At 42.2% G+C, this 72,089-nt stretch overlaps 3 protein-coding genes and 2 pseudogenes across 3 annotated transcripts; 4 read left to right on the plus strand and 1 right to left on the minus strand.

The window, feature by feature from the left end:
• The first annotated feature begins 10,522 nt into the window (after positions 1–10,522).
• Positions 10,523–11,470, plus strand: LOC111153314 (olfactory receptor 4E1). The gene has a single exon (XM_022512258.1). It carries the CDS (start codon positions 10,523–10,525, stop codon positions 11,468–11,470), a length of 948 nt encoding a protein of 315 aa, XP_022367966.1.
• Positions 11,471–14,893: 3,423 nt separating this feature from the next.
• Positions 14,894–15,820, minus strand: LOC111153315 (olfactory receptor 4E2). The gene has a single exon (XM_022512260.1). It carries the CDS (start codon positions 15,818–15,820, stop codon positions 14,894–14,896), a length of 927 nt encoding a protein of 308 aa, XP_022367968.1.
• A 16,891-nt stretch (positions 15,821–32,711) lies between these two features.
• On the plus strand, positions 32,712–34,696 carry LOC111153133 (annotated as a pseudogene).
• A 249-nt stretch (positions 34,697–34,945) lies between these two features.
• Positions 34,946–44,354, plus strand: LOC111153134 (annotated as a pseudogene).
• A 13,735-nt stretch (positions 44,355–58,089) lies between these two features.
• LOC111153135 (olfactory receptor 10G2-like) lies at positions 58,090–59,046 on the plus strand. The gene has a single exon (XM_022511926.1). The coding sequence runs from the start codon at positions 58,090–58,092 to the stop codon at positions 59,044–59,046; it is 957 nt and encodes a 318-aa protein (XP_022367634.1).
• The last annotated feature ends 13,043 nt before the right edge of the window (positions 59,047–72,089 follow it).

Raw genomic sequence — 72,089 nt, forward strand, 5'->3', positions numbered from 1 at the left:
CAAATGCAAGGGAATTGTCAGAGGTCTCTTATTTCAGTCTGTCTTTTGATTCAATAGCCAAGAAAGAGGTGACCTGTGGGTCTAAAAGATTGTCTCAAAGCTATGGCATCAATATAAAACTCCAGTTAATTTAGTTCTGGGGTTTACACTGAACTTAATGGTTCATCACAGTGTAAATTCTAAAAGACAAAAATCACTCAACATTTCACAGCTAGTAGCCAAACTGCCTATGAATTATTATTATTTCCCTTACACATCATTATCCATTCATGCAACACCAACCCTAGACACCTTCCATCCTTCACCCAAAGGAGAAACCTATGATTGCTTATCACTATTAGGGAACAAACTAGCCATACCTTCACAAAACTAGTGACTCCCTTGGTTATCCTGATTCAAAATTATTTGTTACTATTTCATATTGTTTTTAAAAAATTGTTAAGGTTATACTATCTCGGTCTGGACTTCCTCATAAAATATCAACTTCTCCCAGAAATCAAATCATTTTTGATGACTAGACTTATTGCCCTTGCCTGGACCTGCCTGATAACAAGTGATAAAAGAATAAATATTTATATTGTGAGTAGGGATGATTTGGGGTTAGTGTATGATTTCAAAATAATTTTATTTTTGTTTAATTTTTTTTTAATTTGACAGACAGAGATCACAAGTAGGCAGAGAGTGAGGGGGAAGCAGGCCACCCACCAAGCAGAGAGCCTGATGCAGGGCTCGATCCCAAGACCCCAGGATCATGACCTGAGCCGAAGGCAGAGGTTTTAACCCACTGAGCCACCCAGGTGCTCCTCAAAATAATTTTAAAACAAAGAGCTTTCTTGACCTCTTTAGGAAACACTCTCAGATGAACAAAGAAGTAAAGAACTTTTAGGTATGTTGCTATTGTATAAGGAGACTGCCACAATAAAAGTGCATTTCACAAAAATGCTACACAATATTATCCAAAATATCAGATAAATTGGCAAAGATATTTAACATGATGGAATAACTTAAAAGGTATATCCAAGGATGTTTCCTATGCATGTTCTATATTCCAATGACATCATTCTCATAAAATTATCAAGGTAGTATAGGCACAGGGTATGAACTAAGGCCTCAAATTCCCTTTTGAACACCTCCAAATTGATTTCATATAAATGCCTACCAGTGGCCCATAACTATATTCTACTTATTGTTGTTTGTCTTCATGATAAGTTGATGCTTTTCTTGCCAAAGACCTGTGGCCCCAATTGTGGCCAAAATTTACTTGATTTTCTTTTCTCCTATCTGGAAAATTCCAACTCATTTTTCTAGTTAACAGGGTCACACATTTCACTTGCAGCATTATCAAAAAATTACAAAGCTTTAACTTTTGCTCAAAATTCCACTATCTTTATCACACACAAACTTCAGGAAAAGGAAAGAGAACCAAAGAAATTCTAAAACTAAAATTTATACAATTCTCAAAAAACAGTGGTACTTCCATTAGCCTTGACAGCAATGTGATCTACCTTCCCTGGGACCCACAGGTCACCTCCTAGTAACAGGCTACTCCATTCATTTGAAAAATCTTACTTCTACACCTAGATCTTACCCTATTTCAGATTTGTGTAACTAAATACCAGAAAATATTCATTCAACAGGTTCAAACTACATTTCCAAAACACGCACTCCATGATCTGAAATCTGGAGATACTGTCTTCGGCAAAAGATGTCAGAGAAAACTCTCCTGGAGCTTCAGTGAAAAAACCTTGCCAGAGAATGTTAACCGACACAACAGTAAAATCTTAAGCTGTTGATCCTTGGAGTCACATTTCCTATCTAAAAAAGACACATCCATTTTTTCATGGTCCTGGAAATCTATTCAACTGGGTGACCTCAGATTAAGGATTCTTATAGATTGACCAGAAGCTGATGACTGCAAAAGTGAATAGCTGCTTCCCAAAACTAGAGAACAAGCCAGAATTAAACAGTTTCCAACAGCATACAGCAAAATCAGATTAATTTCTGATTCTTCACCCTTTTTCTTTCCCTTATCTGAATCAGCAATTATAAGCAAAAAAAAAAAGGGGGGGGGGTATCAACTAAAACTTGAGGCCTGGCATAGAAGAAAATATGTGTACCACTAAAGAAGTCCAAAGGAGGGGTGGATGGGTGGCTTAGTCAGTTAGGTATCTTGATCTCAGCTCAGGTCTGTATCTCAGGGGTGAGTCTGAGCCCTGTGTCAGGCTCCACACTGGCTGTGGATCCTACTTAAAAAAAAAAAAAGTGTAGGAGACAGCCACTTAGAGCAGGAATGCAAAGGTAATATATAGAAAAGAGGCCCAGGATTCTACTTGCAAAATGCTAACTACAGGACATAATGAAGAGTTTGCAGGGTCAGAAAAGGATAAGAGCTTGACTCAAAAGTACCACATCTTAAAAAGATGAAGGGTCTGTAGGGTTGAACAAAAGGCTCCAAAAGGTTGTGGACTGACATGAACAGGCAGTGTTCAGGGTGATGAGATTAGACGGGCTGGTCTCTGTTGAGGGTTGTGGGTAGGTAATGAGAGCTTCCTCCTGGAGTCTGATTTCTGCAGTTTTGTGAGGGCAGAATGATGGTCTCACTAGAAGCATGCAAGTTCTATGGGTGTGAAGACTGGGACAGGAGGTCACTTTACATCATCAGATCTTTTTTTTTTTTTTTTTTTTTTTAATGATGTTAAGTTAGCCACCATACAGTACGTCATTAGTTCTTGATGTAGTGTTCAGTGATTCTTTAGTTGCGTGTAACAGCCAGTGTTCACCACAACACATGCCCTCCTTAATACCCATCACCTGTCCACCCCATCCCGCCTCCCCCTTCCCCTCTGAAAGCCTCAGTTTGTTTCCCAGAGTCCATAGTCTCTCATGGTTTGTCTCCCTCACTGATTTCCACCCCTTCAGTTTTCCCTCCCTTCCGCTATGGTCCTCCATGCTATTCCTTATGTTCCACATATGAGTGAAACCATATGATGTGTCCTTCTCGACTTGACTTGACTTCACTCAGCCTAATTCCCTCCAGTTCTATCCATGTCTACACAAAGGGTATTTATCCTTTCTAAATGCTGAGTAATATTCCACTGTATATATGAACCACATCTTAACCATTCATCTGTTGAAGGACATCTCAGCTTCTTCCATAGTTTGGCTATTGTGGGCACTGCTGCTTGAACATTGGGGTGCATGTGCCCACTGCTTTTCACTATCTGTATCTTTGGGGTAAATACCTAGTAGTGCAATTGTTGGATCATAGGGTAGCTCTATTTTTAACTTTTTGAGGAAACTAAATTTTGTTTTCCAAAGTGGCTGCACCAGCTTATATTCCCACCAACAATGTTAAGAGGTTTCCCCCTTTTCCACAGCCTCGCTAACATTTGTTGTTTCTTGTCTCATTAATTTTTACCATTCTAACTGGTATAAGGTGGTATATCTCAATGTGGTTTTGATTTGAATTTCCCTGATGGCTAATGATGTTGAACATTTTTTCATGTGTCTGTTAGCCATTTGTATGTCTTCTTTGAATAAATGTCTGTTCATGTCTTCTGTCCATTTTTTGACTTGATTGTTTTTTGGGGTGTAGAGTTAGAGGAGGTCTTTATAGATCTTGGATACCAGCCCTTTATCTATAATGTCATTTGCAAATATCTTCTCCCATTCTGTGTGTTGCCTATTAACTAGCCTTGTTGACTATTTCCTTTGTGGCACCACTTCAAAGATTTTCCAGTGGGTTTCTTCAAATTCTTAAAATAGAAGTCAACTTAATTCACTGTACTGTAAATTCTTTATCGGAACAAATCGTGATTCTCATGGATCTTTTTATCTCATACTACAGTTTGTATGATATTGAACACACCCTAGATTTAGACCATTTATTGATTGCTTTTAACAGAGAGTCTGTGACCTTTCATAAGGGCACTGGCACTTTGATCTTTTGGAATAGAGAGAATGAAATTGGAAGAAGGAAACAGTCAGGAGAATCAAAAGATACCAAAATGTGGGGCCCCTCGGTGGTTCAGTTGATTAAGCATCTGACTTTGGTTCAGGTCATGATCCCAGGGTTCTGGGATCCAGCCGCCTGGCAAGCCCTGAATCAGAGGCTCCCTGCTCAGTGAGGGGTCTGTTTGTGCCTCTCCATATCTCATTGCTCTTCTCCCCACTCATGCTCGCTCGCACACTCTCTCTCCCCCAAAAACTAAATAATTTTTTTAAAAAACACCAGAAGTTTACCTATCCCAACACCAGTGAAAAATTTCTATGTGATTCAACAGCAAGTCTTTTAAGTGTTGCTTCTCTCTGAAGCACAGCATCCAAGTGAAGTAACAGACTAAATATCAGAATCAGTAGCAAAAGATCTGGTTCAATTGCTCACCTAACATATAAACTCTGTGAAAATCACTCAATGCCAAGTCCAATTTTTCTATAATGCTCCCACCAATTGTTCTCATTTATTCTGCAGAGGAAAGGGGAATACACAATTTCAGTGCATGAGGGATTTCTGGGGAGGAAGAGGCTAAATTCGACATTTAAGTGGCAGTCTGTATACAGCCAGAGAGGGAAGTAGTGGCCCAGTGAGAGAGGGTTACCAAGAAGAAGGGGGATAATACAAAAACTGTAGGTTAGGTCAAAAATTAATTTAACCACCTTCATCTTATCAGTGACAGTGGCAATAGTAATTGCCCTATAATCTACTGAACATCATTTTCTATATTATCCTTGGTATATTATGCCCATGATAAAGGATCTCAATTCCAAAAATACCTGAGAATGACTACAGTCAGTATATCCCTCTTCTTGATGCATACCCTCATTGCCAATGTGACAATATAACACAAGCTCCACAATGACCAAGTAGCAATATCTGTAAGTTCTGGAAGCTCTGAGTTTTTCAATGCTATCAAGTCTCCCCTCTTATCCATGGTAATAAATGCAACAAGAAAACTGGGGAAAAGGAGCCCAAGCCACAAGTCCTTAGGAGTAAGAATTTTTGTAATTTCTGATACTTTCCCCTACTACCATCTTCTCTTCTGCACACTCTTTCATGAAGAGTCAGCTACAGGGCTTCCTTCTAACTCCACACCCCTGATTTCATATATCCCAATCATCCCACAAAACTATTCAATCTTGAAAGTTAAATTCAAAGTATAGGGGCACTTGACTGGCCCAGTTGGAGGAGTGTGTGATTCTTGATCTCAGGGAGGTGAGTTTGAGCCCCATGTTGGGTGTAGAGTTTACTTGAAGAAATAAAACTTTAAAGAAAAACTCAAAGTATGATCTGTATTCTTCTACTTTGGGTTCTTCTTTCACCAACTCAAACTACCAAGCTCTTATATCTAAACAGAGAAAGCCAAAGGGTAACTAGAGAAAGAGGTTCTAGATTTTCACTGTATACAAAACAATGAATATTGATCTCAAAGAGTTGGCTGTTACTGGGTGGGGGGTGGCTTTTTTGTTTGATTGTTTGAATTGCATATTGCATAACTATATTAACTTAAGCAACATATTCACCAAGTGCCACATGCTTGGCAAAGATTCCAAGAGTTGTAAGAAAAAAAATACCATTGTTATTTATGGCTTATGGATGAGAGGCTAGGGCCCAGAGAGGCTAAATAACTTGTCCAAATTTACACATCCAGGATGTTGGAATTTGCACTCAGACAATCTGACTCAAAAGTCCAAACACTTGACCCCTCTGGCAGAGAGCTGATTAAAATCTTAAGTCCATGGCCAATCCCTCATCTCTGTGTTTTTACATGGATTAAATAAGAAAACATGAAAACCCCTCACCTAATAACCTAATACTTAGCACAGAACAAGCAATCACTAAGTGATAGTTCATTTAATCATGTATAAATACATCCTAAAGATTTACATTTGGAAGACCTGCTTTCCCATTAAATTCCCTTAGTGACGATTTCAAAGTCTGTAACTTTAGTCCCTACAGAATTGACTTTTTCTAACTAATGACTAAGGCAAGCTGATGTCATTACTTATAAGTCCCAAGGACATAAAACCTATATAATCCAGGTTAAAAAAACACCAACACTACAGCTGCCAGGCCCAGCTGCTTTCTTTCTGTACAGATTTCCTTTCAGCACTTGGTAGAATAATCCTTGTGAAGCTAGCAATGTAAAACTTACAACTAGACAGTTGCTGCCAAGGAAAGAGAATGCCTCCGTCACACTGGTTCTGAACCATCAAGTCAAGTCTGTTTACAAGTCTCCTGGTAAAACTAGCATGGCCTGAAAAAGTGGTTGGTAGCAACTTTGAATCATTCTTTGCCAATACTATCCGAAAAAGTACAAAAAATATACCATTCTTACACCTCATATCCAGTTGACTGGAAACCAATTCTAGAAAACCTCAGGGCAGAGTTACATGCTCTACTTATTGAAAACTATGATAATAATATAGGTGCTAAGGTGTAATATTTTTGCAGAAATCCTGAAGTACTTCTGGTAAAACATCACCAAATATATTTACTGTGACTTATCACCAAAAACCGAACAAGCCCAAGGGAACTTTGAGTACTCTGGCCATCCTGATGGAAAAATCAAGGTAAATAGGGTTATCTGCTTTGTCCAACATTAAATTTGTCTGATTAGTTACTTCTACTGGAAAATAATTCACTATCAAACTTGACATTGAAATTATCAGACCGTGACAATTCAGTTCTCTTGGAGGGGCTGGGAGCATCGGAAACAACCCAGGGTGAGTTTTATAGACATTTTGTTTTATTCTGTTTTTGCTCTTAATTATTTTCCTCCATCTTTCTGAAATGTATGCCACAGACATTAGATTTTCTTTTTGTGCACAGTATTCTCAACATAAACTGACATCAAATTTCTACTGCAGTTGGGGACATCTCCATTTCTCAAAAGATTTTTTTCCTGCAGCTCCAAAGAAACAGAAAAAAAAAAAAAGTGATGATGATGGAACACAAGTCTTCATTTCAGACATAGTTCTCCATCTGCATAGCCTTTCCTGTGTGTGCAGGTGAAAATCTCCAGATTGATTTCCCCCCCTTTTTATTTTTTTTTAGTTTTATTTTGTTATTTTATTTTATTTTATTGTGTTACATTAGTCACCATAAAATGGGTATTAAGGATATTAAGGGTATTGCATGGAGCACTGGGTGTGGTACATAAACAATGAATCTTGGAACACGGCATTGATTTAAAATAAACCCCTGGATCCATTCTTGCTCAGTTCCTCAGTTTTCAATTTTGCAATCACCATTCTGGAACTTACTAAATTGAAAAGATAACAGATGTAAATCATTCAACATTCAAAATAGATTTCTGGAGGGATGCCTGGGTGGTTTAGTTGGTTAAGCCTCTGCCTTCAGCTCAGGTCATGATCTCAGGGTCCTGGGATGAAGTCTCACATCAAGCTCCCTGCTCAGTAGGGAACCTGCTTCTTCCTCTGCCTGCCACTCCTCCTGCTTGTGCTGTCTCACCTTCTCTCTCTCTTGCTTTCTCTCTGGCAAATAAATGAATAAAATCTTTTAAAAAATAGATTTCTGGGTAGCTCCATTGGTTGAGCATCCAACTCTTGGTTTCAGCTCAGGTCTTGATCTCAGGGTCGTGGGATCAAGTCCCATTTCAGGTTCTGTGCTAGGTGTGGAGACAGCTTAAGATTCGCTCTCCTTCTCCCTCTGTCTCTCCCCTCCCCACCCCACACACTCTCTCTCTAAAATTAAATAAATAAATCTTGAAAAACATAAAATTAGTTTTCTAGAGCAGAAGCTTTAAGTGAATAAGAAAAATTTCTAAATAATAAAGATAATCTATAACTATATTAAGATACTACAATAAATAGTAATCTAAGTTCTAGACACCATGAGTTTAATTCATATGGTCACTGAAAGACTTCTGCAACAGAAATACCTTCTTTTCACATGACTCTACATTGCTAGTTTCCTAATTTGACACTACCTTAGTCTTCCCTCTATTGATTCAGACTGTCAAAAGGGCCACTGTCAGGAGAAGACCAGCATGATGAGTAATAGGAAATACTGGAGAAGAATGAGGTAACTAGAAGCAGAAGGGAAAGAGTTCTCTGGTTCTTTTTCATAAGCAATGTGGAGTCGATTCTTTTGTCTGCAAGAAGCCTGACCTTGAAGAATGAGGGAAAGCTCTAGTAGTGATCAGTGATGGGAAGAAGGTAGCACAGGATGATAGGTCCCAAGGAACCAAGAGGGTGGCTTATATGGTTGGGCACCCCCGGAAGACTGTGCATCCAGGTAGTGGCATGAAGACAAGCGAGCAAGAGACACTCCCCACAGATACCAAATCAGGCTGGCAGAGGAAGAGACAGGTCACCAAGACACATTCCACTTAGCCCTAATTATGCCTATCATCACATAAATGATTCAGGTCAAAGTGGTGGCAGAGAGCATGGGCCAGGAATCACAAGGCCTGAGCTTCCAGATACAGCTATTACTGTAATTCTCTGGGAACTTGGGCCCGTTGCTTTACTTCTCTGTTCCTCATTTTCTCTACCTATAAAATGAAAAAAAAAAAAAAAAAGATGGGGAAAGCTCTCAAATCTTTCTAAGAGCTAAGATCTTGTGGGGCACCTGGGTGGTTCAGTCAGGTAAGCATCTGCCTTCAGCTCAGGATCCTGGAATCGAGTCCCAGGTTGGTCTTGAGTCTGCTTTTCCCTCTGCCCCTCCTCGCACTCACTCTCTCAATCTCTCTCTCTCTAATAAATAAATAAAATCTAAAAAAGTAATAATGATGATAATAATAAATACATTTCTTATAAAAAATAGTGAGAACCCTCTTGCATTGTTGCAACTGGTGCAGCCATTATGGAAAACAGTATGGAAGTTGCTCAGAAAATTAAAAAGAGGACTACCCTACAAGCCAGTAATTACATGACTGAGCATTTACCCAAAGAAGACAAAAACACAAATTCAAAGGGATATATGCACCCCTAGATTTGTTGTAGCATTATTTACAACAGCCAAGATACAAAAGCAGCCCAAGCGTCCCCTGACTGATGAACAGATAAAGAAGATATGGTGCATATATACACAATGGAATGGTACTCTGCCATGAAAAAGAATGAAATCTTGCCATATGCAACAACATGGATGGAGCTAGTAAGTCAGTCAGAGAAAGACAAACACCAAATGATTTTACTCATACATGGAATTTAAGAAACAAAACAAATGAACACAGTGGGAAAAGAGGAGGGTGGGGGAGACAAACCAAGAAACAGATTTAACTATAGAGAATATACTGATGGTCACCAGAGGAGAGGTGGGGAGGATGGGAGAAACAGGTGATGGGGATTAAGGAATGCACCTGTCATGATGAGCACCTGGTGAATAAAATTTAAAAAAAAAAAATTAAACAGTGGGGCCTGGGTCAAAGGGAAGCTAATTTAAAAGAAAAGGACCACTTGACTTGTGGGCCAGACAACAGAATCGGACTTTACGAAGAGCTGAGGATAACCCAGTCAGGACAGGGAGGTTCTTTGGCCTGGACCTTGATTTGCACCAGCAGGATGAGCTGGAGCAGAAGCCAGTCTCCCTTGCCAGAGTTTCCAAGGCTTCCAGAGTTTTCTCCAGCCTCGTCTAAAGAAATGTTCCAAACACACCCCAGTCACACTGCCTGTTCCCGGCAGCTTGAGGAAAGGCCTCTGCTTTTCACTGCAGGGGTGGAAGTGGTTTGCCAAGTGAAAAATGCAGTCAACGGGCAATAGAGAAAAGTGTGCTCAAGGCCAGGATTTGTACAACTTGGAAACTGTTACTGGCTTGGAGTAGAAAAATCTTCATTTTTTTCTCCCCTAAAGATTTATGACTAAATATAAGCACTCCCCTCTCCAAGGCTGCCTTAGATCTCTTAGTGAATCGTGGTTCTCTACACTATTATTCCAAAAATGTGTGTGTGGTGCCTACTGTGTGTCCAGCATGATTTAAGATGCTCAATGGGGTTTTTTTAAAGATTTTATTTATTTATTTGTCAGAGAGAGAGAGAGAGAGAGAGCACAAGCAGGCAAAGTGGCAGACAGAGGCAGAGAGAAAAGTAGGCTCCCTGCTGAGCAAAAAGCTCGATGCAGGACTCAATCCACAGATCCTGGAACCACAACCCGAGCCAAAGACAGCGGCTCAACCAACTGACCCACCCGGGTGTCCCCTGAATGGGGTATTTATTTATTTATTTATTTTAAAGATTTTATTTATTTATTTGACAGAGATCCCAGGTAGGCAGAGAGGCAGGCAGAGAGAGAGGAAGGGAAACAGGCTCCCCACTGAGCAGAGAGCCCGATGCGGGGCTCTATCCAGGACCCTGAGATCATGACCTGAGCCTAAGGCAGAGGCTTTAACCCACTGAGCCACCCAGGTGCCCCTGAATGGGGTTTTTAAAATAAGATACTGGATCATAAGTTCTAGATGGAAGGAAAAGCAAACACAGAAGAAATTAAGTGACCAAATGATTGATGCAGGTGCTAAGTGTTATTTTTTTCCTAACTCTTGACAGAGTGCCCAACAAAGAGAATGGAAGAGGCAGATCTACTCAATCAAACCACTTCTGTGACATACATTCGGCTTAGAGGTTTATCTGTAAATCAGAAGGTACAGATGACTGTGTTTGCCATGTTCCTCACTTTCTACATCCTGACACTGATTGGGAATGTCCTCATTGTCATAACTATTATCTATGACCGCCGGCTCCATACTCCTATGTATTTTTTCCTCAGTAACCTGTCTTTTATCGATGTCTGTCACTCCACGGTCACTGTCCCCAAGATGCTGATAGATACATGGTCAGAAGAGAAGCTCATCTCCTTTGAGGCCTGTGTCACCCAGATGTTTTTCCTGCACCTCTTTGCCTGCACCGAGATCTTTCTCCTCACTGTCATGGCCTATGATCGGTACGTGGCCATTTGCAAACCCCTGCAGTACATGACAGTGATGAACTGGAAAGTATGTGTGTTACTGGCTGTGGCCCTCTGGACAGGGGGCACCATCCACTCCATATCGCTAACCTCCCTCACCATCAAGCTGCCCTACTGTGGTCCTGATGAGATTGACAGCTTCTTCTGCGATGTGCCTCAGGTGATAAAACTGGCCTGCACAGATACCCACATTATTGAAATCCTCATTGTCTCTAACAGTGGGCTCATCTCTGTGGTCTGTTTCGTGGTCCTCGTGGTGTCCTATGCAGTCATCCTGGTAAGCCTGAGGCAGCAGATCTCCAAAGGCAGGCGAAAAGCCTTATCCACATGTGCAGCCCACCTCACCATCGTCACACTCTTCCTGGGACACTGCATCTTTATCTATTCCCGTCCATCCACCAGCCTCCCAGAGGACAAGGTGGTGTCTGTGTTTTTCACTGCAGTTACGCCCCTGCTAAATCCCATCATCTATACTCTTAGGAATGAAGACATGAAGAATGCGTTGAACAAGTTCATAGGGAGAATGGAGAGGAGAGGTAAAAAATGACAATGTCTAAGCTCTTAGAGTCCTGGTGCTCCACATCCAAGAAATGTCTTGCAAAGAACAAGTCACCTAACATTTATCAGGATATACAACTTATAAATTGTCTTCTGGTCCAATATCTGACAATCATATCAGTAGCTATGATTTTTAGGATCTTCCATATGCTAGAAACTGTTCTAGGCACTCTACATTTACTCCACTCTCACAGCCCCTTGTGAGCTAGGTATTATGCTTATCTGCAATGATGGAACCAAAGCTCGAAGAGAGCCAACAGCATGCCCAAGGTCACCCAGCTAGGAAATACTGGAAGCAGGCTATTAAGCCAAGTGTATCAACACAAACTCATGCTATTTTCTAACAGGTAATTTTTTAAAAAGATTTTATTTATTTATTTGACAGACAGAGATTCCAAGTAGGTAGAGAGGCAGGCGGGGGTGGCAGGGAGAAGCAGGCTCCCAGCTGAGCAGAGAGCCCGATGCGGGGATCGATCCCAGGACCTTGGGATCATGACCCGAGCTGAAGGCAGAGGCTTAACCCACTGAGCCACCCAGGTGCCCCCTCATGCTACTTTCATTACACCATGCCGCATCTCCCTGCTGTTTTCTTAGGGTGATAACTAACGTCTAAATGGATCTTCTGATTGCTGGGCAGCACTTGACTACATCATTCACTCAGATGCTTGCCTACACGGCTCAGCAAACACTGGTGACTTAGACCAAGTGAGTTTGCTTATGACTTCAGTGATGTAGAAAGAAGACTTTGAGTCATTGAAAATACTGATATCCTTGTCCAGGAAAATCTGCTACCAGAGCAATGAAATGGGGGTATCTCATTATTCATTTGACCAGTTTTTACCAAGCACCTATTATGCGCTAAGGACCAGGCTTACAATCAAAAAAAAAAAAAAAAAATGGTCCCCCCCTTCATGCAGTTGAGTCTAGTGAAAATAGGAAACAAAAGTATAAGCAAATACATTTTAATTACAGATCATAACAAAATCTATGAAAAAAACGCAATTGAATGCTAATAGAGTGTTTTGGAAAAGGCTGTCATCAGAGTGGGTAGGCAAGAAGGGTCTCTCTGACAAATGACACTGAAGCTAAGATCTGAAAGATGAAAAGGAGACACACATGAGAAAGGAAGGGTGATGAACATTCTAGGCAGAAGAAATGGCAGGTATTGGGAAAGACCTTGGCTTGGTCCAAGGAGAGAAAGTGTAGTGTGGTTACAGCTTAGACCCTAAGGCAGAGAATGATGAGAGGTGACAGTGAAGAGGTAAAAAGAATACTGTCACATTCTCTCAAGGGTCAACCGACTTTAAAAAGGTGTCAAGATAATGCAAAGGGGAGGAAAGTCTTTTTAAATGGTACTGAATCATCTAGGTAGATGGGAAAAATTAATCGCAACCTTCATCTCACACCATATATCAAATTAAATTTAAAATGGATCATGAACTTAAAATTTAAAGCTGAACTGTAAAATTTCTAAAACAGGAAAAAAATCTTTGAGACTTCAGGGTAGGTGAAGATTTCTTACAACACAAAGGAATCAATCTTAAAAGAATGATAAATAAGACTTAATCAAAATATAAACTTCTGTTCTTCAAAATATGTAATTCAGAAAATAAAACTGCAAGCCACCCCATGAAGAGAAATATTGCCAAGCCATCTGTCCAACAAAGGTCTTGTATCCAGAATATACAAAGAATACTTTGTTTACTCTTACGACACAGTGACAAGAAGACAAAAACCGATCATAATAAATGAGCAAAACACTTGGACACATCACAACACAAGCTCTATGAAAGGATAATAAACTAATTAAAAGATTCTCAGCATCATCAGTAATTAGGAAAATGAAGAGTAAACCATACACTCACTAGAAGACCTAAAATTAAATACTGACAATACCAATTATTGGATGTTAAACTCATAATTCTGATGAGAGTATAAAATCATACAACCACTTTGGGGGGCGCCTGGCTGGTTTAATCAGGGAAGCATGAGACTCTGCATCTCAGGGTCATGAGTTTAAACCCCACAGAGGCAGAGTTTACATAAACATAAATAAATAACTTCAAAAAAAAGCCATACAACCACTTTGAAAACCAGTCTTTTAGTTTTACAAGCTAAACATACATTTGCTATGTGATCCAATAATTCTACTCCTAGATATTTACCCAGAAGAAATGAAGACATGTAGTGAAAATAACCTATTAGTAAACATTTATATCTACTTTATTCATAACTGTCAAAAATAGAAAACACCCAAATGCCCATCAGTAAATGACTGAATCAGCAAGTGTGGTACACCCATACCATGAGATAGTATTCAACAATACAAAGAAACAAACTGCTCATACCCACAAAAAACATTGGTTCATACCAGAAATAGCATGCAGAACTAAAGAAGTCAGGTACTGAAAAGTTCATATTGTATGATTCAATTTATATGAAGCTCTAAGAAAGACAATCTAATTCATAGTGACAAAAATCAGATCCGTGAATGCTTGGGTGAAGATAGAGGAATTGGCTGGGAAAGGACCAAAGAAACTCTCTGGGATGATGGAAATGTCCTATATCTTGCTGAAGAGATGGTTACATGGGTGTATATATACCTTCGTCAAAATTTCTCAGATTGTCTAATTAAAACACATGCATTTTATGTAACTAAATTTTACATCAATAAAGTTTATTTTAAAGTAAGTTCTTTATATATTTCTACCTTGATTTTATCAAAGTATTATGAAACATACAAAATAGATCCAGGAATAAGGAGAGAATCACTTTCAAAGTAACAATTTAATTCACTATAAATCAGTGATGGCTTAAGTAAACACCTTGAATCTATATTTGAAAGCAAGATTTAAAGCACTTTAATTTATAGAATATAAGTGTGATACATTGCCTCCCAGAGGCACTAACCCACAGAATCCACAAGAAAATATGTTCTTTCACAACTAATTGTTCTTGAAACTCAGTACATGCCCCAAATTATGTTCTCTTACTAGAGAAACCAGAATCCTTCTTTAAAGTTTCCTAGATTCTTTATTTTTTAAGATTTTATTTATTTATTTGAGAGAGTGAGAGAAAGCATGAGCAGGGTAAGGGGCAGAGGGAGAGAGAGACTTTCCTCTGAACAGGGAGCTGGACTCGGGGCTCCATTCCAAGACTTCAGGATCATGACCTGAACTGAAGGCAGACACTTAACCAACGGAGCCGCCCAAAAACCCCCAGATTCTTTTTCCTTTAGGTTCCATCATGATTGTTTCCCTTACAGAAGTAATACTCAGTAAGTCCTCTTTATAAAGAAGCGTGCCTTGCTCAATGCCACTCTACCTACTGACTTTGTTTTTTACTTCTACTGACTTGTTAAAGATATGGCCATAATTATACTTGTGATTCCAAATCAGTCATGTACCCGACTTCATGAAAAAACCTGTTTCTGTCTGAGATGCTTAATGGCATTTTTTACCTCCTCATTCCTCAAGGTGTAAATGAGGGGATTTAGCAAAGGGGTGACCACCGTGTAGAAGACAGATACCACCTTGTCAATGGAGAAGCTGCTGTTTGGCCGAGTGTAGAGAAAGATACACGGTCCAAAGAAGAAGGCAACCACCATGAAGTGGGCTGAGCAGGTAGACAGGGCTTTCCGGCGCCCTTCAGCTGACTGTTTTCTAAGAGAAACCAGGATGACTACGTAAGAGGTAACCAAAGCCAGGAAACAGGTAAGAGAGATGCTTCCACTATTAGACACAATGAGCATTCCTGTGAGGTATGTATCTGTACACGCCAGCTTGATGACAGGTGGCACATCACAGAAGTAGCTATCAATAATGTTGGGGCCGCAGTAAGGTAGACGAGTGGTCAGGAAGGTCTGCACCAGAGAGTGAACAGTACCCCCCAACCAGAGAGCAAAGACAAGCTGTACACAGACCCTGATGTTCATCAAACTGGAATAGTGCAGCGGAGCACAGATAGCTACATAACGATCATAAGCCATTATGGTCAGTAGAAAGATCTCAGCACAAGCAAACAGATGTAGAAAGAAGAGCTGTGCAATGCAATTATCAAAGGAAATTGTCTTTCTCTCCAAAAGCAAGCCCTCTAGCATCTTGGGCACCGTGACAGACAAGTGGCAGAGGTCAATAAAGGACAGATTGCTCAGGAAGAAGTACATGGGGGTATGAAGATGCAGAGTAAAAACTATAGTAACTATGATGAGAGCATTCCCCAAAAGGGTTAGTACATATGCAACGGAGAATGTCACAAAAAGTAGTATCTCCAGCACCCAGTTCTCAGTGAGTCCCAAGAAGACAAATTCAGTCACTCTTGTTTCATTTAGAGCATCCATCCAATGAGTTTCTAAAGGACCTTGTAGGGAAGGGAAAAAACCATGAAAGCTAATTTAGCTTTAATATTACAAGACTAGAACTCGTTGAAGTGACTCTACATTCCTATATGAATTGTTTATTTATTATCAGGGCATATGAAATAGAAGAACAACCTAATAGTGATTGGTACAATATACCCATTATGTAACAGGAGCCATTCCCAGTAATTTATATACACCATTCTATTAAACACAACTGCACCTTGGCATAGGCATTATTGTTCCTGGCTTACAGATGAGCTACATGAATCTCACAAGAATTAGTAAGTTGCCAAAACTCTTAGCCACTAGTTAACTGGCTTTTTTCATTTCAGTCTAACCCACAGATAACACCAAATTAATCTTCCCAAATTGACTCCCAACTAAAATCATTCACCATTTCTTTTTTTTCCCCCAAGATTTGTTTATTTATTTATTTATTTATTTATTTGACAGACAGAGATCACAAGTAGGTGGAAACTGGCAGAGAGAGGAGGAAGCAGGCTCCCTGCTGAGCAGAGAGCCCAATGCAGGGCTTGATCCCAGGATCCTGAGATCATGACCTGAGCCAAAGGCAGAGGCTTAACCCACTGAGCCACCCAGGCGCCCCAGTCATTCAGCATTTCACTCTTTCTATCAAATTAAATGTACATCCAAAGCCTGCAACAGACTAATCCATATTTATTTTTCCAGTCTGGAATCCTCCTTTTTCCATATATATTCTTTTCTTCAGGCAAGCCAGTTACTATATTTCTGCCATGTTACCCCACCTTTAAGAAGACTTTGCTGAGGAGCACCTGGGTGGTTCAGTGGGTTAAGCCTCTGCCTTCAGCTCAGGTCATGATTTCAGGGTCCTGGGATAGAGCCCTGCATCCGGCTCTCTGCTCAGCAGGGAGCCTGCTTCCTCCTGGCTCTCTGCTTGCCTCTCTGCCTACTTGTGATTTCTGTCTGTCAAATAAATAAATAAAATCTTTAAAAAAAAAACTTTGCTGATACAATCAAATCCTATCTCTTCTCTTTCATAACTATTTTATGGTACTGAACTATAAAAGAAAGTAAGACTTTTCTTTCTGTTTTCCATTAATCGAAATTTTTCTGAAAAGCAATAACTACATGGGTCAAATCCTATTACTATTCTTTCATACCTATTTTATGGTACTGAACTATAAAAAAAAAATAAGACATTTCTTTCTGTTTTTCATTAAATCACAATCTTCTTAAAAAGCAGTAACTACAGGAGGTGCCTGGGTGTCTCCGTTCGGTTGAGTGTATGACTCTTGGTTTTGGCTCACATCATGATCTCAGGGTGGTGATATCAAGCCTAGAGTAGGGCTCCATGCTCAGTGGAGAGTCTGCCTGAAGATTCTCTCCTTCTGCCTCTCCCCCTCCCCCAACTAGAGCATGTGCACGCACTCTCTCTCTCAAAAAATAAATAAATATTTTTTTAAAAAAAGAAATTTAACTTTTAAAATTCTATAATATGATTTGTCCTCTAAGAAATATTATTGTATAAATACTAATTATTTTGTCCCTAATATTTTTTAAGATTTATTTGAGAATGAGAGAGAGAGAAAAAAAAAAACATGAGTGGGAGGAGATGCAGAGGGAGAATGAGAAAGAATCTTCAAGCTGATGGCAGAGCCCAATGCAGGGCTTGATCCTAAAACCTGGAGGTCATGACCTGAGCAAAATCCAGAGTCAGCAACTTCACCACCTGAGACACCCAGGTACCCCTGTCCCTGAATTTCTATACTGATTCATTAGCCTACAGCTCTAACAAGAGTTTAGGAAATAATTACCACAACCACAAAAATTATTTATATTCTTGATCCAACTATTTCACTTGTAGGAGTCTCCTAAGCATCTAAACTATCAAAAAGCTAAATGCAAGAAAATACTAATTACAGCATTATTTAAAACAACAGTCATAGGATTTTTTTTGAAGCTTGAATGAATATAGTGGAAGCTGAAAAGAATTACATGCACCCATTAGGAATGAAACTGACAAAGGATTGCCAATATGAAAAAATATTCAAATCTCATGAAGAATAAAAGAGGAGATAAAACTTGTTTACACATTCTCAACAATTTAAAATATATATGGTGCCATACAAATTATCAAAATGCAAATAGAAGACTAGAAAAAAAATTGAAACATATATGATCAAAAAAGGATAATATTCCTATTACTTAAAGGGCTCTTAAGATACAACAAGAAAAGACAGATGACCATTAAATATGGACAGGAAAGTATGAAAGGGCAAGTCGCACAAAAAGAAACAAAAATGACAAATAAGTATGAATAAAAAGATACTCGGCTTCAGTAGTGGGTTAAAAAAGTGTTTTTGTCTCTCTTCAGATTGGCAAAGGTATAAGAAACTGAGCATTTTATAGACTGCTACTGGAGGTAGATATTATTAAGACCTTATGATGATAAGGCAGCACCTATCATAATTTTAATGATCTGGCAGCACCTATCATAATTCTAATGCCCCTACCTCTAACCAAGAAGCCCACTTCTAGGGCTGTATTTCATAGAAATAAAGGAATCCATAATTAAGGATAAATGTTTACTGAAGCATTTTTAGCAAAACAAGGAACTGGAAATAAATTGGATGTTTATTAATAGAGAAATAATACATTTTAATACAGTCATGACTTAGAACATTATGTAGCCATGAATAAGAATGAATTGCATCTGTGCATACAAATTTAAAGCAGTGGTTGTCAATATGGCTGCATGTTAGAACCATCTGGGGAGGGGAGGTATGGATTCTGCTGCCCAGCTTCACCTAAGACAATTAACTCAGAATCTTTGAGGGTTGGACCCATCAGTACTTTTAAAGCTCTTTGGCATTTCCAACATAGAGCCAACGTAGCAAACTATTAACTTCAAGGAATGTCAACCATATATTGTTAAGTGAAAAAAGTACATTATGAATATATTATGAACCAGGAAGGAAGGGAGGGAGGGAGAGAGGAAGGAAGGAAAGGAATCAGGAAATAAATAACAAACAAAACAACAGAGGAAGGAGGGAATCAAAAGAGATTTCTCTGTGTGTGTGTGCCTATGTGCAAACATACATATACACATATTCATGAATTATGTGTGTGGTATTTATTCCTGAGGGATAGAAGGTAAGTGTGGAAGAATACACAGTATTTCAATATTAGTTACCTGTGGAAGTATAAAATTGAAAAAAAATTGCAAGATTGTATTAATTTTTACATTATACTTCATAATTGTTTGTTTGTTTAATAAGCATGGGTTACTTTGTTTTAAAAAACAAAGCATTAAAAGCATGCATATGGGGGGAAAAGGAAAGGAAATGAAAATGCTGACTTCATGGGACTATGAGTACATTTTTCCTTCTCCACATCTAACAGTGTATAATCTGGTTATATGCTTTATAAGGCAGTATTGTTAAAATGGGGAGAATCTTTCCCAGAAACTGTTGGTCAGCAATGCATTGGTAGCAGAGAATCAAGAGCTGTTTTGCTTTCCGCTAGGAAGAAGAGGGCAGAGGCTCTTCATAAGAGCACATGCAGTGAATTCAAACAACTATGACCTTTAGCCTTCACCTTCTGAAGCCTCAGTTTTCTGAGCTATAAAAAAGGAACTAGATGCATCTCTTATACATGATTCGATGTAGCAAATATTCAGGTCTCCTGTTAAAAAGATTAAGAGAGACACAAGAGGATGGGAAGAATGTCTGGCTTTGTTAGGGGTTCTGGGGCAGAGAAGATTGTTGTTAAATCTGAAACTCATATACACATTACTTGAGAAGAATCTATTGAGTAGCACTGAATCTTGGGCCTAGCTGAAATTCACAAAGCCAGGATAATTCCCTTGAGGTCCTTAGGCTGTTTCCAGGGGCAACAGATAGATGCTGGTACATTTTCAGTACCAGAGGAATCTACACTATGTTAGGGAAAACAGTTTTTGCTCTGGTTTTTAAAAGAGGTGGGTTAATGGGGTGCCTAGCTGGCTCAGTTGGTAGAGCATGTGATTCTTGATCTCGGGATCATGAGTTTTGAGCCCTATGTTAGGTGCGGAGATTAATTAAAAACAAAATATTTTTAAAAAAATAAAATAGGGGCACCTGGGTGGCTCAGTCAGTTAAGCTTCTGCCTTTGGCTCAGGTTGTGATCCCAGATCATCACTCAGTGGGGAGTCCGCTTCTCCCTCCACCTCTGCTCCTCCTCCCTGTTCATTCTCTCTCTCTCTCTCTCATAAATACATAAAAATCTTTTAAACAAATAAAATAAAATAAATAAAAAGAAGTTGGTTGAGATTTTTTTTTTTTTTTGGTTGAGATTTTAACTCCATGATTGGGTCTTGCCTCAAATACCACCTCAGCATGGAGGTCCTCCTGATGATTATACCAAGAACACTCCCCAATGACACAGTATCTTAGGTACATCTTCTTTGTAGTACTTAGAAACACCTGCAATCAGGTGTTTTTATTTATCTAAACATAGATAAAATCTATGTTTATCAGCTGCCTTTCCAAATATGAATCCTTTGAGGGCAAGGACTAGATCTGCATGTTTACTGCTACACACCGAAAACTTGGGTTCAGCTGTGAATGAGATCCTCAAACCTAGCCAATACTATGTTGAGCACTGGGACTAAGACTTCCACACTCCAAAACTACGAAGCCGCTCAAGAAATGCAAGGCAGTTTCTGTTCTAAAGAAACCATAAAAACAAAAACATGTGTGTCTAAAACTAGTAAGTATGTTTAAAATAATTATAAATAATAATGATTAACTTTCTCTAAGAAAAAAAAGAAACTAACAAATATACAGTGCCTGTTGGAAGTAAGAGGCTTAGCACTCTCCTGATTTTCTTAAGATTTCATTCTATTTTCCTTCTGAAAAAATGTAGAGCACCTCCTTCAACCTTTCCATCACATCTTTCTCTATTCCTCTTGAGACTTTCCCACTACTTACTCACCACCATACTGAACTATTTTGTCAAATCTTTTTTCTTCTCTCTTTCCCATCCCCTGACAGTAAAGAGAAAAAAATCTGGAGGGCTTAGCAAGCTTCATAAACCATGTGGACAAGTGAGGCATACTGGAGTGGCCCGATAAACCTAGATGAAAGAAATGTACACACAAAGTTGTTGTTAGTGACACCTATGCAGTACTCGCTCACTGTAAACCTATTAGATTTCACTCATTCCTTGAGTCATCCAGTAAATTCACAGATGGATTGATCCATGAATAATTGGGCAAATGGGGACTTTCAAGTGTAGAAAAAAAAAAATTGGGCTTACAAACCAAGGATGTCAAATAGAAAAATACTGAATTCAAATTATTGAGGTCAAACAAAAATTGGTTGTTAAATATCTCTTTTATTGACTAAATAGTGGTCTTTTTAAAAACAAAAATGTCTTAGCAAAGAGCATCCTTTTTAAACTCACAACTGAACGTATCAAGATTTAAGCCATGAATTAAACTTGTATTTCTCATTTGGGCTTTTATCTTTTGCTTTTTTTTTAAGTGGGCTCTGTGCCCCATGTGGGGCTTGAACTTATGACCCTGAGATCATGACCTGAGCCAAGACCAAAAGTCAGACATTCAACTGACTACACCATCCAGGTGCCCTGGCAAAAAAAATATTTTAAAAGTAACATTGTATGTGATGAGAATGAAAACTCTCAAAATTTGTTGGGAAGGTGATTTGTGCATTAAAATAATTACCCAGGTATTTAAGGAAATGAGTAGACTCTTATCTACTATGGGGTAATTGAATCAAGGGAGCAGAATCCCTACTGGACATCAATATCATATATATTGATGTGTACTGTGTACACTGAAATTATTCATAAAGGACTGAAGAACCTTGAGAATCTTTCCTTTCTGCCCTTTGCCCTTTCCTTTCACCTTTCACCGAAGGGCTCTGTAATCCCTGCAGCAGCTTCACAAAGGAGACAGTAACAATCTTCCCCTTTTGGAAATCACTGCTCTGAAGAGTACAGCAATTTGCTGGGGATCACATGTGATGAGCAGCAGAGTTTAATCCTTTACCGCCTGACTCCCCAGTTTTAACCTCGTCATCTCTGCCATTTCCTCTGAGATACCCCAAACCCCATCTTTCTCTGTCTCTTCTCTGTCTCCATCTGACTGCTGTTTCGGCACTGCAGGCTCAGACCTTGGCACGGACACACAGCGAAGCCTCCTTCTGCCAAGAGGAACCTGAGTTTTTATCCTACATTCTTACTGTATGATCCTTACATCTTCATTTCAGCCTTAAGTCAATTTGATCTTGAGGTGCCAAGATCTTGTAAGAGAGAACTGCCTGATTGTGTCAAGGGAATGCCAGGGGCTTCAACCCGAAAGAGGAGACAAGGGAGAAGCTCCTGGGGGCACATGAACTTTGACAGCTTTATTTCTCAGAAAGAGAGACTAAGGTTAAGTTTCAGAGATTCTTTATGGCTTGTCCTGCCTTTGCACCACAGAACTGGAGTTCTGCTCCAGGTCTCCTGCCCTCAGATTTTTCCACTACTCAGCAGTGGCCTCTAGAGGGCTCAGGTAGAGTAACTTCTAAATCTCTTTATGTTGTACTTAGTATCTTTTTTCAAGATTCTGCTCTTCACAGTAAGTCATTTTGTTTATTTATTTTTTTTTTTTAAGATTTTATTCTTCAGGGTTGCCTGGATGGCACATTTCAACTCTTCATTTCGGCTCAGGTTGTGATCTCAGGATGGTGAGATCGAGACCCACCGCTCTCTCTCTCTCTCTTTCTCTCTCTCTCTCTTTCTCTCTCTCAGTTGAATAAATTTTTTTTTTAAGATTTAATTCTTCATGGTATATTATGGTATTATCTACCTGGCTGCCAACCAAAACAGGTGGAGAAAGAAAGCTTCTCTGAGGCTCTTAAGTTTTGTTTTGTTTTGGATTTTTTTAAGGGTGGTGGGGCAGAGAGGCAGAGGGAGAGAGAGAGAATCCTTTTTTTTTTTTTTTAAGATTTTGTTTATTTAGTTGACAGAGAGAGACAGAGTGAGAGAGGGAACACAAGCAGAGGGAGTAGGGGGGAGGGAGAAGCTGGGCTCCCACCGAGCAGGGAGCCCGATGCAGGGCTTGATCCCAGGAGGCAGACACTTAACAACTGAGCCACACAGGCACCCTGAAAGAGAGAATCTTAAGTAAACTCCACACCCAGGGTAGAGTCTGATGTGGGGCTAAATCTCACAAACCTGAGAACCAGACCTGAGCTGAGATCAAGAGTCAGATGCTGAACCAACTGAATCACCTGGGCACTCCTACTCTGAGGATTTTAAAGGTGAGGATTATTTAAAGTAAGAAGCAAATGGTATCCTCTTCTCTTCATCCAGAGAAAGCACCCAACAGCACCTCCCGCATATATTGCAGGGATGCAGTCCTGGTGAGTTATGTCTCAGAGAGTTACACTGGATCGGGAAGTTGTACTCTTCCATGTACTCTTTCATTTCTTCTCCAGAACAGCCCAAATCTAAGCTCCATGATGACTTTCAAGGCACAAGAAAGACAGGCTTTCTCTGATGGTCATAAAGACTCCCCTGCTTCCACAAACAAGCAAAGACTGAATGATCATCTGCCACTAGAAGAGACTTCTTTCTTTGAAAGAGTGTATCTTATTCAACATTCATTCCGCAAACATTTGTGAATGCCTAGCAGGCACTGTGCTGGTGATGGTCTTGATCCCTTCCAACCCCAGAACTCCATAATTCTATGACTTTTTTGATGACTAGAAAGAAGGAACAGGTGCTGTGGCAAAACCTAAAAGGTGATAAGTAATAATCCCAGACATTTTGAGCAATCTTAGAGGGTGTCTATTTGTAGCATGTTGGGAGTATGGGGGTGCAGAAAGCAACACACTGAAGAAGTATACTGAGTTCTGAGACAGAAGACAGGTTAAAATAATTCTCATAAATTAAAAGGCCTTCTACTGAATGTATAAATACTACACACTTAAGCAACCTATCAGACAAGTGGTTGAGAATGGGTCTTGTTCGGTAAGTACCATGAACACATATGCAGATGGGTGCATACCCCGCAGAAGGCATAGCAGGCAATGCAAGTAAAAAGGTGGTAAAACTCACCAATGTTCTCCAGTGACACAGGGGTGATGTAACTAACTGTTACAATGTTCTTTCTTCCACTTCTTCATTAATCCATTCTGAAATGAAACAGAGAGAAAGCAAAATATTTTAAAACACTGTGATTTGGACATTAGTAACTGGTTTTCCATTAAAATATTTTCACCCTTGGGGCGCCTGGGTGGCTCAACTGGATGAGCATCTGCCTTCAGTTTGAGTCCTGGTCCCAGGGATGGGGCCCCACTCTGGGCTCCCTCCTCAGCGGGAAGCCTACTTCTCCCTCTCCCTCTGCCACTCCCCGTCCTTGTGCTCTCTTCTCTTGCTCTCTGTCAAGTGAATAAATAAAATCTTTAGGAAAAACAAATAGCTTCACCTTTTTAATTTTGTCTCTGGATTTTTTTTAATCTCCTTCCCTCTCTGTTAATTTTGCATTTGTTCTTTTCAATACTTCTGCCTTCTTCTAGCCAAGGAAGGTAGAACTAAGCCTACTTGCCTTTTCCACTTTAATCAGTAATTACTATGGGTACTATTAGAACTATATTTGAACAGGTTCCAAAATCTGTTCCTCAAAGCCACTAATTAATTCAACAAACATTCTTTATAGAAGGAAAATACTCATTTTTAGTTAATATAAATAAATAGCACATTTTATGAAATATAAGCAAATACTAACTTGAACCTTTAATTTTTGTATCAAGAAAATATAAAAGTGTCTTCATCGCGGTAATCACGTCACAATGTATACATGTATCAAATCATCACACTGCCACCTTAAATACATTCAATCTTTATCTGTCAATTACACCTCAATAAAGATAAAAAGAAATGTAAAATTTTGTGACAAGTTGTACCCAATCAAAGCTGGTTAGTCTTAGGTTCTCCTGTTGTCCTGCTGAACTAATAATGAGGATCACTGAGTGAAGACTTACTTTGTCAGACAATATATCTAAAAACTTGGATTCTGGGGCACCTGGCTGACTCATTTGGTTGAGCATGCCATTCTGGATCTCTGAGTCATGAGTTCAAGCCCCACCGTGGTTGCAGAAGGAGGGAGAGAGAGAGAGAAAAACAAGTTGAGTACTAATTTTAAAAACCTTTGGATCCTGCTCTTTTCACCCTTTTAGCCAACTGATCTATCCTAACTCTGGGTACACTTGTGCAGATCACTTGACTTTATTTCCATTATCTGGAAATCAATAATTTGATCCCTGTAATTATTGTGATGGTTAGTTTTGTGTGTCAGCTTGGATACGCTATGGTACCCAGTTGTGTGGTCAAATACAGGTCTAGATGTTGTTGGGAAGATGTTTTTCAGATGTGATTACCATTTAAATCAGTAGACTTGAAGTAGATTACCTTCCATAATGTGAGTAGGCCTGAGGCAATCAGTGGAAAACCATCAGAGAAAAGACAGGTACCCAGCATAAGGAATTCTGTTTCCAGACTCAAGACTGCAAGACTGACTCCTGCCAACGTCCAGCCTGCTGGCCTGCTCTGCAGACCTCAGACTGGCCAGACCCCAGATCTCATGAGCCAACTCCTTAAAGTAAATCTCTCTCTCTCAGTCTCTCTCTTTCATTCTCTCTTTCTATATATACAATTTATTCTGATGATAGATAGATAGGCAGGCAGGCAGAAAGATAGCCTATCAGTTGTGTTTCTCTAGAGAACCCTAACTAATGCGGTTACCTCCCTTGCAATCATCTTAAAGATGGGAATATGGTTTAAGTTTACAAAAGTTTAGTTATATAAGACCATTATTCATTCATCACTCCCAGGTGATACACTTCTCCTGAGAATCTTATTATATTCTCTCTCCCTCCCTCAACATCTAGACCTGTATTTGACCACACAACAATAAGCAACAACAGACATTATTACATTATAAAGGTGAGGCAGAAAGAGGATAGGAAAACTCAGTATCATCAAACCAAACCTATCAATCCACTAACTTTATTAAACTCTGGCTCTCTTCTAAAGCCAAAGCAATATTCTTCAATGTATAATCAATAACATCCGTTAATACACTTATCTTGCTTTTTTTAAGAGACTTTCCACTGACATCAAACACTTTCCCCGTAATCTTGCACCTCCTCCTGATTCAACATCCTCTTATATCCTGTTACCGAAGCCCAGGATGGAAAATCCTAGAGCAAAAAATTTTACACAGGGTGAATGTCAGGCTTGAAAGCTTTGGGACTTTTATCTGCCTGACAGAGGATTTTGAAGTGATCACTGGATGATAAGAATTGAACTTCCCATCAATGAATACTCAGGGGTACTATTATGAGTTTTCCATTTCAATGAGTTTCCTGTTATTAGTCTCCTTCATTTAGCAATTTAATAAGTGGACAATAAAAACAGCAGCCTCCAAATATGGAAGAGTTCCAAACCTTTGGCAATTAGCATGACATCAGTTTGTTCAGCCACTGTACTAATCACTGCAACATACACCAGAGAGTCAAAGTCCACTGACAAATGGAACCTCACCCATGAATCCTAAATAAATTCCTATCAGTCCATGGGCTCCCAAAATGCCCAACAGCAGCCTGGAACTCACTAAGTTTCCAGAAACATCTGACTCGACACCTCCTCATTTGTCTTTTCTAATGCTTGAGGAAAAGTTCAAAGCAAAAATTACAATCCACTCTTTACAGACTGTCCACAAACGATAACCTCTTTTTATAAGGCAAAAACATCCAGATGTTTGTACCAGTGGATTTTCAGTCTTCCAAAAAGAGTATTGACTGCTTAAAGCAAAAACAGCAAGAATGCATTGTGGAAATGAAAATACACAGGAATAAAATGAGAATAATAACAAAAAGACTGGGAGAAAGAAAATGGAAGTTGGAAATACTCTTTTTTTTTTTTTTAAAGATTTTATTTATTTGACTGACAGAGATCACAAATAGGCAGAGAGGCAGGCAGAGAGAGAAGTGGGGGGCAGGAAGCAGGCTCCCTGCTGAGTAGAGAGCCAGATGCAGGGCTCTATCCCAGGACCCAGGGATCATGACCTGAGCTGAAGGCAGAGGCTTCAACCCACTGAGTCACCCAGGCACCCCAAAAATATTCTTATATTATACAGGCAGTGATATAATATTATTTGATGATGTACTGCATTAAAGAAGTATTCTCTAAATGCTTGACAAACAGCTAAAATAAAGTGATATGGCAAATAAGGTAATAGTGGAGGTGAAATAAAATATTTTTTAAAATCTCAGTGAGGGGCGCCTGGGTGCTCAGTGCGTTTAGCCTCTGCCTTCAGCTCAGGTCATGATCTCAGGGTCCTGGGATTGAGCCCCACATCAGGCTCTCTCCTCAGCAGAGAGCCTGCTTCCCCTCTCTCTCTGCTACTTGTGATCTCTCTCTTTCAAATAAATAAATAAAATCTTAAAAAAAATAAAAAATAAAAGCTCAGTGAATCCAAATGTTAAAAAAAAAAGCACAGAAGAAAATGAGATATAGAAGAAAATAGAAAACAAATACCAAAATGGTAGACTTAAACAAAACCCCACTGCTAATCACATTAAATGTATATGATCTACCTTGTTTCCAGAATATAAAGAATACTTAGAACTCAATAACTAAAAGACAAATAACCCAACTTAAGAATAGGCAAAGGAGGGGCGCCTGGGTGGCTCAGTCAGTTAAGCATCTGCCTTCGGCTCAGATCATGATCCCAGAGTCCTGGGATCGAGCCCTGAATCAGGTTCCCTGCTCAGCAGGGAGCCTGCTTCTCCATCTCATTCTGCCTGCCCCTCCCCCTGCTTGTGCTCTATCTCTCTCACTCACTGTCAAATAAATAAAACCTCTAAGAATAGGCAAAGGATTCAAACTGACATTTTTCCAAAGAATGGCATGGAGCCTGCTTAAGATTCCTTCCCATATAGCCACTCTGGAAAACAGTACAGCAGTTCCTCAAAAAGTTAAACATAGAGCTACCCTATGACCCAGCAACTGCACTACTAGGAATTTACCCAAAGGATACAAACATACTGATCCAAAGGGGCACCTGTACCCCAATGCTTATAGCAGCAATGTCCATAATGGCCAAACTATGGAAAGAGCCCAGATGTCCGTCAACAAATGAATGGATAAAGAAAATGTGGTATATAGGGCCCTTCGGTGGCTCAGTTGGTTAAGTACCTGCCTTGGGCTCAGGTATGATCCCAGGGTCCGGCTATGGAGCCCCCACATTGGACTCCCGGCTCAGCTGGGAGTCTACTTCTCCCTTTTCCTCTCCCCTCCCTCCACTCATTTCCTCTCTCTCTCTCTCTCTCTCTTTCAAATAAACAAATAAAATCTTCACAAAATAAAATTTTAAAAAAGATGTGGGGAGCCTCAGTGGCTCAGGCTGTTGAGCATCTGCCTTCAGCTTGGGTCATGATCCCATATCAGGTTCCCTGCTCAGCAGGGAGACTGCTTCTCCCTCTGCCTGCTGCTCCCCCTGCTTGTGCTCTCTTTCTCTGACAAATAACTAAATAAATGAAAATTTTTTTTAAAAAAGTGTTTGTTTTTTTTAAGATGTGTATATATACAATGGAGTGTTATTCAATGTTATTCAAAGAAAATGAAATCTTATGATTTGCAATGATGTGGACAGAACTAGAGGGTTATTAGGCTGTGAAGTAAGTCAATCAGAGAAAGACAATTCTATGATTTCCCTCACATGTGTGAATTAAGAAACAAAACAGACGATCATAGAGGAAGGGAAGGAAAATTAAATAACATGAAATCAGAAGGGAGACAAACTGTAAGAAACTTTTAACTATAGGAAGCAAACTGAGGGTTGCTGGAGGGGAGGTAGGTGGGGGGATGGGGTAAATGGGTGATGGACATTAAAGAAGGTACTTGACAGAATGAGCACTGGGTGTTATATGCAACTGATGAATCACTAAACTCTACCTCTGAAACTAATATACACTATATGTTAAATGATTGAATTTAAATATAATAAAATTAAAATTAACTTTTTTAAAAAGATTCTTTCTTTCCCTCTCCCTCTGCTTCTCCCCCTACTCATACTCTCTCTCTCAAAGAAAAAAGAAAGTGTATGTCCACATAACAAATTTGTACATATTCACTGCAGCATTATTCATACTATTCAAAAAGTGGAAACAACCAAAATGTCTATCCATTGACAAATGGTTAAACCAAATGTGGTATGTCCATAAAGTGGAACATTGTTCAGTAAGAAAAAGGAATGAGGTACTGATACATGATACAATATGTATCCACCTTTGCAGTGAAAACGAAGAGATGGTGCAGTTTGATGATATTGAGGAGAAAAGGACATGGAAGCAGCAAATGTCCCAGGCCCTGGCAAAGTTCCATCTTTGCAGGACAGTAAACATATAGTAAACTATAGCCATGATAGATGCTACACACTTGAAATCATGGGAAAAAGTCTCATATTTATGAATGTAGAAAAAGGAATTCGGATGTGGAAGGGAAGGAAAAAGAAAGGAGGAAGAGGGAGACGTTGTTGATTTCATGGATAGTAGCCAGCCAGAATGCCTTGAAATCGACTGAACAGACACTATGAGATGGTCTATATACATCTCATCCAAAAATGAACTTAAATATGTTTAACAAGATAAAATGATAGCCTGTTTGAATTCTTCCTAATAGAACTTCAATTCTTTAGGGTAGTGATTAGAGGGAAAAAAAATAATGCCAAGGAAAGAATATGCTTATTATTACAGGGAGGGGCACACGATGATGAAGTGAGAGATAACTGAAGGAAAAAAAGAAAGGGAAATAAGGATGAAGTCCTCAGCTTGCAAAAGGCAGCATACATGCAAAGTGACCTTATCTGTGAATTCTTCAGATCCTTCCAACAGCCTTTTATAAAGCCTGCTGAAAACTAATGACTCATTGAAATTGAATTTTTTCATGGAAAGTGCTGAAGACTCTGCCTAGGACCCAGGTTGACTCAGACACAACAAAACAGCATGAGGGAGGTTGGAAGAAATGGCAGAGTAAAGACCTCCAAAAAGTCATGCCTTAAAAGCAATGAGAACACTGACCAAAAAATAATTACCAAATTGAATTTTTTTGAACTCTGGAAATTAACCTAAGGCTTGCAACAATTGAAGAAGGATTTATTCAAGAAAACTGGCTGAGTTTGGGTAAGAACAGGGAACACCTCTATGGCCTTTTTAACTTGTCTTGTGCTCATCCCCTTCTCCCCAGCTATGCAATAGCCTTGAAAGCCAACAACTTCTGAACATGGTAAAAACAAAACAAAACAAACAAAAACTGCCTAAAAGCCTTGGAGAAAAGGAAACTGCTTTGGAACTCTCCAAAAACATATTCTCAGAGAACTGTCATTATTTGATGTGTCTGGCACATCCCTCAAACCTCCACTCCTAGCATTTGCATTTATTTGACCTGACTCAGAGACCACTTGTTGCAAACAACCTTTTCCTCAGGGGCATTTGTTGAAAACAATCAGCACCAATTATTTAATATTGCCACTGTCTGAGAAAACTAAAACAATGGAACACACGAAAAGCTAACCAAAACACTTGAAGGGAAAAACTAACAAATAAGATGTCCCTAGGGGGCCCTGAGAACTCCAACCTATTCCTGGGAATCTACAAGGCCACACATAAGCATAGAGAGGCTGCATGCGTGCCAAGGGCCATTTGAAGTCCCATGAAAGATCTAAAAAGGCCCTACTCTTTCACCTAGAGCTGACCTGAAAGCTCTGTGAAAGCAAGAAGGAAAGGCCAAGAAAGAGCTGTAAAGCCTAAATGTTGAAGGAGTGCCCAAACATGCACATGGCCCATTGGCAATGGGCAGGAGGCCTCCTGGTTCCAGGCATTTAAGAAATTTCTGTCCAGTCACGAGCTGACTATTAAGCTAATTGAACAGAAATGCCAGTTGCCACAAATGACAAAAAATACAGACATTACAGATTAGTTCAGGAAAGTGGACAAACGAACTCATAAGCACAAAGAACAGCAACAAAATCTGATTTCCAGTCTTGCCATATTACATTATTTCAAATGTCCTGTTTTTTATTTTAAAAAATTACAATACACACATAGAAACAAGGAGACATGGTTCATACAGAGAAAAAGAAGAGTCAAAAAAAAAAAAAGGAAAAGCTAGAGGAGGCTACATATTAAACTTATCAGACAAAGATTTTAAATGAGCTATTTTAACTATGTTCAAAGAATTAGTGAAACCATGTATAAAGAACTAAAGAAAAGTGCAAGAATTATGCCACACCAAATAGAGAATATCAATAAAGAGAAATTTTAACAAAAGAGAAAAAAAAAACCTAATAAATTTAAAAGCATTAAAATCATACATTTTTTTTTTTTTACCATAATGGGATGACATTAGAAATCAATAAAAGAGGGGCGCCTGGGTGGCTCAGTGGGTTGAGGCCTCTGCCTTCGGCTCAGGTCATGATCTCAAGGGTCCTGGGATCGAGCCTCGAATCAGGCTCTCTGCTCAGCATAGGGCCGGCTTCCCCCTCTTTCTGCCTGCCTCTCTGCCTACTTGTCATCTCTTTCTCTGTCAAATAAATAAATAAAATCTTTAAAAAAAAAATAAAGGAAATCTGGGACATTCAGAAGTATGTGGAAATTAAATAAGGCACTCCAAAATTAAGCAGTGAGTCAAAAAAGAAGTCACAAGTTTAAATTAGATAGTAATTTGAGATGAACGAAAACAAAAACATACTAAAATCCCACTATAAACCTTATGGTACACAACTAAAGCAGTGTTTGGAGAAAAACTTCTATCTGTAAACACCTTTAGTATATATAAAAAAAAAAAATCTCCAATCAAAAACCTAACATTCCACCATAAGGAACTAGAAAAAGAGCAAACTAAACTTAAAACAAGCATAAGGGGGAGAAAACAAGCATAAGGAAGGAAATAACAGAGCAGACATAAATGAAATACTGTAAAACAAAAGCAATGAACCAACAAAATCAATAGTTGGTTCTTTGTAAAAATCAGTAAAAATGACAAACCTTTAGCTAGATTAATCAAGAAGAAAGACAGGGAACATTAAAAAGATTAAATTCTGGGATGGGAGCATTACTTACAAACTTAAACACAAAAAAAGAATTATAAGGTAATGCTATGAACAGCCAGCAAAGTATGTCACCTATATGAAACAGACACATTTCTAAGAAGACACAACCTAGGGGCGCCTGGGTGGCTCAGTGGGTTGGGCCGCTGCCTTCGGCTCGGGGCATGGTCTCGGGGTCCTAGGATCGAGCCCCGCATCGGGCTCTCTGCTTGACGGGGAGCCTGCTTCCCTCTCTCTCTCTGTCTCTGCCTGCCTCTCTGTCTACTTGTGATCTCTCTCTGTCAAAAAAAAAAATAAAATCTTAAAAAAAAAAAAAAAAAAAGACACAACCTACCAAAACTGACTCAAGTAGAAACAGAAAATCTGCATAGACCTGTAACAAGTGAAAAGATCAAGTTAGCAATAAGAGGAGTATATCTGGGGTGCCTGGGTGGCTCAGTGGGTTAAAGCCTCTGCCTCCGGCTCAGGTCATGATCCCAGAGTCCTGGGATCGAGCCCCGCGTCAGGCTGCCTGCCTCCTCCTCCTCTCTCTCTCTACCTGCTTCTCTGCCTACTTGTGATCTCCGTTTTGTCAAATAAATAAATAATACATAAAATCTTAAAAAAAAAAAAAAAAAAAAAAAAAGAGGAGTATATCCCAGGCTTGTAGCTCACCGGCCAACGGCCTCGCCGGGGCCCTCAGCACCATGGCAGCAGTGGAGGCTGAGGCGGCAGGGCCCTCGGAGGCCCATGGCGGCGACTGGGCACTCCAGAGCACTAGGCCAGCCTCCCAGAGGCGGTGGGGCCACGGCAGACCCGGGCTTGGGCTGCGGATCCCCGCCAGGCGGCTGGGCCATGGCGCAGCTAGAGCGCCCGGAGTTGAACTACCTGAGGAAGACGCGCTTCGTCACCAACGGCCGCAACTCCTCACAAGCTTCAGTTGACCGGACCACAAGCCGCTTGAGCTTTATCTCGGGGGGCCATCTCGAGATCTTCACTCCCACCCCACGCCCCTGCACATGCGCGCGCGGCGGCAGCGGTGGCACAGCGCCCAGAGCGTTCCAGCCCAAGCCAGGCCCAACGCCAGGCGACTTCTACCTGCACTGCCTCTTCAAGAACGGGTGTTCGCCATGTTCCAGAGACGCGGGGCGCTATCGCTGCCGCTATCGCTGTGCACGTTCAGATTCCCGAGCACAAGCATCAAGATCCTGTACGCTGCCCTGTCCAATGGGAAGAGGGAGAAGTAGGAGGCTCCCGAGTCTCGGATGAAGCCCGTGCAGGCCCACATTCTTGTCCCTGAGCGTCAACTTGATTCCAGACACCATGGCCCACCTCATGAGTCCCCTTCCCTCCCCCACGGGAACCATCAGTGCTGCCAACTCTCACCCATCCAGCCCCCAGGGGAGCAGGGTCTTCCGGTACAAAATGGGTTATGTGATACTAACTGACCTCAACTGAATGGCCAACAACTGGCAGCCCAAAAATGAAAAGGAAGCTTCTGATGCAGACAGCCCCAAGGATGAGTCAAAGCCACCTTATGTGCACAATTCACAGTACAAGCAACTTCGATGGCTCCTGAGAAGAAACTTACTGTAAGTGGAATTTATACTCACATCACCAAAAATTACTCATACTGCAGGACAGCGACAAGGGCTGGCAGAATCCAGTTCACCACAATCTCTCACTGAATCCTTATTTGATCCAAGTACAACATTCCCAGGAAGAACCAGACAAAGGCTCATTCTGGAAGATAGATCCTGCCTCTGAAAGCAACTTAATAAAGCAGGCTTTTAGGAAAAGACGGCCTAGGTGCGGGCCTTGCTTTAGAACCCCTCTGGAACCACTCCCCTCTAGAAGTGCCCTAGCCTCTCCCAATCATGCTGGAGTGTTGTCTGCTCTCTCCTTGGTGCCCAGACCCCCGAGAGCCTGTCAACGGAAGGTTCACTGGTTCCCCTGAAGCCTGAGTCCAGGGCCTCACAGCCCAAACTGTCCATCATCACGAGGCATGGCTTGCCCAGAGTGTACCAGGCTCACCTCTCTCTCGTCGGCCCATTTTAATTGCCAGGCAGTGGCAGCTGCCACCCACGATCAAGCCCATCACCCACACGGACACCATTCCTGGTGGTCACCTCAACCTGCCAGCAGCTTGTTGTGCAAAGGGTGCATGTTCCCCCACCAGATCACCAGCATGGCCTGCCTGGCCCCAGAGAGCATATGCACTGTCACTGGCCATGCTCTGGTCACTCAGGTGGTCATCCTGGTCCTTCATAAGGCAGAGCTGCAAGAGAATGGAGATCACAAAGAAGTAAAAGTGAAAGTAGAACCTATTCCTGCCACTAGCCATGCCACACTGGGCTCTGCTAGCCACATCATTCAGATGCCACAGACCACCCCTGTTCACATGGTCACTATAGTGCAGCAGGCACCTCTAGGTCAGCACCAGCTACCAATAAAAATGTCACACAAAATGGGACTCACGTGGTGCCAATCTCTGCCACGGCCAGGTGAACAAGGTGGCGAGTTCTCTGCACATATGGGCAACACATGTATCAGCATCGGCCTCCCTGCCTACAAAGCACCAGAATGGCGACCAGACAGAGCAGCCAGAACTCAAGCGGGTCCAGACAGAAGAGGGCAAGAGCATCATCATCACCCTGAGTGTGGACACGCCACCGGGAGCTGGCAGGGAGAAAGGTGTCCAAAACCAGCGACTGCCACAGCTTTTCTTGCTTTAATATCAACACTGTGGTACCAAAAGGAGACACTGCCTCTCAGCGACACTGGGAGCACATTGTCTTGCTGGGTAGAGGGCCGGACGGTTGGACTTCATCTCAGCACTGAAAACACAAAACCTAGGTGGCCTTAAAACCCCTAAAGGACAGAAGTCACACCTGAACAAAACCCCATGCAACCTCATGCCTGGATTCAGCAGTGTCTCCCTACCCTGAGGTCAGCTTGTCGCTATGCAGCTGAGCTAATGGGACATGGCAGGGATCATCCCTGCTGCCCTCCTAGGACCCTTGGGTCTGGCACTGGTACGTGAGACAGTAGTTCATGATTCACATGTGGAATTAGAATATTTGGAGGTGTACTTTCTTTACAAAATAATGGGGTCTCTGACATTTCAGATCATTCCATTTCTACTCTGGAGATTTTGGAACCACACAGGACCTTTTTGTGTTGATTTCATTTGGGGACAAGAAACAATGTTGTTTTGTTTCTGTTGTTTTCAACCTATGGAATGATTTGCTTTTGTCTGTCCTATTAACATTTAGATGGAGCTACGTGATGAAATCTGGAGGTTTTCTGTGATACAGCAGGTGCTGGATGCAGGACGGACAGACAGGTGAGATGGACACCCATGCTGGGTTCCATGTTAACCATGTCTGAAAGAACTACTGGGCTTATGGAACTGCTCTTACCTGGGTCTCTTTCCTGCACGTTTTTGTTGTTTGTTCCTTTGTGGTGACTTTGTCCCTGGCATAATTTCCTCTCTAAGTAAAACAAGCCTCCTTAAAAAAAGAAAAAAGAAAAAAGAAAAGAAAGGCCCACTTCCCAGGGTTCTAGCTTTCAGAAACAGCACAGTGCTGCAGACACTGAATCAAGCCTCAGCTCGGATGAATCAGGGCATTTGCCAGGAAGTCCAAAATGTAATACCCAGCGACCTAGGCCAGGCCAGGCCACCTCTCTGAGCCATCCCTGGGTAGTCCCATCCCCTCCTCTTCAGTTTCTGGAGAAGAGGGATATGTGGGGAGGTCCCACCCTGGGGTGGAGGAGGCTGCAGGACGGTGGATGTCCTGGCGATCCCTTCATGTTCACACCGATGGCATGGTGGGCAGGGTGAAAAGAGGATTCCTGACGTGCCTCTCATCTATGCCAGAGTCAATCCAAGGCCTTCAGGCTGGTCACTTTCCTCTCCATGGTGGAGCAGGGTACATCCTGGAGTGTGGTATGTCTGGAAGGGAGTCCCCTGGGTCTGAGGACCAGCCAAGGCTGCCAGACAGGGCTCTGAGGCCTCCTGCCTGAATGCCCGGCACTGTCCTTATAGAGCTCCACACAGAAGATGGGCAGGAGCTGAACTATGGGATCCCCAGTCCCGCCTCCTTGAAGGACAGGAAGGTGCCCCCTACTGCCAACAGAGTCCAAAGTTGGCTCAGGGTGAGGGCAGGTTCTGGGCAGACCCAACACCCAGGGCCCCAATGTGGCAAAAAGGGCCCCAGATCCCAGAAGCCAGCCTGCTACTCCCCCGGGCTCCCTCCTAGATTCCTGCTTCCCCATGAATCTGGATCCTCATCTCCTCCCCAAACTCGCCCTCAGGGCCCCGAATTGGCCTTGGCCAGATGCACAGGCATTGTCCACATATTTGTAGGAATATCAGAAAAGAGACTCATCCCATTCAGTCTAGAGTCCTTTTGCATTATGCTATGCATTTTCCGAACTAGTGCTCCCTGCTATCTCTGTAGGCCTGACTGCCCCTCCCCACCTTCTCCAAGTCTTACACATGATCATGGTGAGCTGGGAGACACTTTTCCAAAGGGACTTGGGGCTCCTGGTACTATGTCTGTTGCTCTGTCATTCAGTTGTGAAGAACATGTACCTTGGGTCTCTCCAGGGTCAGGAACAGGGGCCTCAGGGCACAACATTCCAGAAGGACGATCAGGCACACAGCCATTGAGCCCCTCTCTGATGCAGGACTCTGATGTGATTCCCTTCTGTTACCAATTCACAGTGCTGCACTAAAACCCTAAAACCTGAGCACTCCCACCCCAGAGACAGTCTCTGTGTTCTCCTCTCAAGAATGAGGTATGTTGTCAGAAATCCCAGGGATGATGCCGTTAACGCAGGGAGCTGCTATAAATACTCAGCTGGCAATTAACCTGAGGTGCCAACATGTTCAGACATCCCCCACCTCACATCCTTGTATTGTTGCCAAGAATCTTTTTCCTTACAGATTTATTATTTATTTATTTATTTATTTATTTATTTATTTGAGAGACAGAGACAGACACAGGGATGGTTGAGAGACAGAATCCCCAAGCTGACTCTGCCCTAAGTACAGAGCCTGACGAAGGGCTCCATCTTATTACGCTCATAGCATGACCTGAGCCAAAACCAATAGCAGGACCCTTAATCGACTGAACCACCCAAGCACCTTGCTCCTTTTGTCTACTGTGGGCCCTCCTGTCCCACCTCTTTCTGTACGTCACTGAGACCTTTGGGGTCTGTTCTGGGCTCCAACCCCCAACCCTCCTGGTGGCTGCAGTGCTGACTGCATGTCTCCCCCATCCCACCTCAGGGTAAAAGGCCTCAGCCGTGAAGAGCAATGAGACCTGTGTAGTGTGGACCCAGCGGGCGCACCTGCTGGAGAAGCAAGTAAAACCCCTGGTGCCGCCTTCCTAGACAGAGACCTCGGCTCCATCTCCATGTTCCTGGGCACATAAGAGCTTTCGCCACCACCCAAGAGGTGCTGGACCAGCTGTTTACAAGGCGAGCACCCTGTCCCTCCACAGCCTGTTGGGATCTGGCCACCTCCTCGCTGGCAGTCTTGGGAATGTCACCACACTTCCCTGAGCCTCTGTTTGCTCTGTGACAGGGGCAGTCCATTCTAGGGACTCAGTGGGGTCCTGTTGGGAAAGTACACCTGGGAGCCTGGACCTGTGGAAAGGTCCGCTAGAGGGGCTGTGGTCATCGTGCTCATTTATCATCGTCCTGCTCCCCATGATGAAGCCTCTGCCTCATCCCTGCCTGTCACCCTGGTCTTGAGCTGGGCTCTTTTCCCATTGGAAAAGGAGATGTGAGACTCCATCTAGGCCTGTGGCCCGGCTGAAACCAGAGCATGGATGCCCGGGGATGAACAGGGGGCCCAGGCCCACCCAGATATCTGCCATAGGGCTGGTTGGGCCCCGTTCATTCATCAAGCATAAAGGATGCCCTCCTAGGGGCAGTCACGCATACGCTTCTCTGGGAGCTGATGGTGATCCCGTGTACAGAGCAGACAGCACTCTGGAGCACCCCAGGGCTCCATACTAGTCGGGAGTCAGATAGTGACGCTAGACGTGATGAGGAGTAGGGTCCAAAGGGCATTTCCTGTGATGCCCTCCTGGCCTCCTCTAGCTATGGATGCATCTTCTCTAACTGTGATGGGATCAGGGGATCCCAGGAACAGCGGAACATGTGAGTGAGCTTTGGCTAAGGCAGGAGGGCCTTTCCTCTCCAAGAGGGCAGCAAGGGGACTTCAGACTGGGCAGGTCCCAGATCTCATGAGCCAGCTCCTTAAAGTAAATCTCTCTCAGTCTCTCTTTCTTTATTTCTTTCTATATATACAATTTATTCTGATGATAGGTAGGCAGGCAGGCAGGCAGGCAGAAAAATAGCCTATCAGTTGTGGTTTTTTTTTTTTTTTTAATCAGTTGTGTTTCTCTGGAGAACCCTAACTAATACAATTACCTCCCTTGCAATCATCTTAAAGATGGGAATATGGTTTAGATTTACTAAGGTTTAGTTATATAAGACTATTTTTCATTCATCATTCCCAGTTGATACACTTCTGAAAATCTTATTATATTCTCTCTCCCTCCCTCCACATCTAGACCTGTATTTGACCACACAACAATAAGCAACAACAGTCACTATTACTTTATAAAGGTGAGGCAGAAAGAGGATAGGAAAACTCAATGTCATCAAACCAAATCCATCAACCCACTAACTCTATTAAACTCTGGCTCTCTTTTAAAGCCAAAGCAGTATGCTTCAATGTATAATCAATAACATTCGTTCAGACACTTATCTTGCCTTTCTTTATATATAATTTTTTATTAACATATAATGTATTATTAGCCCCAGGGGTACAAGTCTGTGAATCACCAGGTTTACACACTTCACAGCACTCACCATAGCACATACCTTCCCCAATGCCATATTATCTTGCCATTTTAGGAGACTTTTCACTGACATCAAACACTTTCCACGTAATCTTGCACCTCCTCCTGATTCAACGTCCTCTTATATCCTGTTACCAAAGCCCAGGATGGAAAATCCTAGAGCACAAAATTTTACACAGGGTGAATTTCAGGCTTGAAAGCTTGGGGATTTTTATCTGCCTGACACAGGATTTTGAAGTGATCACTGGATGACTAGAATTGAACGTCCCATCAATGAATACTCAGGGGTACTATTACGAGTTTTCCATTGCAATGAATTTCCTGTTATTAGTCTCTTTCATTTAGCAATTCTTTTTAATTTTTTATTTTTTTATTAACATATAATGTACTATTAGTCCCAGGGGTACAGGTCTGTGAATTGCCAAGTTTACACACTTCACAGCACTCACCATAGCACATACTTTCCCCAGTGTCCATAACCCAACCACCCTCTCCCTACCCACCTCCCCCTCAGTTTGTTTTGTGAGATTAAGAGTCTCTTATGGTTTGTCTCCCTCCCGATCCCATCTTGTTTCATTTATTCCTTTCCTACCCCCCAAACTCCCGACGTTGCCTCTCAACTTCCACATATCAGGGAGATCATATGATAATTGTCTTTCTCTGATTGACTTATTTCACTCAGCACAATACCCTCTAGTTCCTTCCATGTCACTGCAAATGGCAAGATTTCATTTCTTTTGATGGCTGCATAGTATTCCTGTGTGTGTGTGTGTGTGTGTGTGTGTGTGTGTGTGTGTGTGTACACACCACATCTTCTTTATCCATTCATCTATTGATGGATAGCTCGGTTCTTTCCATAGTTTGGCTATTGTGGACGTTGCTGCTATAAACATTTGGGTGCACGTGCCCCTTCGGATCACTACATTTGTATCTTTAGGATAAATACCCAGCAGTGCGATTGCTGGGTTGTAGGGTAGCTCTATTTTTAACTTTTTGAGGAACCTCCATGCTGTTTTCCAGAGTGGCTGCACCAGCTTGCATTCCCACCAACAGTGTAGGAGGGTTCCCCTTTCCCCACATCCTCACCAGCATCTGTCATTTCCTGACTTATTAATTTTAGCCATTCTGACTGGTGTGAGGTGGTATCTCATTGTGGTTTTGATTTGTATTTCCCTGGTGTCAACTGATGTGGAGCACTTTTTCATGTGTCTGTTGGCCATCTGGATGTTCTTTGCAGAAATGTCTGTTCATGTCCTCTGCCCATTTCTTGATTGGATTATTTGTTTTTTGGGTGTTGAGTTTGATAAGTTCTTTATAGATTTTGGATACTAGCCTTTTACCTGATATGTTGTTTGCAAATATCTTCTCCCATTCTGTCAGTTGTATTTTGGTTTTGTTGACTGTTTCCTTTGCTGGGCAAAAGTTTTTGATCTTGATGAAGTCCCAATAGTTCATTCTTGCCCTTCCCTTGCCTTTGGCAATGTTTCTAGGAAGAAGTTGCTGCAGCTGAGGTCAAAGAGGTTGCTGCCTGTGTTCTCCTGAAGGATTTTGATGGATTCCTTTCTCACATTGAGGTCCTTCATCCATTTTGAGTCTATTTTCATGTGTGGTGTAAGGAAATGGTCCAGTTTCAATTTTCTGCATGTGGCTGTCCAATTTTCCCAACACCATTTGTTGAAGAGGCTGTCTTTTTTCCATTAGACATTCTTTCCTGCTTTGTCGAAGATTAGTTGACCATAGAGTTGAGGGTCTATTTCTGGGCTTTCTATTCTGTTCTATTGATCTATGTGTCTGTTTTTGTGCCAGTACCATACTGTCTTGATGATGACAGCTTTGTCATAGAGCTTGAAGCCTGGTATTGTGAAGCCACCAACTTTGGCTTTCTTTTTCAACATTCCTCTGGCTATTCAAGGTCTTTTCTGGTTCCACATAACTTTTAGGATTTTTTTGTTCCATTTCTTTGAAAAAAATTGATGGGATTTTGATAGGTATTGCATTAAGTGTGTAGATTGCTTTAGGTAGCATAGACATTTTCACAATATTTGTTCTTCCAATCCATGAGCATGGAACATTTTTCTATTTCTTTGTGTCATCCTCAATTTCTTTCATGAGTACTTTATAGTTTTCTGAGTACACATTTAGCAATTTAATAAGTGGACAGTAAAAACAGCAGCCTCCAAATATGGAAGAGTTCCAAACCTTTGGCAATTAGCATGACATCAGTTTGTTCAGCCACTGTACTAATCACTGCAACATACACCAGAGAGTCAAAGTCCACTGACAAATGGAACCTCACCCATGAATCCTAAATAAATTGCTATCAGTCCATGGGCTCCCAAAATGCCCAACAGGCAGCCTGGAACTCACTAAGTTTCCAGAAACATCTCACTCGACACCTCCTCGTTTGTCTTTTCTAATCCTTGAGGAAAAGTTCAAAGCTAAAAATTATAATCCACTCTTTACAGATTGTCCTCATAAGATAACCTCTTTTTATAAGGCAAAATATCAAGATGTTTGTACCAGTGGATTTTCAATCTTCCAAAAAGAGTTTTGACTACCTAAAGTAAAAACAGTAAGAGTTCATTGTGGAACTGAAAATATGCAGGAATAAAATGTATGAAAATAATAACAAAAAGACTGGGAGGAAGAAAATGGAAGCTGGAAATATTCTTATATTATACAGGCAGTGGTATAATATTATTTGATGATGTACTGCATTAAAGATGTATTCTCTAAATGCTTGACAAACAGCTAAAATAAAGTGATATGGTCAATAAGGTAATAGTGGAGATGAAATATAATATTTTTTTAAATCTCAGTGAATCCAAATGATAAAAAAATACCATAGAAGAAAATGAGAATAGAAAACAAATAGCAAAGTGGTAGACTTAAACCAAATCCCATTGATAATCACATTAAATATATATGGTCTACCTTGTTTCCAGAATATATAAAGTACTCTTACCACTCAACAATTAAAAGACAAATAACCCAACATAAGAATAGGCAAGGGATTCTAACTGACATTTTTTCCAAAGAAGACAGACAAATGGCCAGTAAGCCCATGAAAAAATTTTCAACATTATTAGCCTGCAGGAAAATGGAAAGCAAAGCCACAATGAAATACCCCTTCACATGCTCTAGGATGACTATAATTAAAAAGACAGAAAATGACAAGTGTCAGAAAGGATGTGGAGAAATTAGAACTCTCAATAATTATTGGTAGGAATATAAAATGATGTGCACATTTTGGCAAATAATTTGGCAGTTTGTCAAAATGTTAAAGACACAGTTATCATAATCAAACAGATCCACTCCTATACTCAAGAGCATTGAAAATATATGTTCAGAGCACCCAGGGGCTCCGTTGGTTAAGCACTGGACTCTTGATTTTGGCTCAGGTCATGACCTCAGGGTTGTGAGATCCAGCCCCACATCAAGCTCTGCAATGAGCATGGAGCCTGCTTAAGATTCTTTCCCATACAGCCACTCTGGAAAACAGTACAGCAGTTCCTCGAAAAGTTAAACATAGAGCTACCCTATGACCCAGCAACTGCACTACTAGGTATTTACCCGAAGGATACAAGCATGCTGATCTAAAGGGGCACCTATACCCCAATGTTTATAGCAGCAATGTCCATAATGGCCAAACTATGGAAAGACCCCAGATGTCCATCGATAGATGAATTAAGATGTTGTATAGGGTGTCTCGGTGGCTCAGTCAGTTAAGCATCTACCTTGGGCTCTGGTCATGATCCCACAGTCCTGGGATCAAGCCCCACATTGGACTCATTGCTCAATAAGGAGTCTGCTTCTCTCTCTCCCTTTGTCTCTGCTCATTCTGTCACTCTAAAGTAAATAAATAAATAAAATATTTTTTAATAAATAAAATATTTTAAAAATAAAATTTAGGGATTCCTGGGTGGCTCAGTCAGCTAAGCATCTGTCTTTGACTCAGGTCATGATCCCAGGGTCCAGTGATTGAGCCCTGCATCGGGCTCCTTGCTCAGTGGGGAGCCTGCTTCTCTCTCTGCCACTCCCCCTGCTTGTGCTCTCTCTCTCTCTCTTTGACAAATAAATAAATAAAATATTTTTAAAATAAAATTTTAAAAAGATGTATTATATGCATAATACATCTTTTTAAAATTTATGTTTATATATTTATATTTATATTTATATAAATCTATATCTATACACACACACACACACACACACACACACACACATACAATGGAATGTGATTCAGCCATGAAAAAAATGAAATCTTACCATTTGCATCATGGAACTAGAGGGTATTATGCTAAGTGAGATAAGTCAATCAGAGAAAGACAATTATATTATTTCATTCATATGTGAAATTAAAGAAACAAAACAGAAGATCATAGAGGAAGGGAAGGAAAAAATAAAATAAGATGAAATCAGAGAGGGAGACAAACCATAATAGACTTTTAGCTAGAGGAAACAAACTGAAGGTTGCTGGAGGGGTGTCAGGTGGGGGGATGGCATGACTGGGTAATGGGCATTAAGGAAGATACTTGATGGAATGAACACTAGGTGTTGTATGCAACTGGTAAATCACTAAACTCTACCTCTGAAACTAATACTACAATATAGCTTAATTAATTGAATTTAAATAAAGTAAAATTTTTAAAAAGTTTCTCTCTTTCCCTCTCTCTCTGCCTTCCCCACTCATACACTCTCTCAAAGAAAAAAGAAAGCATATGTCCACACAAAAATTTGTACATATTCATTGCAGCATTATTTATACAATCCAAAAAGTGGAAACATCCAAAATATCTATCCATTGACAAATGGTTAAATAAAAGTGGTATGTCCATAAAGTGGAATTTTGTTGAGTAATAAAAAGGAATGAGGTACTGATACATGATACAACATGTATCCAACCCTGCAGTGAAGATGAAGAGACGGTGCAGTTTGATGATATTGAAGAGAAAAGGATATGGAGGAAGCAAATGTCCCAGGCCCTGGCGGAGTTCCATCTTTGCAGGACAGTAAACATACAGTAAACTATAGCCATGATAGATGTTACACATGTGGTAGGTGTCTTCCACACAATTACAAGAATCGTGAGAACAATAGAGAGTCAGAAAAAGAATAAGGGTGGGAGACTGCTCCTGATGGCCAGGCCAACCTCAGACCATGGGTCTCACTACATGCATAGACCCCATGGGCCTTGACCAGACTATTCCAACCCTCTGGTGCAGGAAGTGTTGGAGGCTCCTGACAACCTGGGTACAGGACAGCAAGGTAGACCAGTGGGGCAGAATATGAATTGGAGTTATAGACCATAATTCTTCAGGGGTTCTCTTCCCAAAAGACAGCACTGTGAGGACAGCAATGAAGAGGAGATAAGACCCAAGGTCAGCAGCCACCTCAATTATCTCCACAGATATAAAAACCTAAACCACAACATGACAAAGAGACAAAAGCAGTTGATTCACTAGCTGAACATTCATCTGCTCTTGAAGCTGAGCAAGGTGGGGCTGAGTAAAAGGTCAGTTCACTGCCTCTGCCATCATCCAGGTTAGTCATCTAACCAGGAGATATAACTATGAAATTCTAGTAAGAAGAAATTCATAAAATATTGGAATTGATGACCTTAAATGCTTGCTTTTTGCCCATTGACAAGATAACTAGAACTATCTGCATTATCTATGTAGCTTGGGGTTTTTAATATTTTTAACTAAAAACCTACCTTTTGGGTAATGACAAACATGGGTTTGTTTATTTTTTTATGCCTGGTTTTTCTCATTACACCTTAGAGGTTTTTAAATTGTTTCCTACCTGGCCAAGTTGACATTTTTAACAATATCATTTTTAATCTGTAATGAAATTCATAACTTGATTTTTTTATTAAGTCAACTATAATATTGTGATTTATAATAAGAAATACATACTTAGTCTTCATCCCCTTTTCTGGCACAGGGCTTCAAAAACCCCAGGATTTCCAAAATAATGATAGTGATAAAGGTGCCTTTTTTTATGTTAATGAGGTGGCTTTGAAAATACCTCAGGATCAACCTTGTAATCAAAGGGTTGGTGGAGTGAAACAGAGTAGAAAGCCCAGAAATGGACCCTGAACTTTATGGTCAAATAATCTTCAGCAAAGCAGGAAAAAACATCCAGTGGAAAAAAGACAGTCTCTTCAATAAATGGTGCTGGGAAAACTGGACAGCTATGTGTAGAAGAATGAAACTCGACCATTCGTTTATACCATATACAAAGATAAACTCAAAATGGATAGAAGACCTCAATGTGAGGCAGGAATCCATCAGAATCCTGAAGGAGAACATAGGCAGTAACCTCTTCGACATTGGCTACAGCAACTTCTTTCAAGATATGTCTCCAAAGGCAAAGGAAACAAAGGTGAAAATGAACTTTTGGGACTTCATCAAGACCAAAACCTTCTGCACAGCAAAGGAAATAGTCAATAAAACAAAGAGGCAACCCACGGAATGGGAGAAGATATTCGCAAATGACACTACAGACAAAGGGCTGATATCCAAGATCTATAAAGAACTCCTCAAACTCAACACACACAAAACAGATAATCATGTCAAAAAATGGGCAGAAGACATGAACAGACACTTCTCCAAAGAAGACATACAAATGGCTATCAGACACATGAAAAAATGTTCATCATCACTAGCCATCAGGGAGATTCAAATCAAAACCACATTGAGCTACCACCTTACACCAGTTAGAATGGCCAAAATTAACAAGACAGTAAACAACATGTGTTGGAGAGGATGTGGAGAAAGAGGAACCCTCTTACACTGTTGGTGGGAATGCAAGTTGGTGCAGCCACTTTGGAAAACAGTGTGGAGATTCCTTAAGAAATTAAATATAGAGCTACCCTATGACCCTGCAAATTGCTCTACTGGGTATTTACCCCAAAGATACAAATGTAGTGAAAAGAAGGGCCATCAGAATCCAATGTTCATGGCCAAAGATTTAATCAATCATGTCTATTTAGTGAAGCCTCCATAAAAATCTGAAAGGACAAGTTTCAGAGAGCTTCTCAGTTGTTGAACCCTTAAAGATTTGGGAAGAATGGTGCATTCCAAGAGAGGAGGGATGCCCATACTTTGCCCTATGAATCTCATATCTGGCTGTTTCTGAGTTATATCCTTTTGTATTACAGTCACAGTCTAGTGAGTAAACTGATTTGCTGAGTCCTGTGAGCCACTTTTGGAAATTAATCAGACCTCAGGAGGGGACATGGGAACCTCTGGTTGATAGCCAGTCAGAAGTACAGATACCAACATGAACTTAGAATTGGCATCTGAAACAGAGTGCAGTGTTGTGGGACTGAGCTCTCAATCTGTGGAATCTAATACTGTCTCTGGGCAGATAGTGTCGTAGTGTCAGAATAGCATTGAACTGTGGGACATCCAGCTGGTGTCTGAGAATGGCTTGGTGATGTGTGCAAAACCCACACACACATCAGAATTGATAGCAGAATCATTATCAACAAACTACAAGCACTTGTTTAAAAAAGGTCTTAAGTAAACAATTTTTTAAAGATTTTTATTTTTTTACTTTAGAGAGAAAGAGAGTGCAATTCGGGGGCGGGGGGAGGACAGAAGGAGAGAATCTTCAAGCAGACTTCCCCCGAGCATGGAGCCTGATGGGAGGATCAATCTCTCGACCCATGGGATCATGACCTGAGCCAAAATGAAGAGTTGGATGCTCAACTGACTGAGCCACCCAGGCACCCGCTAAAGATTAGATTTTCAAAAATCTCTCCCTCTCTCTCTCCCTCTACCTCTTACTTTCCCCAGATTACTTTCTCTAGGGAAAGCCTGCTACCATGTCATAAAGACACTGTGGAGAGAGCCATGTGATGAGAAACTGAGGCCTCTTCCCAACAGCTGTGTAACTGGAGCTGTTACATCCTGGAAGTGCATCCTCCTGCCTGGGCAATACTTGAGGTGATTACACCCTGTCTAAAACCTCATGAAAGACCCCGAACCAAAACCACCCAGCTAAGCTGCTCTCAAATCCTGGCCTACAGAAGCTATGAGATAAGAAAATATTTGTTAGCTGGATAAATGTACCGCCACCATGTTTGGAGTAATTTATTATGCAACATAGATAACTAATATAGTGGTAAATACACAATTTCCCCATTCTTCTAGTGGTATATAGTATGATAATGTACACTTAATGGTTTCTTTCCCCTTCTTGTCTCACTTTCCCACTCTCCTACTGGTGTTTCCTGGGATTACCTCTCAAGTAACCAGTTGTACTCAAGCACATGCCTCGGTGTCTGCTTTTGGGATATATTTGTGATATATATGTATATATATCGCAGAGAAAGAAGAAAATCTGTATATACTAAGACTTTGAGTAAGGGAAACACAGTGGAGAGGGAGTATTAAATTCTTCCCATTGTTTTTCTGTTCCTAAAGATTTTTACAAAGCTATAATTATTCTACATATTCAATTATATACCTTAGTCTTCTTGATTTAATACTATATCATTAGCAACTCAGAGTTTTTATAAAATCTTTTATTTTGAAGGTTTTATTTATTTATTTAAGAGATAGAGCAAGAGAGTGGCAGAGGGAGAAGGAGAAGCAGACTCCCCGCTGAACAGGGAGCCCAATGCAAGGCTCTATCTCAGGACCCTGGGATCCTAACCTGACCTGAAGGCAGATGCCCAACTGACCAAGCCACCAAGGCACCCCAGAGTTTTTGTACAGTCTTATGAATGTCTTTTATTTGCTGTGTGGCAGGTAGAATTTCAAAGAATGGCTCCAAGATTCCACACTCTAATGCCCAGAAACTTGAATATGATGAAATGTCACTCCAAGGATCATGTTGTGTTATGAGGCACAGCTGATCTTAAAAAGGAGAGGCTTCTAGGTGGGTCTAACCTAAGCAGATGAGACCTTAACCATGCATGAACTTTGGTGGCAGAGGAAGAAGACAGAAGGTGAAGCCAGAAGATTCTAAGCCTCAGAAGGACTTGAAGTGTTATCGCTGTTTTGAAGGTGAATGGGATCACGTGAGAAGGAATACAGGGGAACTTGGGGAGCTGAAGAGGCCCCCAGGGAACAAACAGCAAGGAAACAGGGATCTCAGTCCCACAGGTGCAAAGAACAGAATCCTGGCAATAACAAACAGAGCTCCAGATGAGAACTCAGCCAGCCAGAACTCAACCTTGACTTTGGTCTTGTGATAACCTAAGCACAGAACCAGCTGAGACTGCCTATACCTCTGACCTAAAGAACTAAAAAGAAATATATGGGTGCTGTGGTAATTTGTCATATAGCAATATAAACTAATACAGCTTTAAAATATTCCCTCCATTATAACTTAAGATTGTTGCCCTTATTTTGCCCTCATAAATAATACTGTTATATAAACACTCCTTTCTGACTTGCCTTTTTTTTTTTTTTAAGATTCATTTATTTATTCGAGAGAGAGAGCATGTGAGAGGAGAGGGGGCAGAGGGAGAGAGAGTCCCAAGCAGACTCCGTGCTGAGTGCAGAACCTGACAAGGGGCTCAATCCCATGATGCCCAGATCACGACCCAAGCCAAAACCGAGAGTTGGATGCCTAACTATTGCCCTAGGCCTGCCTTTCTTTAAGTCAGAACTAAAAAATGGAATTGTAAGGGCCTATTCAGCCAGAGCGGCCCCACCCTGATTGAACAGCCATTTTGTTGTTTATGCAGTAAAACTTAAATTGACCCTGCCCCCCCCCCGCCAGGGGAACTTACTTAAAAGCAAGTCCGGGAAACCAGTCCCAGGTAACAAAGCCCAAAAACAAAGGCGGGTCAGGTCAGGTGGAGAAAACGCTCCAAATGCAGGGATGAGTCGGGTCAGGTGGAGACATCTAATCAGTAGAGCATGCATACTGTCTCCCTAGCTACCAAGGAGTGTGGGCCCCACCTTTTGGTCGCCTTTTGGCCACCAATTCTGACCAAGGTGATAGGCTAGTTCAAATAGCTACTATGGGGTGAATTGTAATTCAATTGGCCACCCTTGTGGGACCTAGCATGACTGTGCAGCTTTCTCTGTGTATTACAATCTTATTGGCCACCTGTGTGTGGCCAGGCCCAACCACATGGCCTTTGCTCTATAAAAGCTAGTCTGTAAAGAAGAGAGGGGTCAGCTCTTCGCAAGAGACGTCCCTGGCTGGTCAGTTTGATTCTCGATGCTTGGCGAGAAATAAAACTTTGCTTGACCTTCACTTTGTATTAGTCTCACTCCTTTGACCATGGACCCAACAGAATTATCAGGTAAAAGAAATATGACCATTTTAATGACCTTGATTTGTAATGTTAGATTGCTTTCCAATAGGATTGTGTACTTCCAAATTCCATCTCAAATTTCATTTTATAAATCAGAATGAAAACTCACCCTTACTGCACCCAAAGAGAATTTTGTTCAGTCTTTGATTCCAAACAGATTGTGCAATATATGGCTGATTATCATATTAACGTGGAACAGCCCTCACTTTTCATATTCAAATAACCTACAATTTGAGTTTCAAAGCTCTGGTCAGCCTTAGCTTGTGTGAGGACAAAGCCACAACAACAATCATCTATTTTTAAACCTAGCTGACAGTAGGCTATAATGTTTAACCAATTTCACTGAAGATTTGAAGACAATATACAGGGAATTACAAAGCAGGAAAGGAACATTTTAAAATTGCCCTCAGATTTTTACAGTTCATGTGTGTTTGTGGGTGTGCCCAGATTTTTACAGTTTTTTTTTTTTAAGATTTTTATTTATTTGACAGAGAGAGACACAGAGGGAACACAAGCAGGGGGACTGGGAGAGGGAGAAGCCGCTTCCTGCATAGAGCAGGGAGCTTAGTGCGGGGTTCGATCCCATGACCCTGGGGATCATGACCTGAGCCAAAGGCAGATGCTTAACGACTGAGCCACCCAGGTGTCCTGATTTTTACAGTTCTTAATGCCTAATGAGAATGCCTTGTCATAGGTGTAAGGGCCTACTTAGCCAGAACGAGCCATTTTGTTGTTTATGCAGTAAACTTAGATTGAACCTGCCCCTTCCCCCAAGAGGAAAGTGCTTAGAAACAGAATTGGTGAAATATGGCCAAATAGCCCCCGATAATGGAGTCCAGATTCAAGGACGTGTCCGGCCAGATGGAAACGTCCAATCAAGGGAAAGCGCACGTATTTACCTCCCTACCCGCCAAGGACGTGTTCCGCCCGGTGGAGACATCCAATCAGGAAAGCACCTCCCTAACCACCCAAGAATGTGGGCCCTGCCTTTTGGGCACCAATTCTGACCAGGGTGATAGGCTAGTTCAAATAACTACTATGGGGTAGAATGTAATTCAATTGGCCACCTGTGTGTAGCCAGGCTCAACCACATGGCCTTTACTCTATAAAAGTTAGTCTGTGAGGCGGGGGGTCGCCTCTTTGCAAGAGATGGCCCTGGCCGGTCAGTTTGATTCTAGATGCTTGGCGTGAAATAAAGCTTTGCTTGACCCTCGCTTTGTATCAGTCTCATCTTTTTGTCTACGGACCCTTTCAATAGGAATCCCCTCCTAGCTCTCCTTCCTCACCTTGAATTGTAGCATGTCATTTATACTTGCCTTTTCCCCCCATCTTCTATGGGTGATTATGTCCCTGCTCCCAAGTTCAAAGCCCTACACCTCATTTCTACCTTTCCTTATAAGCTCCTAAAATAAAATATATCAAATAAAATTAAATAAATGAAATATGTTAGAATCATGTTAATTTCTCAGGAATGCACATAATAAAGATATCCTTACAAAATTAATCCGAATACTTTACACCTCATTTTGAAGCATTTTGATTTGGATTTCCAAAGTTCAGGGTCACCCTAAAAAGAATGAGTATCACCACAGTGGTCTCTCCTGCGCAAAGAACTTATCCCATATACAAACTCCATCTTGCAGCCTTAGATCTCCAAGATACAAATAGTCTGTTGCCAGGATTTCACCTTCCACAAACCAGAGAACAGAGAAATACTGATTTCCAGTCCCAGAACCCCTGCCATTTAATATTTAGTAAAAGTTCAAGATTAGAAGTGAAATAGCTAACACTTAAATAAGCTTATTACTGCCAGCAGTGTTCTGAGTTACATGTTATAGAGGTAGGTAGGCAGATAGATAGAGGCAGAGATATACATACATAGTTATAACTCACAATAACCCATTAGGCAAGGTACTATTATTATTCTCATCTTATAGATGAGGAAACTAAAACAGAGAGAAAGTGACTTGCTCAAAACCACGCAGCTAGAAAGAAGCATATTCAAGTTCAGGCAGTCTGCTCCCCAAGTCCCCAGTCTTAAATCACAGTAGGAACAACCTCAGGAAATACAACTTCTCATGCCACGGTGGCCTCTGAATTTAGCTACAGCCAAGATGCCCCAGAGCCACCTGTCTGTCACAGCACGCAGGTCAGAGGCAGAGCCTGACACCCACAGGTCCATCAGGAGGAGGTAACTGGATGCATCAGAGACACTAAGGAATGAAGAAAAACCACCTCTCCTCCCCCAGCCATCTCCAACATGGTAAGACAGCAGCACGGGGGCAGTGCCAGCACAGCCCGGGGGACCCCCGATGTCTGGCACGTGTGCAGTCCACCTGCTTCCCTCGCCGTCACCTGGTGGGCTGCTCTACCCCTTGCCCCACAGAGCCCGCGAGAAGACACAGACCCTGACCAGGGCAGCACTCCCTGAAGCCCCGTCATTATTTTCAAGGAGGACACGGCCACTGCTGGAGGAGCTCCTTAGAGACAAAGAAGTGGTGGTGAAGTAGCAGCAGGGGTAGAGGGGCAGAGCAGCCGCCGCGGTGGGAGGGGTGGTAGTGGTAACGTGGGGACAATTAGCACCACGTCAGGAAAATACGTACCAGAAAAGACTCTTTCGTTACAAAGACCGGAAAATGCCATCATTTAACTGGAAAAAACTATTTTGAAAACTGCCTGCAGTGTCTTCACAGTAACGTTTTCTACGGATAACTCCATAAGTTTTAGTCCAAGAGATTCTGTGAACACTGAACAATAATAGAATTGTGTGTAAAGAACAGAGGTGACAAGGGGGAAGAATAACAAAAAAGGAAAAGCAGAAGTGGTCACTTTCTCTGTAATAAAAGTTTCTCTTTCCCAGGGCATGAGAAAATGGAACAGGACTGTGATTAGAGGTGGGTTATGCACATGCTGGGGGAGGAGGTCGGTAAGTAGATCTGGCGATGGTGATATTTGTGACAATACAGAAAAGATGGGGAAGTTTTTCCACCGGCAATCAGATATTTTTGTTAAGTCTAAAGAAATAGAATATGTCCATCGGTACGTATGTATGAATCTAGCTAGAGAAAGGAATGGAAAGACAAAGAAAACTATCAACTTTAGTTGCTTTGCTTTCAAAGGTTAAAGTTAAAAGCAAGTGGTGAGTCTGCTGAAAATTTTAGGAGAAGGGGAAGGGGACTCAGTAGCATGTGAAAATCATTCAGTGGTTCCATTCATCTCAACGGCTCATTGTGGGAAACGATGGTGCCATACAAAGGAGCAGAGCCCTGATCCAGGCAAACACTTGGGTGAGCCCTGAAAACAGGAGGCCAAGTGAAAGGAGCCAGACGTCCAGGGTTGACCTAATACCTTGTGATTCCGTGGATAGAAAAGGCCAGATAGAATAGCCCAATCCTAGAGGGATCAAGCAGATTGGGTGGCTGGGGGACAGCTGTGGGGAGAGCAAGGGGGAGGAGGAGCTGGGTAGATGGGGAGAAGGGGAGATGGGGAGAAGGGAGAAGGGGAGGGGTGCTTCATTTTGAGGCAATGGAAATGTTCTGAAAATAGCAGTGACAGTTGCACAGCTTTGTGATTACACTAAAAAAAAAGCCCACCAAATTCTAGACTTTCAAAAGAATGTGAATTAAGGCTTGTGGAAAAAATAAAAATAAAAAATAAAAGCAAGTGGTGAGAATATTAACCTTTTCTTATACATCCCTATATTGTTTGACTTGTAATTTTTTATGTAATCAAGTGGGAACTTGAAAGACAGGAAAGAAAAAGAAAGAAGAGAAAACTAGGATGAAAGGAAGGAGAGAAGGAAGGAAAAGAGAGATGGAGGGAGGAAGTTCTATTTCAAACTATTTCTCAGTTGTCACAAAAGAAAATTATCTCTTTTGACACAAAGTTTTCCCAAGCTATGGGGGGATGCCCCCCCATACAATATATTTACTAAAGAAATTGCCTCATGAACCTTCTATTTTTTATTCTATTTAAGTAGCTGACACAATACTAGGTTTTAATAGAGATCGTACCGTCATCTTGTGGCCAGATTGTAGCATTGCAACTTCACACACATGCACTAAACATTTTCTTGCTTATTAATTTAGGTTGAAAAAGAATCTTAATGTCATCCAGTTTCTGTTCAGACCCATCATTTTACAGTGGAGGCTCCTGAAGCTTATATCCCACTCCAGGCTTCATTTCTTCACATTTAGCCAGTTCCCCAGTATTACTCAGATTAACATTAACTTTTGTAAATAAATATATAAACACTCAAAGTTATTTGCACTGCCATATGCTGCCCATACCTGCACATGTGTGTGAGAATCAATTTGGTATCAAATCAGCTCCTGGTGGGGCGCCTGGGTGGCTCAATTTGTTAAGCATAGACTTCAGCTCAGTTCATGATCCCAGAATCCTGGGATCCAGCCCAGCATCTGGCTCCCTGCTCAGTGGGGAGTCTACTTACCCCTCTCCTTCTGCCCCCCCCCCCCACTTGTTCTCTTTCTCTCTCTCTCTTTCAAATAAATAAATACAATCTCCTTTAAAAAATCAACTCCTGGGGCACCTGGGTGGCTCAGTGGGTTAAGCTGCTGCCTTCGGCTCAGGTCATGATCTCAGGGTCCTGGGATCGAGCCCCGCATCGGGCTCTCTGCTCAGCAGGGAGCCTGCTTCCTCCTCTCTCTCTGCCTGCCTCTCTGCCTACTTGTAATCTCTGTCTGTCAAATAAATAAATAAAATCTTTTTAAAAAAATCAGCTCCTGGTAACTTTAAATCTGAGGTTCATATTGGAAAGCACAGCTTTTTTCTTTGTCCACAGTATTTAATATGTGTGGCTGTTTCTCTTATTCATTTATTTAAAAGTGTTTACTGAAAAGGGGTGCCTGGGTGGCTCCGTGGGTTAAAGCCTCTGCCTTGGGCTCAGGTCATGATCCCAGGATCCTGTGATGGAGCCCCGCATCAGGCTCTCTGCTCAGCATGGAGCCTGCTTCTCTTTCTCTCTCTCTCTGCCTGCCTCTCTGCCTACTTATGATCTCTGTCTGTCAAATAAATAAATAAATAAAATCTTTTTAAAAATAAAATAAAAAATAAAAATAAAAGCATTTACTGAGAACTTACAACATACCAGGCACTATGCTAGTGTTGAGGATTGCACAGCGAGCAAAACTCTCTCTTGTCATGGAGCCTACATTCTAGTGAATGAAGACAAATGATAAACAAATAAGCAAATAACATAGTATTTCAGATTTGCTATTAAGAAAAATACAACAGGAACAGGGTGGGGGGATCAAGAGAGACTTCACTGATTAGATGATATCTGGACAGAAACCAAAAGGGATAACATGAGTTCCCTGATGAATATTTGGGAAAGAGGTGATCAACTGAGACTTCATAACACCTCTAAGAAATTGGAGGTCATCCAAAACTATACTGACAAAGTTACTCCCCACAGCTCCCTTTCTAGAGATCTATTAGAAACATTTCCTGCTCTCTCTCAAAATAGCATAATGAGGATGTAGGGAGGAAAGATGTCAATAGGGAAAATACCGTAGAGCAGGAATTCCCCTGAGGTTAGAATGTTTCTTTGTATCTCTTAACAGCATGGATCGTTTAGTTTTGTTTTGTTTTTCCTTTTAATCAAAACTCCAGAGGCAACAGCTAATGAAAACCAATGTAAAAGATGGCTCAAGAGATACAGAATGCACACTCATCAAAGAGCCCTGAAAGGCAGATGCTCTCAGATTCTGAATACTTCCTTGATGGGCGAAACTCCTGAAAGAGTTCTAAAGCCTTTCTAGAACAGATGAGGATCCCTTTATAATAAGCTAGACTGACTCTCCGAAGGACATCTGTCTGTCTGCTGGAGTATTCCAGAAGCTCAAGGACAGCAGCCATCTTCCTCCACGATTTTGCAGCTCTGCCCATGTGAGTCCAAGCAGATGGGAAAACAGTCCAAAAACTAGCTCCATTCAAAATAAGGCCAACAACTAACTTTGGAACTTTAAGGTTTTCTGTCATTTCATCTAACATTAATTTCATTAGTCTCTTTCTTCATCTTCCTTAACTCTTTCCCAAACTGCTGGAATTAAGTTCCTTTTTTCCAAAGTTAAGGAGTTTATTTTGCCTGAAAAAAAGACTCAGAAGAATCTTCACACAATTTTCCTTCCATTTTCTCTTTTTTAGGGTAGTGATATAGGGCACAGTTGGGAAGTGCTAAAGTCACAGAGGTCATGGAGAAGATCCTTCGGTAGTTGTGCAAACATAGCCCGATTCATGTCCTTTCTTTTCTTCAGTGCAGAAGACACTAAGTGACTTTCTTTAAAAGTGAGCTTGTCTTTTAAAAATCTTTGGTGGGGGGGAACTTTGGCAGAACAAGAATCTATGTACTCCTGTGAGAGTAGATAAAACATGTCAAGACCACCCAAACTCTCTGCATTTCCCCTACTCTGCTCGAGCTCTTCCAGAACGTCTGTGAATGAATATAATGGAAGAAATATCTTCTTTCCAGAAACAGATTTGGGTTGGGTCTTGTCCCAAGGGTAAAGAGAGGTTCTTTGATCCTAATGACATCTAATACATCACTACTTTAGTTCTGTCTAATTACTTTATGTGAATGGGGGGAGGTGCAGAAGGAAAGGGAAGGAGAGAATCTCAAACAGACTCCCCACTGAGTGTACAGTCCAAAACAGGGCTCAATCTCAGGACCCTGAGGTCATGACCTGAGCTAAAATCAAGAGTCAGACCCTTGGGGCGCCTGGGTGGCTCAGTGGGTTAAAGCCTCTGCCTTTGGCTCCAGTCATGATCCCAGGGTCCTGGGATTGAGCCCCGTTGGGCTCTCTGCTCAGCAGGGAGCCTGCTTCCCCCGCCCCCACGCTCTGCCTGCCTCTCTGCCTACTTGTGATCTCTGTCTGTCAAATAAATAAATAAAATCTTAAAAAACAAAAAGAGAGTCAGACCCTTAACGGCTTAACTGACTGAGACACCCAGGTGCCCCTGAATTTAAGTTACTTTAAAAAATAACTGAGGGATGCCTGAATGGTTCAGTCAGTTAAGCCTCTGTCTTCAGCTCAGTTCATGATCCTAGGGTCCAGATCCAGTCCTGCATGGGGCTCCCTGCTCAGTGGGGAGTCTGCTTCTCCCTCTGCCTGCTGCTTCCCCTGCTTGTGCTCTCTCTCTCTCTGATGGATAAATAAAATCTTTAAAAAAAAATAAATAAAGTAAGACTGATGAATCACAGACCTCTACCCCTAAGGTAAATAATACATTATATGTTAATAAAAAATAAATAAATAAATAAAATTAAAATAAAAATAAAAAAATAACAGATAAAAATCTCTCGGGGCGCCTGGGTGGCTCAGAAGCTTTAACCTCTGCTTTTGGCTCGGGTCATGATCCCAGGGTCCTGGGATCAAGCCCCGCATTGGGCTCTCTGCTCAGTGGGGAGCCTGCTTCCTCCTCTCTCTCTGCTGGCCTCTCTGCCTACTCTATTTCTGTCAAATAAATAAAATCTTTAATTAAAAAAAAAATCTCTCAGGAAAATTTTCTGATGGAGATTAAAGTGTTAAACCTATTAATATTTACATATCATTTATAATTAATCTGTTAGTATTTTAATTGCTTTCTGAAAATAGTCACTTAAATTACAAAGATACTATGGTTAAATGGCAGATGACTCCATCTCAAACCTGAGTGTGGGGAGAAAAATATCAAATACTCTATTCAACAAATACATGTTATTCCTCTATCTTTTCATCCTGACAAGAAACTTCAAATTCTCTCAAGGTGTTTAGAGAGAGTTACTACATGGTCAACTGCTAGATATAGAGAGATAAATATATAGATAGATATCAAGTCCTGAATTAATCAATGCCATTAAAAATAAACAATAAAAATTACTCTATAATCCCATACCAAAAAATCCAATCCCAAACCAATAGACCACATAAATCAGCCAAAAAACTGGCATAATATCCTGGAGCAATAAAAAACATGAGTGGCCCTCCGAGTTTGTTATAATAAAACTCAACTCATACTGCATGAGAATGAGATGGTTGCTTGCCAATCAGGAGGGTTCAAGGGTCAAACAAGATGAAGCCGCAGCGAAAGAAACAGTGTCCAGTCAGTGGGTTTTGGCACCAGCCATTCTATTGGCCATTCAGAAAATAATGACCACATTTGCTGTGTTAAATGGGAGGACTAATGGGGGAGACAAATAAGAAATTAGACAATAGTAACGGAATGTGACACGTGCTCTGAAAAGTGTAAGCGTGGTCTTCAGGAATCAGGAAAGTCTTCTTGAAAAAGAGGACCTCAAACTCAGTCCTGAAGGGAAAGTGCACATTACCCAGGTGAAGTGAGCAGAGAAGGTGTTGTGCATGCATAGGCTCAAGCTGGAGTAGGCCACTGTGAGAGCCCTGAGGAGTCCCGTGAACTGAACACTAAGAAGGAACTGAAAGGGGATTGACAGAGTGACAAATAAGGCCATATAATGAATATTTTTACATGCTGTGGTAAGGAGTTGAGACCTTAGCTGAGACATTGCAATGTTGGTAAGTGAAGGGAAAAGTCAATGTGGTAGTTGTGGGGTATGTATTCCATACTGCTCTTCCTCCACCTTGGCCCCCTTTAGTGAACTCCCTTTTTGGTTGGAATTATTGGTTCTTCTCTACTATCCATGTGTACCCTTGTGCCTTGATCTGCCAAATTCTGCTTCTTGGTATCTCCTAATAGATAAGAGTTTCCATCCATCTAGGAAAATAACCAGCCTCTAGACAGTTCGTCTTACCAAGTAAACCAAGATAGTTTTTAACAACACTGCCTGTTCTTAAAAAAAAAAAAAAAAAATTAAGTTGTGACAGTATTCTGTTTATCTCATCACTCTAAGGCATTAACCATCAGACAAAAGCATTCCCTTGCCTCTTCCTTGTGTGTATTACCCCTGTCTGACTTCACCATTCATCTTAGCAGACTACAGAAAGACATGGGAGAGACCAAAAATACATCCCTGGACACAGTGGTGACAGACTTCATTCTCCTGGGCTTACCTCATCCCCCGAGTCTGAGGACCCTCCTCTTCCTGGTCTTCTTCATCATTTACATCCTGACTCAGCTGGGGAACCTGCTCATTCTGCTCACCGTGTGGGCTGACCCAAAGCTCCATGCTCGTCCCATATACATTCTTCTAGCCGTGCTCTCATTCCTGGACATGTGGCTCTCCTCAGTCATCGTCCCTCGAGTTTTTCTAAACTTTACTCCCACCAGCAAGGCAATCCCCTTTGGGGGCTGTGTGGCTCAACTGTATTTCTTTCACTTCCTGGGCAGCACCCAGTGCTTCCTCTACACCTTGATGGCCTACGACAGGTATCTGGCAATATGCCAGCCCCTGCGCTACCCCGTGCTCATGAATGGGAGGTTATGCACCATCCTCGTGGCTGGAGCTTGGGTGGCTGGCTCCATCCATGGGTCTATCCAGGCCACGCTGACCTTCCGTCTGCCCTACTGTGGGCCCAACCAGGTGGATTACTTTATCTGTGACATCCCTGCAATATTGAGACTGGCCTGTGCTGACACAACCATCAATGAGCTCGTGACCTTTGTGGACATTGGGGTGGTGGCAGCCAGTTGCTTCATGTTAATTCTGCTCTCCTATGCCAACATAGTCCACGCCATCCTGAAGATTCGCACTGCCAATGGGAGGCGCCAAGCCTTCTCCACATGTGGCTCCCACCTAACCGTGGTCACTGTCTACTATGTGCCCTGTATCTTCATCTATCTCAGGGCTGGCTCCAAGAGTCCCCTGGATGGAGCAGTAGCCGTGTTTTACACTGTTGTCACTCTGTTTCTGAACCCCCTCATCTATACCCTGAGGAACCAGGAAGTGAAGTCTGCTCTGAAGAGAATAACAGCAAGTCAAGGGGCCGCCAGTGAAAATAAGTAACTAGAGGCTCAGGGACTACCTGCTTCATGGTTGCTAACACACGTCTCATTTTTAAGTACTCTACACCCAACATGGGGCTTGAACTCACAACCCAAAGATCAAGAGTCACATGCTCCACTGACAGAGCCTGCCAGGTGCCCCTCATATTATTTGTTTAGAAATAAATGTATAGGGTGTCTGGCTGGCTCAGTCAGTTAAGCATCTGCCTTAGTCTCAGGTCAAGATCCCAGGGTCCTGGGATGGAACCCAAGACTGTATAGGTTCCCTGCTCAGTGAAACCTGCTTCTTCCTCTCCTGCAGCCCCTTCCCCTCCCCTGCTCATTCTCTCTCTCTCAAATAAATAAATTTTTGGAAAAAAAAAAAAAAAGAGGGGGCACCTGGGTGGCTCAGTGGGTTAAAGCCTCTGCCTTCGGCTCAGGTCATAATCTCAGGGTCCTGGGATTGAGCCCCGCATCAGGCTCTCTGCTCAGCAAGGAGCCTGCTTCCCCCTCTCTCTCTGCCTGACTCTCTGCCTACTTGTGATCTCACTCTCTCTGTCAAATAAATAAATAAAATATTAAAAAAAAAAAAAAAGAAAAGAAAGAAACGAGTGTTTACAATGTTAGGGTCCGTGATCAAAGGAACGAGACTGATGCAAAGTGAAAGTCAAGCAAAGCTTTATTTTGCGCCAAGCATCAGAAACCAAACCAACCAGCAGGGACCGTCTCTTACAAAGAGGCGACGACGACGACGACCCCGACAAGGCCGCTCCCAACAAGGCCGGACAAGGCCGCTCGCCCATGAGGCCGCTTGAGGTGGTGCCTCGGCTTGGGGCGGCAAGGCTGCTCACGGCAGTGCTGCTCCCGAAGGCTATTACTCCTACGACTACCCCAACAACTATCCCAACAGCTACTCTAACAGCTATCCCAAGGGCTACTACAACTCCTCCTACTACTCCCCCCTCCCCAGCCTCACAGACTAACCTTTATAGAGGTGGTTGAGCCCGGCCCACACACAGGTGGCCAATGAGATTTCAACACACCACAGTAAATATATGCGCGCCCCACTGATTGGTTGTCTCTATCCGGCCTGGCCCACCCCTATATCTGAGGTTTGCAAGTATGTTCCTCTGGCTAACCAGGCCCTCATACATGCCCTCACATTCCCCCCTTTTCCTTGGAAATTAGTCAAATCCTTGACTTTTCAGCCAGTTCTATGTTCTCCTGTTGTAAGGGGTTATGTTGAGCATGTAAGACTAACATTTTTATTGCTCTAATTTTCTTTGGTACAAATGACATTAGGGCGTTTATAATACAGGGGCCAAAAAGTAACAGTAGTGCACAGTCGGCTGATGAGTTTGCCATTCAACGCTTTGTATAACCTTTTCCATTTTTCCTAATTCCTTTCATCTAATTTCCCACCTATACTTTACATAAAAAGGTAAAAATAGGAGCAACAATAAACTCACAGTTTTTTTAGTCTTAGCTTTAGTCCACGGTCAGCAGGGTCCGTCAGCTGCATCTTCCATCTCTGGGGGGCGTCCTAGTCCTCGGCTCGTTTGAAGTGACCCGCGTGAATCCAGGCCCTAATGCCTTCTACTTTTACTGCCATGGGGGTGGTCAGGATAACAGTAAATGGTCCTTTCCAGCGAGGCTCCAAGTTTCCCACTTGATAGCAATGTATCCAAACCAAGTCCCAGGGTTGGTAAGGATATGGTTCCACCTCCGTCTCCGTCCCAGTGTGGGCAGTCAGGATCCCTGCGTGGGCTTTTTTTAAGACAGACTGTAATGCCTGCCAGACTGGAGTACAGACTGATCAGTCGTTTCTGCTAGGGCAACCTCTTGTAGCAGAGGACAGAGTGGGGGGGGGGGGTCTCCCAAACATTATTTCAAAGGGGGTCACCTTGTTTAAATCATACCCTGAGGAGGGCAAAAGGAAGGAGATCCACCCATCCACCACCAGTCTCCAGAATTAACTTTGTCAAGTTCTCCTTAAGAGCCCAGTTCATTCTCTCTACTTGCCCGGAACTCTGGGGCCGGTAGGCACAATGTAATTTCCAATTAGTGCCCACAGACTTGGCCAATGCCTGTGAGATTGAACTCACAAATGCAGGGCCATTGTCTGACCCGATCACAAGAGGCAGCCCAAACCTAGGAATTATTTCTTCTAGTAGCTTTTTGGCTACCACTCCTGCCATCTCATGTTTGGCGGAAAAAGCCTCTACCCCGCCTGAAAAGGTATCTACAAAAACTAACATATACTTGTGCCCATATTTTCCGGGTTTCATTTCTGTAAAATCTATTTCCCAATAAATTCCTGGTTCCTTACCTCTTTCTCTTTTTCCTCTTCCCATTTTAGTTCTTCCCACATTAACTGCCTGACATTGAGCACATCTATCAACTACATCCTGAACCATACGCCCTAATTTAGAAACCTGGAATTGCTTGCATATAAGCTCCTTGAGTTTGCGTATCCCCAAATGAGTACCTTGATGTATCTGGTCTACCACCTTCTTACCTAGTCTTCGAGGAAGAATTATTTTTCCTGCTCTAGTCTTAGTCCAGTCCCCTTCATAGTCCAATTTAACCCATTTCTGTAAATATTTTTTTTTAAGATTTTATTTATTTATTTGACAGAGAGAGAGATCACAAGTAGGCAGAGAGGCAGGCAGAGAGAGAGGGGGAAGCAGGCTCCCCGCTGAGCAGAGAGACCGACGCGGGGCTCGATCCCAGGACCCTGGGATCATGACCTGAGCCGAAGGCAGAGGCTTTAACCCACTGAGCCACCCAGGCGCCCCTCTGTAAATATTTTAAATCTTCTTCTGAATAGTTCGGTTTTTCTGGTAAGGCTGGAGCCAGGAGTGTAACTAGTTCTTGTACTGTTTCTCGGGCTGCTTGCTTTGCGGCTTGATCTGCTAATTGGTTTCCTTTTGAAATCAGATCAGTCCCCTTTTGGTGTCCCAGGCAATGCATAACGGCCACCTCTTTTGGGTCCCAAATAGCCTGGAGGAGAGCCAATATTTCTCCTCTGTTTTTTATTCCTTTTCCTTCTGCTATTAATAGGCCCCTTTCTTTATAAATAGCCCCATGTACATGGAGAATAGCAAAGGCATACCCGCTGTCCGTATAGATGTTGGCAGTTTTACCTTTGGCCATCTGCAGTGCCTTAGTGAGTGCAATCAGCTCCGCTTTTTGTGCCAAAGTTCCATGTGGCAGGGCTGCTGTCTAGAGTTCCTGCTCAGGAGAAACCACCGCAGCCCCCACATACCTCTTTCCATTGATCATGTAGCTACTCCCATCTGTGAACAGAGTCATCTCAGCATCTGGGAGGGGAATGTCTCTGAGATCTGGCCTTATTCCTGCGACTTGGGTTAGGACCTCCCCACAGTCGTGTGGATGGTCAGCCAGCTCCTCTGGCAGCAGTGTGGCTGGGTTTAGCACCGCCAGGGGCCAGAAGGTCACTCTTGGCTCTTGAGGAGGAGGGCCTGATACCCTGTCACTCAGGCGTTCGTCATCCATTGGTCTGGTGGAGTCCGAAGGAGGCCCTCGATAGCGTGGGTGGTGGTTATGATGAGATTTTGACCCAATGTCAATTTACTCGCATCCTTGACCAGGAGGGCCATGGCAGCAATTATGCAAAGGCAAGGGGGGAACCAGCTGCTACTGGATCTAGTTTCTCACTATGATAGGCTACTGGCCTTTGCCAAGGCCCCAGAATCTGAGTTAAAACTTCTTTGGCCACCCCTGCTTTTTCATCCACATACAAGTGGAAGGGCTTGGTAACATCTGGGATGGCCAATGCTGGGGCACTCAGTAAGGCTGTTTGTAATTCCCGAAATGCTCCTTTGGCCTCAGCTGTCCACTCTATCATAGTGAGCCCCCGTTTTGCCAGTTCGTAGAGAGGTCGGGCAATCTCTGCAAACCGCAGTATCCACAGCCTACAGTAGCCCACCGTCCCAAGAAACTCCCTCACTTGTCAGGACGTGGTGGGGTGGGGGTATCCGGTGATCACCCATTTCCTGGACTCAGACAGTGAACGCATTCCCTCGTGGAGACCAAAGCCTAGATAAGTGGCGTGACTCTGACAGAGCTGTGCTTTCTTTACTGACACCCGATACCCTTTTTCCTGCAGAGTCTGTAAGAGAACTCTTGTCCCCCACAAACATGACTCATAGTCCTCAGCGACTACTAGCAAGTCATCAACATACTGTAACAGAGTGACTCCTGGGTTGGAGGTTCTGTACTCACGCAAATCCTTGTGTAGGGCCTCGTCAAAAATGGTGGGTGAATTCTTGAATCCTTGGGAAAGTCTTGTCCAGGTGAGCTGGCCTTGGAACCCCTCCTGTGGGTTGGACCACTCAAAAGCTAAAAGGGGCTGAGATTCCCTTGCTAAAGATATGCAGAAAAATGCATCCTTGAGATCTAAGATGGTATACACAGTTCTTTGGGGGCCCAGGAGGGAGAGTAGGATATAGGAGTTAGGCACCGTCGGGTGGATATCTTCAACCCATTTATTAACTTCCCGCAAGTCCTGAACGGGTCGGTACTCCCCAGTCTCGGCCTTTTTGATGGGCAGCAAAGGAGTGTTCCATGGAGATTTGCAAGGAACTAGGATCCCGTCTCCTCGGAGGTGGTTAATGTGTTTTCTGATCCCTTCCTTTGCTTCCCCGGGGAAGGGGGTACTGCCAAACATGAACAGCCATAGCCGTCACCTTTAATTGTACCACCACTGGAGGTTGTTCCCTGGCCAAGCCAGGGGGCTTCCCTTCTGCCCAGACCTCGGGAAACTCGACCTGTAGGATTTGGAGAAGGCTCCCCCCATTTGTCTCCTCTGGTTTTGAGACTGGCTCGTAGAGGAGGTATTCATCTACTGCTGCCATAAGCAACTGTACAGTGGGTTGTCTCAAGGTTACAGTCATGTCTCCTTCCGAGAACTGAATGCAAGCTCTTAACTTGTGGAGGAGATCTCTTCCCATCAGGTTATATGGGGCATTAGGAAGGACCAAAAATCGGTGTTTAACTACTCCCAAGGCCAAATTTAAAGTCCTTTCTGTTGTCCATTTATGTCTTTCTGTGCCATTTGCTCCTTGTACCCAGAATTCCTCTCCAGATAGTTTTCCCATAGGTTTAAGTAATGATGAAAATTGGGCTCCTCATAACAAATAGCATGGAGGACAAGGGGAGATGGAGAGGAGAAGGGAGTTGAGGGAAATTGGAAGGGGAGGTGAACCATGAGAGACTATGGACTCTGAAAAACAATCTGAGGGTTTGGAAGGGGCGGGGGGTGGGAGGTTGGGGGAACCAGGTGGTGGGTATTGGAGAGGGCACAGATTGCATGGAGCACTGGGTGTGGTGCAAAAAAACAATGAATACTGTTACGCCGAAAATAAATTTAAAAAATTTAAAAAGAAAAAAAATTGGGCTCCTATGTCCACCAAAAAATCAACTGATTTCCCCTCCACTTCAATTTTTACCCGAGGTTCAGGGAGGGGCTCTGAACCATGGCCCCTTCAGTCTCTGGTGGCGAGCATTGCTGTCTTCCTTTTGCGGCACTCCCTGGCCCAATGTCCTTTTTCCTTACAGTAAGCACACTGATCTGAATCTAAGTCTTCCCACCTGCCTTCTCTGTGCTTAGGCTTTTCTTTCCATTTACTATCCCCTACCTGTCTCCTCCCTGCCTCATGTAATGCCAAAACCTTAACCAGTTTTTTTGTTGGTTTTTCATCCTCTTGTGCATCCTTGTTGTTAAACACCTTTTCTGCTATTCCCACTAACTCAGTCAGATTCTTCCCTTCAAATCCTTCGATTTTCTGAAGTTTCCTCCTTATATCTGGGGCTGACTGACTGACAAATGCAAGATTCATTGCCCTCTGATTTTCGGGTGCCTCAGGGTCGATCGGGCTATACATTTTATAGGCTTCAATTAGCCTTTCTAGGAAAGCTCCTGGAGACTCATTCTTACCTTGAGTCACCATACTAATTTTAGATAAATTTATGGGTCTCCTTGCAGCTGCACGGAGGCCTCCCAGTAGAGCCTGGCAGTAGAAACATAAGCTCTCCTTACCTTCATCGGAGTTTGGATCCCTGTTGGGGGGTTCCCTTGGGCAGTAGTCCTCCATTCAGCAGGGATCGAGGTCCCTGCCAAGTCTCTCACCTATCACCTTATGGGTTTCTCGCATGATGCGATCCCTCTCTTCCACGTTAAAGAGAGCCATAAGGAGCTGTTGAATACCCACCCAGGTAGGTTTGTGGGTAAGAAAGACAGTCTCCAAGAGACTAATTAAATCCTGAGGGTGGACAGAAAAGGATTTGTGTTGGGTCTTCCAGTTATAGATGTCAGAAGAGGAGAAAGGGATATAGGTTAGGTGGGGGTGCCCTCTCCCATCTGGTAGAGCAACCTCACAGAGAGGCAGCATTGGCGCCAGCAGTACCGGTGAGGTAAAGGGAGGCAGAGGGGGATAGAGGAAAGGGGAAGGATCAGGGTGGTCTCTCTGCTTGCTCGTCCCATAGGTGGACCCCAACTGTGTATGAGGTGGACTGGTAAGGGCGTCTAGGGACTGAGAGTCAGATTTAGGGGACAGATGGAGGGGGGAATTCCACATCCTCCACATCCGATGGAGGTAGAACACTCTTCTTCCCTGGTTCCCCCTCATCTGTCTGTTCTGGTTTTGATGCTCTGACCTGCCTTAGAGGGAGAGAGATGGTTTCGTTAGCAGGGGGAAGGTGGGACTTGAGCCATGATGATGGCTCTTCTGTCAGATATCGCCAGGCCACAATGTACGGTATTTGGTCTCGATGTAGATCGAAGACCTCACTCAGGGTAGAATAGATCTGAGCCAAGGCAAACGTTCCTTCCGGCGGCCACCCTGTGGAGATAGTGGGCCACTCTAATTGACAGAGTGTATTTAGTTTTCCCGGGCAAACCTTGTCACCCAACTGGGTGGCTTTACCTTGAAAATCCTTGAAATGTTCAAGAATAAGACCTAGGGGTGTCACAGGTCCCTTACTCCCCGCTTGTCCCATTTCTCCAAATACAACAAACAACACAACAGACAACAAAAAAACAAGGCAAAGACAACCGCAGGCCCAGCGATCCCCATCCAGAGCCTACTGCTGATGGGGACTTTATTGGTCCCCTGCAAACACAACAAACCACACAACAGACAACAAAAGAACCAGGCAAAGACAACCACAGGTCCAACGATTCTTACCCAGAACCTGCCACTGGTGGGGGCTTTCTTTATCCCCCGACCGTCCAGGGGAACTTGAACCCCCCAACTGCCCAGGGGGACTCGAACCCCCTGTCGATCTACCAGCAGAGGGATGGGGCTTCCCCGCATCCACTCCAGCCCTGGGGAGCATGGCCACGTCCATCTTCACCCTGGTGGGCTATACCCTGGAGCTCCACAACCAGACAGACAAGATTCCAATACCTCCAGAGGCTTTTCCCAGGAATTCCGATGCTGGCTCAGCACTCGTTGTTTGATCCCAGACGAGCCCCCAATGTTAGGGTCCATGATCAAAGGAACGAGACGACGCAAAGCGAAAGTCAAGCAAAGCTGTATTTCACGCCAAGCATCAGAAACCAAACCGACCAGCAGGGGCCGTCTCTTACGAAGAGGCGACGACGACGACCCCGACAAGGCCGCTCCCAACAAGGCTGCTCTGGATGAGGCCGCTCGCCCATGAGGCCACTTGCCAACAAGGCCGCTCCCTGGATGAGGCCACTCCCCAGACGAGGCCGCTCCGGACGAGGCCGCTCGCCGATGAGGCCGCACGCTGACGAGGCCGCTCCCCAGAAATGACGCTGCTCCAGCGAGGCTGCTCAGGCGAGGCCGTTCATGGCGGCGCTGCTCCCAAAGACTATTACTCTGACGACTACCCCAAAAGCTATCCCAAAGGCTACTCTAACGGCTATCCCAATGGCTACTATAACTCCTCCTACTACTCCCCCTTCCCCAGCCTCACAGACTAACCTATATAGAGGTGGTTGAGCCCAGCCCACACACAGGTGGCCAATGAGATTTCAACACACCACAGTAAATATATGTGCGCCCCACTGATTGGATGTCTCCATCCAGCCTGGCCCGCCCCTATATCCAGGGTTTGCAAGTATGTTCCTCTGGCTAACCAGGCCCTCATACAGGCCCTCACATACATTACTTCTACCACTCTGACTACTTTGTGAGATATGAAAATGCCTTATTAAACGTTCAAAAGGATGAGAATGTGTCAGCAACTTCCAAATTATGTTATGCCAGAAAATCTGAAAGGAAACAAAAATGACATTCTCTTTACGCCTGACCCTAGACTTCTACGACTTCTTTGTTTCTTTGCTTATGCATGGCATTAACATTGCCAAGCATTTAAACTTGAAAATACTGAATCATTTATGTGTCCTTCCTTTTCCTCACTCTCTCCATATGCTAAGACACCAAATTCTGTCCCCTCCACTTATAGAATATCTCTCTTGATTTCCTGACTAGCTTTTTGTCCTCTTCCTCCTCAACCACACCACAGTCAAAATTATGTAGAATCTATAGGACTCTCTAATGAATGTAAAATAAAGGCCAGTTCCTTAATCTGGCATTCAAAGTCCAAAATTTTGGAACCCAACACACCATATCTGTCCTCTCTTCCCTCTCCCATCCTCACTGATTTATTGCATGCCTTGAGCATGCCCAAGGCTTGCCTGCCCCTCTTGTATAAGCTTTCCCATCTCCCTAGAACACATTCCCATCCAATTCATATTGTCAAATCCTTTTAAGAACTTTTAAGAGCTTCTTTCAGAAGAGTGTGAAACTATACCCTCCAAATTTTAAAACTGCTCTTTTTTTTAACTAGCCTATTTGTATGTGTTTTTAAAAAAAATTTTTGAGTGTAGTTGACACACAGCATTACATTAGTTTCAATAAGTCTGTAGATTATGCTATATCCACCATGAGTATAGCTACCATCTGTCAGCGTACAACACTATTTCAGTATCATTGGCTATATTCCTTATTCTGTGCTTTTTATTCTCATGACTTACTCATTCCATAACTGGAAGCCTGTATCTCCCACTCCCCTTCCCCCATGTTGCCCATCCCCCCACTCCTCTTCCCTCGGGCAAGCACCAATTTGTTCTCTGTATTTATAGTCTGATTCTGCTTCTTTCTGTTTATTCATTTATAAAACTATGCTTAATGAAGATCTTGGCCTTTATGGTTCTTCCAACTGACCTTTGCTGCCTGTACCCTGAGAACCCATGCAAAAAACTCTTAAGACATTTGAATGGATGGTACTGATTCCCCAAAAGGAAATGGATGGCCCACCCAAAACAGGATAGTTTGAGGAGGGTTTCTTTGCATAGGGACTATTTACAATGATATGGGAGTAGAGGAACCACAAGGAAAAACTGACTAACCTAGGGCTTAGTAACACTCAACCCAACTCAAACACTATTTACCATCCCTAGGCCCAAAGGGACTAGAGAGGGAACAATTAGGAGAGCCAGAAAAAAAAGGGTCATATAAGTCTTGCATGTCCTCTCCTTTGGAGTAATAACAAACTTGTAGATAGCTCCATGTACACTAGGTTTTCTGTAATGGTAAACAGTTCACCCCAGAGATGAGGTATACTCTTGTTGTTGAGAGCACTTTCTACCATCATTCATTAGATTTATTTTCATTAGGAATCAAAACTAAAGAGAGGTTGTAGAGGCCAAGAAAAATAAGGCTGTACCCACCTCGAGTCTAGCCCTGACATAAGTACAGCTATCTTGACAAAGCAAAAGCTGGCACCTTGCACCCCCTCTCCCCCCCCCCCCCCCCCCCAGTAGTATGTGTGAACAAATAAATAGTTAACTTGCAGAGATCACAATCCTGCAAGACAGGAGTCTCCCTCAGTTTACAAATGTCCCAGTGCTAAATCTCACTAACAAGGACACTTGATAGAAGGAATGTGACATTCCACCAGGAAACTCCCAACTGTCTTCATGTTAGTGCCTCATTAGAGGGAAAAACGGACTTGGCTTGATAATAACCAGGCCTCCAATATCCTGACAGTCTTCTTTACCCTAATAACCCTTCTGGACAGCCCCTTTGTCCTCACTACTGCCAAGTCCACCCCTTCTCTGTCTTTAAAAACTCTGACTGTAATCTGGTTCAAGGTCCAAGTCCCTACTCCACTGTGTCAGGTATACTTGGGCCCAAGCTTAAGCTTGTCAAATAAACCCTCATGTGATTACATTGGTGTTGGCTCCTTGGTGGTCTCTCAGACGCGAAAACTTGGGCATAACAAGGTTAACTGCCACCATGAGAACATGCTCTAGATATCTGAGTAACAATGTGGTTCTGTAAATTCCAAAGACAAGAAGACTAAAAAGCAACTGGACGAGAGGATGTTGTGTCTTGAGCCCCCAAAGGTTCCAAGTCAAAGGATACTGAAGCTTGGTTCATCCTTAAGTACTCAAGAAAACAAGGCCAAGATACACTTGAAATCAGAGCTTCAAAAGCTTCACTCCAAAAACATCATGGAAGATACTCACAATAGATGCATTCCAAATTCCTTCCCACCCCGAGAACATACTTATTTTATTCACTTTTTTAAGATTTTATTTGTGGGGCACATGGGTGGCTCAGTTGTTAAGCATCTGCCTTTGGCTCAGGTCATGATCCCAGAGTCCTGGGATCGAGCCCCACATTGCGTTCTCTGCTCAGTGGCAATCCTGCTTCTCCCTCTCCCACCCCTCTGCTTGTGTTCCCTCTCTCACTGTGTCTCTCTCTGTCAAATAAATAAATAAAATCTTCAAGGGGAAAAAAAGATTTTATTTATTTGAGAGAGACAGACAGAACCTGAGCAGTGGGGGTGGGGTGGGGGAGAAGGTGAGGGAGAAGCAAACTCTCCATTGAACATGGAGCCCAAAGTGGGGCTCCATGCCAGGACCCCAAGATCATGACCTGAGTTGAAGTTGATGTTTAATTGACTGAGCCACCCAGGCACCCCAAGAACATGTTTCTTTTAGACTGTGAGATTTTATCAGGATACCCTGTGGAGCCAGGATTTGAACTTGGAATTATCTGACTTGCAAGTTCATACATAAGTACTGCTCTTTGAATGTGACAGCTGAGCTGAGTTCCCAGTTTGACCCACAGTACAATGGCTTCCTCTTATCTGCTGGGGAGACCTTTCCAAGACTCCCAGTTGATGTCTGAAACCACAGATAGCACCAAACTCTAAACATTCTGTTTTTCTTATGCAGACATTTAATTTATAAATTAGGCACAATAAGAGATTAACAACAATAACTAAAAATAAGATAGAGCAACTATAATAATATATTCTTTTAAAAGTTATGTGAAAGTGGTCTCTTTCTCAAAACATCTTACTGCCCTGTACTCACATTCCCTTTTGTGATGACATAAGGTGATAAAAGGCCTACATGATGACATGAAGTGAGAGGAATAATATGGGCTTTGTGACATAGCATTAGGCTACTATTGATCTTCTGACCAAGAGTCAGAAGAAGGATCAGCTGCTCCTGGACCACAGTTGACGGCAGGTAACTGAAACTGCAAAAAGTGAAGTTATGGTTAAGGGGGGACTACTGTCATTTTAAGTAGCTTGGTTCCTACCGTCTGGAAATGGCTTGCTCCAACCTCTAACACCCAACTTTCTTCCAGGTGGAAATGGAAGACATTGTTAGGTCAAATAGGGGACAGAAATCCTACCAAAAAAGGATATAAAGTTGAAAAGAGAAGTGATCTTCCTTCTTGAAAATCTCCGTGGTAGGAAAATGTGTGGTTCAGAAACTTCAGACTTTTAGAGGAAACTAGGTATGGAAACAAGGTCAGAAGGACTGAGCATATGTCCTTATAGATATTCCTCATAGTCACTAAATAAAAAAATAGCATACTGAGTAAAGGGAATATCAGTAACTTTCATGACTTTGAATTTTAAGAATTCATTTCCATTTACCATTCACTATTTGCTAGAAGTTTTTTGACCCTATCTCCCTCAGAGTTTCAATGAGGCATCTAAAATTTTATTTTTCATTTTTATGAATAACATACTTGTTTTTTATTTAGATTCAATTAGCCAACATATAGTACATCATTAGTTCCAGATGTAGAGTTCAATAATTCATCAGTTGCATATAACACCCAGTGCTCATCACTTCACATGTCCTCCTTAATGCCTGTCACCCAGTTACCCCATCCACCTATCCAACTCCTGCCAGCAACCTTCAGTTTGTTTCCTGTAGTTAGAGTCTCATAGTTTTTCTCCCTCTCTGATTTCTTTCCATTCAGTTTTCCCTTTGGGCTATTTCTTATATTCCTCATATGAGTGAAACCATATGATAATTGTCTTTCTCTGATTGACTTATTTCACTCAGCATAATACCCTCTAACTCCATCCACATCGATGTAAACAGTAAGATTTCATCCTTTTTGATGGGTGAGTAATGAAAAATATACATGTTAAAAGTCATGTACTTCAGTGCAAGATGCTGTATGTAAATGTTCAGTGTCCTTTGATTTTAGTGTTGGAGTCTCACTGTGAATGCAGATACATTTGAGTAATTTGAAAGACTGAGATTTTTTGGATAACTTGTAGTTTTGTAATCATCCAATGTTTTATAGCCTTACTCCACTCATGACTAATTTATATGTCAAACTTATAACAAGCACATGATACCAGCATTGCTTTGCTTTCATACATCTCACATTTCTTCCTCTAAAAGGCAATGAAATCCAGTTCTGAGGGTCAAGTTTATTTCCCCTATACTTTCAAAGACATGTTTTCTAAAAGGTATACTCTTTCTCTGTCTTCACTAGACCAGGAATCTTTTATTCACGAGGGCACCACAGCAAGTGAAAGGAAGTCTAGTGTGTATTAGGTACTCAATAAAATATTTGTTTAGTTAAAATCATCCATTTTACCTTTATTTCATAGTCCTTACCACTAAGTCCTTCTTATTCTGTGTATCCCAAAAGGAGTAACTCAAAATTAGCTGATAAAAAACCTTAAACATGCAAAGCTAAGGAGAAAAATATACAGAAATAGATATATCTCCTAAAATGT

Source organism: Enhydra lutris, unplaced genomic scaffold, assembly GCF_002288905.1.
Source record: "Enhydra lutris kenyoni isolate GAN:26980312 unplaced genomic scaffold, ASM228890v2 scaffoldscaffold31, whole genome shotgun sequence".
In the NCBI taxonomy this organism is placed as follows: domain Eukaryota; kingdom Metazoa; phylum Chordata; class Mammalia; order Carnivora; family Mustelidae; genus Enhydra; species Enhydra lutris.

Coding starts and splice junctions, on each gene's coding strand:
- LOC111153314 (XM_022512258.1), top strand. CDS start 10,523: ATGGAAGAGGCAGATCTACTCAATCAAACCACTTCTGTGACATACATT.
- LOC111153315 (XM_022512260.1), bottom strand. CDS start 15,820: ATGGATGCTCTAAATGAAACAAGAGTGACTGAATTTGTCTTCTTGGGA.
- LOC111153135 (XM_022511926.1), top strand. CDS start 58,090: ATGGGAGAGACCAAAAATACATCCCTGGACACAGTGGTGACAGACTTC.